The 61,187-nt window shown below is 38.4% G+C and overlaps 2 protein-coding genes across 3 annotated transcripts; both read left to right on the top strand.

Annotated features, from left to right (window-relative positions):
- Window positions 1-479: 479 nt before the first annotated feature.
- CRISP1 (cysteine rich secretory protein 1) lies at window positions 480-28,900 on the top strand. 2 transcript variants are annotated; one of them, XM_024983726.2, is made up of 8 exons: window positions 480-586; window positions 12,094-12,161; window positions 17,672-17,800; window positions 21,478-21,568; window positions 22,865-23,013; window positions 26,863-26,954; window positions 27,141-27,229; window positions 28,440-28,900. In XM_024983726.2, exons 1-8 carry the CDS (start codon window positions 523-525, stop codon window positions 28,565-28,567), a joined length of 810 nt encoding a protein of 269 aa, XP_024839494.1. In that variant the 5' UTR covers window positions 480-522; the 3' UTR covers window positions 28,568-28,900. The 2 variants fall into 2 exon arrangements, with proteins under 2 accessions (XP_024839494.1, NP_001193188.1); NM_001206259.1 differs by lacking the exon at window positions 480-586 and having other exon boundaries at window positions 12,096-12,161; window positions 28,440-28,567.
- A 22,481-nt stretch (window positions 28,901-51,381) lies between these two features.
- Window positions 51,382-53,007, top strand: PGK2 (phosphoglycerate kinase 2). The gene is given in 1 exon segment (NM_001123035.2): window positions 51,382-53,007. A coding segment is annotated over 1 exon segment (1,254 nt). The 5' UTR covers window positions 51,382-51,473; the 3' UTR covers window positions 52,728-53,007.
- Window positions 53,008-61,187: the final 8,180 nt, after the last annotated feature.

Here is a 61,187-nt window from a genome sequence, read left to right as displayed (position 1 = left end):
TCCCTTTTACAATAATTAGTCATTTCTGGACATAGGAAAACATTTCACACTGACACAAGGAAAGTCAGGTTTTTCTTAACTGTAGACACACTAGCTCCCAGGCAGACAAACGCGTGAGAGCTTATAGCTTCAGTTCTACAACCTCAGCCACAAATTACAAGTAAGCAGACACAGAAGACTTGCACATTCCTTCCCAGCAGGCATAAACTTTATTTCTTTGAGCTGGCAACCAGAAATATCATTGAAAATGACTAACAAACTGCATTCTCCATCATCTCTCATCTAGTGGAGAACAGATTAATACCATTGATCAACCAAGAACACCAAATGGTCAGATGATAAAACTGAATTATCAATGATTGCTTCCACCCACCAATGGGGAATCACTTAGTGGCTGTGATGAATGAGAAATAAAAATGAAAACACAGAATCGAAGAGAGGAGGGGAAAAAGAGTAAACGAGGGTCATAGGCTTTAAAACTTCAATTGTCATTTGGAATTCACTTTAGGGGCAAAGAAAACCATGCCTGTAGTTAAGAATCCCAGTAAGGACTCTTCTGCATCAGTGCACTTTACCAAACTAACAGGTAAATCCATGGGTATCTTGGGGTCGTCTCTAAAAGAAAATCTACATTGATGTTTGATTCCTGTATGGTCAAGTTTACCGCTGCTAAGTCTACCCTCACAGATTGAGCTTCCCAGTGAGCGTCTGTAGTGCTGTTTCACTCTTTTAAATATAAGCTGACAGTCATAGATCAGCAAATATTTTGAGCATAAGAATAAAAGATATCAAAGCCAACAAACAAGGAAAGTCATTATAAAGTCAAAAGAGCCAATTCAGCTTACAGGTTTTTAAAAAGGGAGAAAAAAAATGATTTTGCATATTATACAAATATGTTCATTGTGCTATCTTATCCACCCCTACCAGAAGCAGCTATCAAATGATTTACTCAACAAACAAATGCAGAGATTTCCAAATGAAGACTAAATGGTTAAGAAAGCAAGTGAGAACAAAGAAGTAGGTAGGATCACCTTTTGAGGGAAGTGATTTGTTAACTAATAATATGAAATATATCCCCAAAGCTATATAGAATTGCTGAGGAATTCTGGATTTGATAGTGTATTCAGTACTTTCACAAATATTTGACATTATTGAAATATAGCACATTAGAGATTTACTTCAGGCATTTCTATTGTTCATCCTAACAGAGAATCTAAATACTTAAAATAAGTCACAAATTATTTGCTTCTAGAAGTTAGAGGCCATATTTTCATTCATATTCTAAATTTAAGATCTAGAAGTACTGAATAGTATGCTATATAACCCATGTAGGATAGTTCTCCATTTCCCAGGGTTAGAGGAGGCTGATGAAAGAGAGGCAATTGGGGAAGTAAATAGGAGTGATGTGTTATGCTACCTCCAGTTCGGTGAGTTATCTTCTCTGGCTACACATCTAGAGAGAAAGATTAATCTTCCTACTAACTATTGAGAAGCTGGGGAGCCCACCTCTGCATTCAAATATTTTGTGCACCAATAATATACAAAACTTAGGGATTTACTTATGGAGGCTTAAGGAGTTTTGTTTCTTTTTTGCATTTTTGAATTTAACATTTTCTAATTTCTCTACCTCTCTCTTTCTTTTTTCCTGATTCTCTAAGTGACCTGTATTTTTCTTCTGCTGTCTTGTCTTTAAGTATTTCCTACCCAATATTCCTTGAAAATAATTGTATCCTCTTGTTCTTTTTCCTTTTTTACTCTGCCAGTGCAAGCCTCTTAATGCTGAATATAAAAGAAATCTTTCTCTCCCTGGACTTTTGTCAGGTCTGAAGTTAGGAGGGATAAATTCTGCTCCTGTAGGAAAGTGAAAAAGTGAAAGTGTTAGGTGCTCAGTCCTGTTCAACTCTTAACTCTTTGGGACTGCATGGGCTGTAGCTTGCCAGGCTCCTCTGTCCATGGAATTCTCTAGGCAAGAATACTGGAGTGGGTAGCCATTTCCTTCTCCAGGGGATCTTCCCAACTCAGGGATCGAATCCAGGTCTCCTACATTGAAGGCAGATTCTTTATTGTCTGAGCCACCAGGGAAGCTCCAGGGAAGCACCAAGAAAGCTCCCATAGGAAGATGATGACATTCTCAATGTTAATCTAACCCCATGCATTCTTAGTTCACCTTAATTCAATTCTCTGATGTCTCCTTAAAATGAAGACTTCACAAACTCTCACCTGGAGTATAAAACAATGAAGAAGAACTGATGGAGAATAATAAGAGACATAGTGGAAAAGAAAAATTTCACCTAACATTTGCTAAAAATATCAAGGAAAACTGTATTTAAGACTATTGCAGTAAGGGTCAAGACTATATTGCAAGAGAAAAGAAAGATTGGACTCAATTCTGTTAAAACAAAAGACAGAGGATTTTAAATGCCGGTGTGAACTAATGGAAAAGTACTAGAGGACATGAGGGGGTAGGTCAGTCAATGTGATTAGTAATTTACAACAGTGTGTTTACTAATTGTTGCTTATTGAAATTGGGCATCTATCCTCCCACAGGGACCCATAGGCAGTGGCTCTACTTTCCTTGATGGTTACATTTCAAAGTATGGTTCCAAGGTATTTGAGAAAGAGATTCCTGGGTTCTAAAGGTTTCACAGTGAAAGAGGAGAAAAAGAATTTACAATTGCAAGTTTTCTAAAGTAAATGCTCTAATAAAAGGGAACATGTCTTGCTTTGTGTGAGAGCAGATATAAGCACAGTTATAAGAATATAAAAAAGGAAAAAAAAAGAATATAAAAAAGGAATGGCAACCCATTCAGTACTCTTGCCTGGAGAATTCCACGGACAGAAGAGCTGAGCAGGCTACAGTCCACGGGATCGTGAAGACTTGGACACGACTGTGCAACTAACTTTCCAAAAGGAATGATAAAAGAAAATAAGATGTTATCTACCCAAGAACTGGAACAGAAAAGGAGGCTTCTTGAGCAGAGAACATCAATCATTAACCTAATTCAAACATGGGACACCAAGTCTAATTTTTTTGTTATGTTTTTCTAACCATTACTTTGCTAACAAAGGTCCATCTAGTCAAGGCTATGGTTTTTCCAGCGGTCATGTATGGATGTGAGAGTTGGACTGTGAAAAAGGCTGAGCGCCAAAGAATTGATGCTTTTGAACTGTGGTGTGGAGAAGACTCTTGAGAGTCCCTTGGACTTCAAGGAGATCCAACCAGTCCATTCTGAAGATCAGCCCTGGCATTTCTTTGGAAGGAATGATGCTAAAGCTGAAACCCGAGTACTTTAGCCACCTCATGCGAAGAGCTGACTCATTGGAAAAGACTCTGATGCTGGGAGGGATTAGGGGCAGGAGGAGAAGGGGACGACAGAGGATGAGATGGCTGGATGGCATCACTGACTTGATGGACATGAGTCTGAGTGAACTCCGGGAGATGGTGATGGACAAGGAAGGCCTGGCGTGCTGCGATTCATGGGGTTGCAAAGAGTCAGACACGACTGAGTGACTGAACTGACTGAACCATGAAATATATAGTTTTGTAGTTTATTCATTATATATTTCATGAATGTGGGCACATCTAACAAACTGAGCAGTACTAAATTGAGTTACCAGCACTCCAGATTTTTCAGTCCAGTGTTTCATCACAGATTTATTCCTTTGTGCAAACGGCCTGTCTAGTCTGTTCAAGTTATTATTGAATCCATTGTATGGTATTGATGACCAGTTTATGAATTAGCAAGAAATATCACTCTCACTAAAAATATGTCAGGAAGAAATGGCTTTTTTATTTTTGTTTCATTATATTTAACTGTTTTAAAATTATTGTGCTTTCTGAAATTTTTGATAGCCAATCATTAAGTAAACAATTGATGTTTTTAAATTTTTTAAGATGCATATGTTTTAACAAACGATGTGCTTGCTTATAAACATATTAGTCTTCATCTATCTCCCAAAGATTTTCTGTGATAAATCCAATTCTATTCTGTTCTATCATTTTGCTATATCATATGTTAGACCAATGTGTCTCGATTTTCTGTTTTAGAAAAAAAAAAAACGTCATGGCAGATTATTTCATACTATGTTAAGAAGCTTAAACAGAAAAAGGACAATGTATGAAAATAAGAAAGATATGAATGAAGCAGCCAACTGGCATCCATACATGGGACTCATATGCAAATCAAGTTATTCTGTGCTTTCCAACACGTCCCAAATTCTTTTAAAACCATATTTTAAGCTGGATAGCAACTCTTTATGAAGACATCAGTGACAAAAATACAGACAGCATTGTGTTGGGTAGAGCAATGCCAGGAGTTGACAGGACCAACAGATAAAACCAAAGCAATTAAGTTTCCATAAACACTTGACTTGGTGTTGAATCAACACTCTTCTTTCTAAACAGCAGTGTAGCAAGACATAAATGACAAATCATACATTTCCAATCTATAAACCATGCTGGTTTGATGAAGTCACAGAATTCTTTTTCTGGCTTTTCTTTTTACCATGTGAAAGAAAAAAAAATGCTCAATAATTTGTGAGTTTTACTTCAGAGATGTGAATTTCTCCATCTACAAAATATTAGAAGAATTATAGAAAAGCTTTGGCATGTTTCCAGCTTACTACCATCCATCTCCAGCAACAACAACAAATTCTTATGGCTAGAGGTGAGCAAATTTTGAATGACATTTAGTCATCCTTTCTCACAAACTGTTTTCCAGGTGTTCATTATCAACTCTTTGGCAAAGTCAGAGAACGCTGTCTCTGTTCTTTTTTATTTCATTTCCCCTACCTCAACACATAACACAAAATAATTCAAGACTATACACTATCTACCTTATCTCCCTTACTTTGTTCCCTTGTAGATATTCAACTGAACTTGTTCAGGAAAGAGCTAAGGAATATATATTTATTAAACAATAATGTTTTCTTTCTTCCAAAGAAGAAAGTGATAATAAACTTCCAATATAAATGAAAGTGTATAATATATAGACAGACTTCCATTTACATAATACTATATAGAGACTTCAATATAAGTGGCAAGATGTTCAGGTAAACAAACATTTTCCAAGTTTTCAGAACAATAAAACAAAAGCATCTGATTATACCTAGTTTCAGAGTGATTTTCTACACTCACATATAATTTCTGTCTGTGTAGCAATGTCCTTCTTTGCTTTAAAAGTCTTATGTATTTGTCCTTATCTAGCTCATATGGAGTATTTAATACTTTAGTATTTAATATTTCCAGACATTTCAAGGCAGTTAATCCATGTCATGTCTGATAAATGACATGGACATTTTTTATTAGACAAAATTTTATTAGAACGCTCTCATATTGTAGGTAGCTTTCCTGTTGTACAAGATGTTCCTTAGGAAAATTGATTGCTTCTCTTTTCATTCCCAGAATTTCAAATTGTCTGGCATTTATAGTGTAGTTGCCATGAATGCATTGTATGTACTTTATACCAGGTGATAGATTGCAAACTTCAGGAAATTGTGAGCAGTTTATGTATTTGATTATTCTAGGTTTCTTTATGTCTAGAGGAAGGCATGGCACATATTAACGTCTTAGTAAATATTTAAATAAATATTTATTTACTAAGATGCAAGCATGCAAAGAAAGCCTGTAAGTTGCTTCTCTTTTCTGGGCCGTGAGGTCGTTTTGAGTGTCCTGCTATCTATAGTGGCTCCACTAAATCATGCAGTTAATCTCTGCAGTTTGTTCCAAGTGTGGCAGTTTAAGACTGGTGAGTTTCATAGATGACGTTATCTGGATTACAAACGAGAAACGCATCCACATTTGTGACTTGTAGTCTTCACAGGCTCTAGATTAGTTCTGATTATTATGTGTCCATGCCACTTGTCTACTGTAAATTTCTGACTCTCTTGTAAACATTTTCACTGAGCTGACTTTCTCATAGAGCAAATCTCTCATGTGGAATACTGTGTAAAGGCAAGAATATACTGTGCAGCCAAATATCTGTTTCTCATCATAACACTGACAAACTCTGTGAGCTGGGGTAAGTTATGTATGTCTTTAAGTGTCGGTTTAATTACCTGACAAGTGAGATTAATGATACATGACTACTTAATAGCATTGTCATAATGTTAAATAAGAGATTCTGTACAGCCTTATCTTAACAACATTTATCGTAATATAAATGTTAGTTGGAGAACAGACTTGTGATTGCTAAAGAGGAAGGGGAGTGGGGGAAGTATAGAGACGAAGTTTGGTGTGAAAAGATGCAACTAGTACATATAGAATGAATAAACAACAAGAGCCTATTGTTAGCACTGGGAGCTATATTCAATATCCTGTGATAAATTATCATGGAAAAAAATATAAAAAATAATGTACATATATATATAACTGAATCACTTTGCTGTATAAACAGAAACCAACACATTGTAAATTAGCTATACTTCAATTAAAAAGTTTTAAAAAATATAGTATAACCACTTTGGGGAAAAGAAAATTAAGTATTAGTTATTTCCATGCTTTTAATAAACTTAGACATACTATACAAGTGTAATATTACTTATTCAGATCATTCTCCAGAATTTCTTGTAGCAAGACTAAGAAGAAATCAATTTTCATGTAGGGCCAAATACCACGTGGTTATACACATCTTAAAGCGCCAAGGCAGGCATCTTTTATTTCAGGAACTATGTGACACGGCTTCCAAAGGAACCAGCCCGTCATAAGGCAGTGGCCCTCTGGCTCTTTTATAACTGAAGGCAGGCTAGTTTCAGATTTTACCTGAGGAGTAAACAGGCATGGATTTAAAACAGTTAAACCATAAAACACATTCACAGTTTATGCAATCCTGTTTACATATCCCATTATATTACACTGGTCCATTTATCTAGGGTGGTGCCCTTGGTGGGATTCCTAGTTGTCTCAGTGGTAAAGAATCTGCCTGCCAATGCAGGAGGTAAAAGAGATGCAGGTTCAATCACTGGGTTGGGAAGATCCACTGGAGAAGGAAATGGCAACCCATTTCCCAGACTAAGAGAAAAGATTTACAGTACGTATATTTGACAAATACTTTATATTAAGAATATGTAGAGAATTCTTACAAATCAATAAGAAAAATGCAGTCAACCTAATTATAACAGAGTGAAAAGTCTGACAGACACTTCACAAAAGATAACATGGAAGTGGCTGACAGTTATATAAAAATGTGTTCCATATCATTAGTAAGTAGACAAATACAAATTAAAAACCGTGATGAAACATAAACATAATGAGTATTTTTTTTAAAAAAGAATACCAAGTATGGGTGAGGATATGAAGCTGGTAGAAGCATAAAAGTACATATTTCTACAACCCCTTTGGAAAAATATTTGATAGTACTTGATGAAGGAAAACATATGTATATTGTATAATCCAATAATTCCATTTCTATGTCCCCAAAAAGTAAATAATAATATGTACCAAAAGGCATACAGAAAAGTGTCCATAGAAATTTTATTTGTAATAGCTCTAAACTGAAAACAAACCAAAGGTTAATTAATAATAAATAATTCTAATTCCTGCATACTACCCAGTTATTAGCAAAAATAAACTCCTTTACATGCAACATGGATGAATTTCATAGGCATAATATTAAGTGAAAATGTTTATATGCTAACAATATATATTCTGTCTATGTAAGATTATAAAGTTGATTGAATTATGGAAATCAGAATGATTCTTACTCTTGGGAGTTACTCGAAAGAATTAGGCACTTTCTTGAGTGCTGAAACTATTACATGTATATTACTTTTGGTGGTGGTTATTATTTTTAAATTCACAAATTCACTGAGGTAAAGAAGATAAAAAGGACTGGTGACCTAATTTGGTAGAGTTCATTCTTATGAACTCTTTGATTAAAGGAAGGAAGAGACACTTCTTGTAAGTACTTTCTGAGCAGGACATGGTCTAGCAATTTAATCCATATATGAGAATGAATTCCCAAGGGCATGCCAGAGGGCAGCACTTGGTTCTCCTTAGTGTTTTCCTTCATTTTTGATCTTTCCTCCTACCAAATTAAGTGACAAATAGCCAAGTTCTGTTTATTTGTTAATAAGACCTACAATCTGAAACAGAAATGTAGGGAAAATTAATTTTTTAAAGTGTATCAAGTTTCTAATATCAGAAGAGAGTTTAAAAGTTTGGGTTTAAAATTGTCTATTGCTTATGAAATAATTGTGTTAAGGAGGGACTGAAGCTAAAGTTAGTGAGGTGATATGTCAGCTGCTTCTGTAATACTTCTGTTCAGAAAAAACTGCCTTTACCTAAGTACAGGAAATGGAATTTCATAGTTAAAATGGCCTTGTTATACATAGATTTTCAGACCTCCAGTCAATAGAGAATCATTTAGATCACTCTGGAGGTTTGGCCCTGGTCCTGAAACTTTTCCTGTATTAATTCTCCAGTGGATAAGTCTCAGTGGGTCCTCAGAGTCTCTTACCCTAGGTCCACTTATTTTTTCCACCCCTACAACCTCTACTCAACCTCTGAGTCATGCTCTCCAGTTCTATTTATTTCTGCACATTGATCATTTTGCCAGAATCACTGCTTGCCAAAATCTCCGCCTGATGCCTGTTGCTTTCTAGTACCTTAACCCAAGCATCAGACTCTAAGGGCTACTCCAGAGCCCAAAATCAGTACATTCATAAAGATTTCAGGCCAACAAGGATACATGTATAATTACCTGAATCCAATCCTCATTCTAAAATTCTTACTATACCACTGATGCCCAAGTGTTAACCTTTATCTTTCTGTTTTGACTGTTTCTCCAAATGCATATTTGAATCTTAAGTAAAGGTAGCCTCCCATTTTCCTGGTACCCTTGATCTCTGAAAAGCCTTAAGTTGAATGCACACAGTCTACTTATTCATAGACCCAAGCCAAAACTTAGGCTCAAAATTTGCATATCCCTTTAGCTTAGTTGTCCCTAACATCAACCAAAGTTCTTTGGAGGAGCCCAACACGTTAAGGTAACAATAATCCCAGATGACACTGACTATCCCCTAAACAGTCTCAAGAGGTCATGATAAGCTTCTTTATAAGTTGTTTTCAGTTCTTGTACAGGATATAATATCTAGCATCAAATCATTAATTGTATCAAATTCCTTATGTGTCATTATAAAACAATGATTTTTTACCTACTTATGACAGAAGATACTATATCTGTATATAAAATATCCAGGTCCTATTTATCTACTTTCAATAATATGGGGGATACTGTATGTCTTCAAAAGCTATCTATCAGAATTATAACCCTTTTGTAAATTATGGCATGGCTTTCAAGTTTGGATTATAAAGTCCACCGAACAAATTGCAGCATTCCAAAAATAACAGTAGTAGTTAACGCTCAAGAGTTGGTTGTCTTTTGTACTTCTATGAATTTGAAAGCCATCTATGTCTCCAACATGTTGGATTTCATTCTAAGCAAAAACAAATTGATTTTCAGAGAATTTGTGGATTTATTGGTGTCAGAGCTAATAAGAGAACCAAGGACAAATCATTAGTATTTAAACTCCAGGATCAGTATGACTTTTATTATATCACATTTATTAATTAAAAGATTGTGTGTGTGTGTGTGTGTGTGCGTGTCTGAAATAGGCAATTATTTCAACTGTACAAAATATAATTTATTTAATAAATATTTATTGAGCACTTATTATGTATCAGGTTTACTTAGATTATTAATATTAGTTTTGTATCAGGTCAAAAGAAAAAAGTGCAAGATTTCAATCAATTTCAAATTCTGAAGCTCAAATCCTATGATAATTTATTAAAAATATCCTGAAAATAGCAGGGTATTTGTTTTAAAATATTTATAATAACATAACAGTACTTGTAGAGAAAAATATTAAAGCTTAAAATCAGACTTAGTCAAAATCTTAAGCTAATTACAGGTTATTCACATTATCAAAACAATGATAAGGAATATATAATAATAGAAATTCTGGGGGAAACAGGATACAATTTTTGTATGTATTATGGATATTATGGATAAATCTGAATATTGAATTTATACATAAAAAAAGACTTGAAAGACAAAATCTTAATTATCAATTCCAATTGTTTGGTGTGAAATAATTTTTTTGGTACTTCTTAAACTTTTATGACAGTTTTTTGAGGTACATGCTAGTATATATCTGCAAAATTATCATAACAATTAAGATAATGAACATTCACAACACCCCCCTAAAATTTTCCCCTAGAAAAAGATGTAGAGATATAGTGTAAGGGGCATAAATGCTAACTTGTGTGTATATATCAATGTACTATATAGTTCAGAAGATTTTTATCCTATTTTTTTCTTCAGTTAACTTGGAAAAAAAATTGCTTTATTGGATTGTTGAGAATTAAGTAACAGAAAAAGTTGTATATTTCATCTGTGTTACTGTGTATTTTAGGGTTTGAGGGTTTGTAACATTTTGGAGGCAGAAACAGAGGAAGGGAAAGAAAGATATGAGAAAATGCAGTAAAGGACAGATGGCTTATGTGTGTATGTTCCCTGAAAGAACTGATTTACAAATTCCTCTCATACAAACACGTTTGGCCATGTGTAGGGGAAGTTTAACAGCAATGGCAAACTTCATTGTCTGTATTATTCTGCACAAACCATCTAACGTGCTCTTTGAAAGTCTTCTTTAAAATGAGAACCAAACAGTTAGCCCCTTCTGCTTCCCGCTCAGCAGGATTGATTCAGAACTAAACTTGGAAGACTGTAAAAAGAAGGCATCAACCAAATTTAATAACCTATATTTATTAATATACTAGCATCAGCAAACTATATCAGACAGAAATAAAATAGAGAGTATATTCACTATGATTTGCTCCATTCACAGTGACAACCATTCTTGACAGAGTGATCAGACTTTACAGAATATCTCTAAATCATGTATGTAAATCATTTGCACGAACATCACACCCCCTTGCTATCAGCTCAGTTCAGTTCAGTCGCTCAGTTGTGTCCGACTCTTTGCGACCCCATGAACCGCAGCACACCAGGCCTCCCTGTCCATCACCAACTCCCGGAGTCCACCCAAACCCATGTCCATTGAGTCGGTGACGCCATCCAACCATCTCATCCTTTGTCGTCCCCTTCTCCTCCTGCCCTCAATCTTTCCCAGCATCAGGGTCTTCTCCAATGAGTCAGCTCTGCGCATCAGGTGGCCAAAGTATGCAATAGGCAATAGAAAATTCAAACCTAACCTTGCTGTATTTATATTAGTTTCCTGTTGCTACTGTAACAAATTCCTGTAAGCTCAGAATCTTAAAACAGTACACATTTACTATTTATATAGTCTGGAGCTCAGGAGTCCAAATGGGTCTCATTGAGCTAAAATCAAGATTCAGCAAGAAGAATTCAGGGGAGAATTCATGTCCTTGCCTTTGCCTACTTTGAACAGGTTGTCCATATTCTTTGGCTCATAGTCCTTCCCTCTGTCTTCAAAGTCAGTCGTGGCTAACTGAGCCTTCCTCATCATCCATCACTGATACTGCCTCTCTCTCTCACATATGCTTCCCAGGTGGCACCAGTGGTAAAGAACCCACCTGCTAATGCAGGAGGACATAAGAGACATGGGTTCAATCTCTGAGTGGGGAAGATCCCTGGAGGAGAGCATGGCAACTCACTCCAATATTGTTGCCTGGAGAATCCTATGGACAGAGGAGCCTGCTGCCTATAGTCCATAGGGTCACAGAGTTGGGCACAATTGAAGTGAATTAGCATTCTCCTGATTACATTGAATTCACATGAATAAGCCAGGACACTATCCTAACTCTAAAGTCAACTGATAAGCAATTTGAACTTTATCCGCTACCTTAATTCTCTTTTGTCACACAATGTAACATATTCAGAGACTCCAGGGATTAACATTAACTTCTGTTATTCTCCCAATCATAGTTCTCTCTTCCTCTCTTGGTACCAATGACTAGCATATTAAAACCTTGTTCGGATCCTGCAGGTCTCTTTTTGCAAAAAAATAAAAAATGCAGATGCATGTAGAAGTGTTTCACAAAAAGACTTATGACAAAACATTATCCCCACAAGTCGGCAACAGTCTAAAATTATGTTACTTTTCTTACAGGGATGACAATGAAATGCTTCTTGTTTCTGGCCATTGCTGCTGGCTGCCTGCCTGTTTTGATTATAAAAGTATGTGAGGATTGTATATTTTATGATTACTTTTGAGAGGAGGATAAGAGCTAACTCTGTGCTAGAACTTATTTTGTTGCAGGCACTATTGTGAGGATGCTATGCCCAGTTGGCAGCTAAAGTCCACAGGGTCGCAAAGAGTCAGACATGACTAAAGCAGCTGAGCACACAGAGGCACATGCCCGGTATTCACCTAGTTCTCACCATAGCTCTATTAGGCAAGTACTATTCTTAATCTCGTATTACAGAGAAAGAAACTAAACATAAGAGGTTAAGTCATGTGTCCAAGGTCAGATAACTTGGAAATGGCAGAGCCTGAAGGTAAATCTAAGCAGTTTTACTTCACAAGCCCATGCCTATGTCATTAAACTTCTCTGAATAATTTAAAAAGCTAAAAATGTAGAGTGGGAATTACTTCTTTACAACTGATCTATACATTTTCCATGACAAAGTGGGGAAAATATTGTTTTTTAGTTTTTATCCAGAAAAGGTAAGTATTTCATCAATATCCCAACTGAGCTTTCTGATTTATGACTATAACAAGAATTTAACACATCCAAATTAAATATAAAATGAAAAGTGCCAGGACTTTCATCAAAGTCCAGTGGTTTGGAGTCCACATTTCCACTGCAGGGGGCTTTGGTTCTGTCCCTGTCTGGAAATTAAGATCCCACAAGCCTTGCATCACAACCAAAAATAAAAAAAGAAATATGCCAACAGCAAGGAGAGAAATGTGAGGAGCTGTTAGCAATGGAGTCAATATATGATGCTTGAATCTCACTTAAAAACAAGAGTTTCAACATTCACAGAACAGAAATGAAACATTTAATGGTATATAAGAGGAAATAAATTCTGAGTATTTTACAAGTCATTCAATAATATGTACCTATAAAAAATCTCAGTGATATAAGGAAAATATTACATTGCAATGTACTGAAAATATTTTTTATGATGAACTGGTTAATAGCTTTGGTATAGAACATGAGTGGTTTTTATAATTTCACATGCTAGATAAAGTCAAAAGTGGAAAAAAGTGAAAGCCGCTTAATTCAATAAATGAAAGAAAATCCACATACATGAGATTACTGGGGTGCTGATGTGGATCTTATCACTCACACTTCTTTCCCCATGAGAAGTCAGATGGAGCTCTTGCCTGATACCCAAAAATCCTCTGGTAAGTTAAAAGTATTTCATTTTGAAGTGATCATCAGATACAGGCTGCAACCTTTATGGTAGAAAACTAAAAAGCCTCAGAAGAGAAGTTTAAGAGACTAAAGTTCAAGAGCCCAGGATATGAGATGGTTGAGTCATCCATGTGAATGCTGATGTCACTCCTGTTGACTGCAGAATTTGGGGTAGACAAGATGAATTGTTTCAGGAGACCCAATTTCTATCAATGAGAGGAATTCACAGGAAAATCACTATAGGAAAGTAAATGTTCAGAGGTGAGATAGCTAGAGCTAAATGACATGAATTTCACTGAAGCAGCATATTTTAAGAGGAGCAGGGAGAATTATCATATGGAACTTAAGGAAATTCTTGTGGGTTCCCAGTTCAGTTCAGTCCAGTCACTCAGTCGTGTCCAACTCTTTGTACTGCAGCCCGCCCAGCTTCTGTGTCCATCACCAACTCCAAGAGCTTGCTCAAACTCATGCCCATCAAGTCAATGATGCCATCTGACCAGCTCATCCTCTGTCATCCCCTTCTCCTTCTGCCTTCAATCTTTCCCAGCATCAGGGTCTTTTTGAATGAGTCAGTTCTTCTCATCAGGTGCCCAAAATATTGGAGCTTCAGCTTCAGTTCTTCCAATTGAAAGGTTGTTGCTGAGCCGTGAAAGACACAGGGATTCTTGGCCTCCGGAGGAGAAGAATTCAATCCAGGGCCAGTGACAAGGCTCGATCACTCAGAGCTTTTGTGTAATCAAGTTTTATTAAAGTAAAAAAGAGAAAGAGAAAGCTTCTGACATAGACATCAGAAGGGGGCAGAAAGAGTGCTCCCTTGCTAGTCTTTAGCAGGATGTTATATAGGTACTAGCAGGCTGCTAATTAGAGAAAGGAAATGTCTCAAAACTCAGAGTGGCACCAGGCTCCTCACCCACAACATGAATTTTGAGATAATATTGGCACAAGGTGAGTCACCCCAGGGCCATAAGATGATTGACATGATTCTTGAAGAAAGGCAAGTTTCCAAGCAAATATATGGTTTCATTAACATAGATTAGGAGAACAATTGTATGAGTAAAACATACTGGTTTGTCAAGACAGTTCTGAGTCTTAGGTGGAACCAACTTGAAGACAGAGTCTAGGGTAAATATGTAGTTCATTAACATAGCTTAAGAAAAACATTTCCATAAGAAAAATGCATTGGTTAGCTCAAGGTTTGAGAAAAGTTAAGTTTAGGTGGAACCAGGTGTCATCATGGGATCAGAGAATTTTAAGAGAAACCTCCTTTAAATTTTGTATGCTGCTGCTAAGTTGCTTCAGTCATGTCTGACTCTGTGCGACCCCTGAGACGGCAGCCCACTAGGCTCCCCCATCCCTGGGATTCTCCAGGCAAGAACACTGGAGTGGGTTGCCATTTCCTTCTCCAATGCATGAAGGAAAAGGGAAAGCAACTCTTCGCGACCCCATGGACTGCAGCCCATCAGGATCCTCTGTCCATGGGGTTTTCCAGGCAAGAGTACTGGAGTGGGGTGCCATTGCCCTCTCCGTTAATTTTGTATAGAGAAGGGAAAAAATCTGACACTTGTAGTTTGTTTCCTCCTGCCAGTTCAAGAGAGATAAAAAACATCTGACACTTGAAGCCTATGTCCTCAACTTGGAGACCCCTAGCCTTGGAGATCCAACCAGTCTATCCTAAATGAAATCAGTACTGTGGCATCCGGTCCCATCACTTCATGGCAAATAGACTGGGAAGCAATGGAAACAGTGACAGACTTTATTTGGGGGATCTTCAAAATAACTACAGATGGTGACTGCAGCCATGAAATTAAAAGATGTTTGCTCCTTGGAAGAAAAGCTATGACCAACCTAGACACCATATTAAAAAGCAGAGAAATTACTTTGCCAACAAAGGTCGGTCTAGTCAAAGCTATGGTTTTTCCAATAGTCATGTATGGATGTGAGAGTTGGACTATAAAGAAAGCTGAGGGCCAAAGAATTGATGCTTTTGAACTGTGCTGTTGAAGAAGACTCTTGAGAATCCCTTGGACAGCAAAGAGATCCAACCAGTCCATCCTAAAGGAGATCAATCCTGAGTATTCATTGGAAGGATTGATACTGAAGCTGAAACTCCAATATGTTGGCCACCTGATGCGAAGAACTGACTCACTAGAAAAGACCCTGTTGCTGGGAAAATTTGAAGGTGTGAGGAGTGGGAAAGATTAAGGCGAGAGGAGAAGGAGACGACAGAGGATGAGATGTTTGGATGGCATCACCAACTCAATGGACATGAGTTTGAGTAAGCTCCAGTAGTTGGTGATGGACAGGAAAGCCTGGCGGGCTGCAGTCCATGGGGTCGTAAAGAGTCGGACACGACTGAGCAACTGAACTGAACCGAACTGAACCTTCCTGCCTGTTATTCTCTCACAATGAGTATTTAAGACTGAGTTCCTTTAGGACTGACTAGTTTGATCTCCTTGCTGTCCAACAGACTCTCTAGAGTTTTCACCAACACCACAGTTCAAAAACAACAATTTTTCAGCCCTCAGCTTTCTTTACGGTCCAACTCTCACATCCATACATGACTATTGGAAAAACCATAGCTTTGACTAGACGGACCTTTGTTGGCAAAGTAATGTCTCTGCTTTTTAGTATGCTGTCTAGCTTGGTCATGATTTTTCTTTCAAGGAGCAAATGTCTTTTAATTTCATAGATGCAGTCATCATCTGCAGTGATTTTGGAGCCCAAGAAATAAAGCCTGTCACTGTTTCTATTGTTTCTTAATCTGTTTGCCATGAAGTGATGGGATCAAATCCCATGATCTTAGTTTTTTGAATGTTGAGTTTTAAGCCAGCTTTTTCACTCTCCTCTTTCACCTTCATCATGAGACTCTTTAGTTCCTCTTCGCTTTCTGCCATAAGGGTGGTGTCATCTATATATATGAGGTTACTGATATTTTCCCCAGCAATCTTGATTCCAGCTTGTGCTTTATCCAGCCTGACATTTCACATGATGTACTTTGCAAAAAAGTTAAATAAGCAAGGTGACAATATACAGCCTTGACGTCCTCCTTTCCCAATCTGGAACCAGTTTGTTGTTCCATGCCCGGTTCTAAAATTGTTTCTGGACCTGCATACAGGTTTCTCAGAAGGCAGGTAAGGTGGTCTGGTATTCCCATATCTTTAAGAATTTTCCACAGTTTGTTGTAATCCACATAGTCAAAGGCTTTAGGGTAGTCAATGAAGCAGAAGTAAATGCTTTTCTGGAATTCTCTTGCTTATTCTATCATCCACCGGATATTGGCAGTTTGATCCCTCTAATCTAGCCCAGGATACTTGCAGTATGACAGGAAAATAGCACTTATGAGTGTGTTTTTGAAGAAATGACATCCACAGGGGACAGTTTCTAGAGAAGTGTCATGATTTTATAGTTTTGTCTTCTCCCAATATCCTTAAATTTTTAAACAAAATATAAGACAAGAACTACTATATTTGAGCAAAGTATGGCTGAATCCTATCCATTCAGAAACCGTTGATAGTCCTGTGGTAGCTGAGAAATACATAGATACCACTCAAATTATGCCACATAAGTTTTTCATTAAAAAAAATAGTATAAATACATGTGAATCACACACACACATAAAAGAAGATGTTCTTTACACAAATTAATGCTAACCTAAAATATTAAAGCCATTAATTGTTCTTCTTAGTAAGCTACAGGATAAAAGGTAAACAAATGAAACATTTTAGTTTGTAGTTGACTTGAATTCTATATTGTGTGTACATATGCTGATACAAATATCAATGTTTTCTCATATGACTCAGACAAAGATGCACAGTCTGGGTTGAAGATCCTGAAGGTTTTGTACTCAGTGATGAATATTTAGATTCTCCCAGACACATACCTTTAAACAATATTCAAGTGTGAGTGGTTTATTTGGGATGCAAAGAGAACACTTGCAGGAGGTGGGGTGGAGAATGCACCAAGGAAGGGAAGTCAGGCAGTAAAAGGTATAATAGTATCAAAACATTTTCCACTATGGTTTGTATTGCCCAATAAAAGTGCCTCAATATGGTCCAAAATACCAATTATAAATCTGAAAAACAATCCTATCATAGTGCACTGTTCTGTAGACTTATGTAATGTCAGATTGATATTCAAAAGTCCTCAAAACTAATACTGGAGCAACGGAAACTAGCTTACTGAGATGTCTTAGAGTGAAAAGTGCTGTAGAACATTATTTATTCAACATAAACTATAAATTTATCTCACGAAGTCTACAAGTAATATACTATGTGTTACAAATTCCACTTAAAAGAAGCAAGACTAATTGTAATTTTCTGGTCACAGACAAAACCAGCCAAAGTTCCATATGATACACTCCTTACAGAACTGGAGGCTGTCCAAGAAGAAATTGTTACTGCACATAACATCCTCCGGAGAGGAGTATCTCCACCAGCCAGCAACATGCTGAAAATGGTAAGATTAATTAAACAGCAACCATGATGATGCCAATGATAGTAATGGTGTTTACTGAGATTTTATTAAGTGCTATTTGGTTTCCATATACTAAAAGTCTGGTCTTCACAAATAAACCTATAATGCAGCAGCAGAAGAAACAGAGGCTCAGAGGAGGTAAGTAGCTTTCCCAAACTCACAGAGTTAGTAAGTGACAGAGCCACATCCATCGCAGGAAGTGTAATTTCATTCTTAATGGACCCTAGGACAGTGTTTCTTAAACTCTAGTATGCTTGAGTCAGCTGAAGAATTTAATGAAGCACAGGACCCTGGGCCCCACACTCTGAGGTCTGATTCAGGAGGTCTGAGATGGATACCATTCCAAGCTCCCAGATAATGCTGGTGCTGCTGGTCAGTATTATCAGTATGGCAGATGCTACAGATGCTTTAACAATGCATTTGGAGAGGCATTTAATAGCTGTATTCTTTGGGCAGTAGCCCAGAGGCTAAGATGCTCTGAGAATCAAGATGCCCATGGTCTAACCTGGTGGTGCAGCTAGATGAGCAAATATTGGCAAATCTATTTCCTTGTTTCAAACACTAGTGGTAAAGAATTCTCCTGCCAATTCAGGAGACTTAAGAGACCTGAGTTCGATCCCTGGGTTGAAAAGATGCCCTGGAGTAGGAAATGGCAACCCACTCCAATATTCTTGCCCGGAAAATACAATGGACAGAGAAGCTTGGTGGGCTACAGGCCAAAGGGTCACAAAGAGTCAGACATGACTAAAGCAACTTAGCTTATATATAAGAAAAGATAAGGCAAATGTTAAAAAAAAAAAGAAAGGAGGAAAAGAGTAAATGGAAAAATGATCTTGAAATATATCTCTTGGTCACCTTAGAACCCAAAATAATAAAAGCCAGCAGCCAGCATACACATTTTTGCATTGTGAGTATTGTAACTGACAGCATATTATACTTACTATAGTTTGAAAGACACTCTTCTAGAATCTTACTGCATTCAGTTCAGTTCAGTTGCTCAGTCGTGTCCAACTTTTTGCTACCCCATGAAGTGCAGCAAACCAGGCATCCCTGTCCATCACCAACTCCCGGAGTCCACCCAAACCCATGTCCATCAAGTCGGCAATGCCATCCAATCATCTCATCCTCTGTCATCCTCTTCTCCTCCTGCCCTCAATCTTTCCCAGCATCAGGATCTTTTCAAACGAGTCAGCTCTTTGCATCAGGTGGCCAAAGTATTGGAGTTTCAGCTTCAGCATCAGTCCTTCCAATGAACACCCAGGACTGATCTCCTTTAGGATGGACTGGTTGGATCTCCTTGCAGTCCAAGGAACTCTCAAGAGTCTTCTCTAACACCACAGTTCAAAAGCATCAATTCTTTGGCACTCAGCTTTCTTTAGAGTCCAACTCTCACATCCATACATGATCACTGGATAAACCATAGCCTTGACTAGACGGACCTTTGTTGGCAAAGTAATGTCTCTGCTTTTTAATATGCTATCTAGGTAGGTCATAACTTTCCTTCCAAGGAGTAAGCATCCTTTAATTTCATGGCTGCAATCACCATCTGCAGTGATTTTGAAGCCCAGAAAAATAAAGTGAGCCACTGTTTCCACTGTTTCCCCATCTATTTCCCATGAACTGATGGGACTGGATGCCATGATCTTTGTTTTCTGAATGCTGAGCTTTAAGCCAACTTTTTCACTCTCCTCTTTCACTTTCATCAAGAAGCTCTTTAGTTCTTCTTCACTTTCTGCCATAAGGGTGGTGTCATCTGCATATCTGAGGTTTTTGATATTTCTCCCGGCAATCTTGATTCCAGCTTGTGCTTCATCTAGCCCAGTGTTTCTCATGACGTACTCTGCATATAAGTTAAATAAGCAGGATGACAATATACAGCCTTGACGTACTCCTTTTCCTGTTTGGAACCAGTCTGTTCTTCCATGTCCTGTTCTGACTGTTGCTTCCTGGCCTGCATATAGGTTTCTCAAGAGGCAAATCAGGTGGCTTGGTATTCATATCTCTCTCAGAATTTTCCACAGTTTATTGTGATCCACACAGTCAAAGGTTTTGGCATAGTCAGTAAAGCAGAAATAGATGTTTTTCTGGAACTCTCTTGCTTTTTTGATGATCCAGCGGCTGTTGGCAATTTGATCTCTGGTTCCTCTGCCTTTTCTAAAACCAGTTGGAACATCTGGAAGTTCACGGTTCACATATTGCTGAAGCCTTATTGCGTTACTTCATTTAATTCTCTCAATCATCTTGTGATGCAAATGATACTATCATCTCTGTTTTACAGATGGTAAACCTGAACATCAGAGAAATTAGGTATCTCATCCAAAGTCTTAAGTACTGGATAAAAACAGATTCAAATATGAATGGCCAGCTCCAGGGACCAGCTCTTAACATTTTACCTTCCTTAGGACAAACAGGGTTCTAAATCCTCAGTTTCAAGATGAGCAAATAAGTGTAGCTAGGGGGTAGTGAAGGATTTATAGAGTGAACAGAAAATATAGTCTCTGATTTCAGAGACATTATTATTGTGTATTCAAGGTAAATACAAAGGAAATATTAGAACATAGTATTAAATATATGGGCTTCCCTAGTAGCTCAGCTGGTAAAAAATCTACCTGCAATGCAGGAGACCCCAGTTCAACTCCTGGGTCAAGAAGACCCCTGGAGAAGGGATAGGCTACCCACTCCAATATTCTTGGGCTTCCCTGGTGGCTCAGACAGTAAAGAATCTGCTTGTAATGAGGGAGACCTGGGTTCAATCTGTGGGTTGGGAAGATACCCTGGTGGAGGGCATGGCAACCCACTCCAGTATTCTTGCCTGGGGAATCCCCATGTAGACTGCCAGGCTACAGTCCATGGGGTTTCAAGGGGTCTAACGCAACTGAGTGACTAAGCACAGCACAGCATTGAATATATAGAATATATAAAATTAATATATTTAAGTGTTAAGATGCAAAGGTATGAGAGATCAATAATATGATAAAGTGCACCAGTAAAACTGAGTAACATTTTAAAAGACAATATGGGAATTGAGTTTTTCCATAAATAATGCATAGGGCATGGAGAGAAAGGAACTGATAGAATTATGATTTGCTATTATTATTCATAATTTAGATGGAGTTATGTGACACTATATTTGTTTCTAATCACAGCAATACTTATTTATTGAGCATGTAGCATAAGATTTATTATATCATAGTTGTATTGCATGAATTATCCAAATTAAAAACTTAAAATTTTTGAACAAACTATTGTGTATGAATTAGGGGGCATATTTTACAGATGAAGAAACTGTGATTCAAAGAGATTTAATAATGTGTCAAAGGTAAAACTATTAATAAATAATGGGATGGATTTCTAACTTGTCTATTTTAATGGAAGCATTTACTTAAATGCTAATATTTCAGAAAAAGATGCTACATCTGAATATTATTATCAAGTTTTGATCTTGTAACTTCAAGGGTTAAAACAATGGACTGAAAGATTTGTCTTCCTTTTCCAACCAAAATATTTAAGAGAGGTGCTTTCAACCAAAATATTTAAGAGAATTCAATTGTTAGCCTACACAATTGAAAATATTGCTAGCCTTGTATTTTTAGAAAGAATGAACTAGAATCTTATTATAGAAATGTTATTAAGGCCATGTGCTTGTATTTCACTTGTAGAATTGGAGTGAAGAAGCTGCACAAAATGCCAGAATGTTGTCAAAGGATTGTGAATTGGTACAAAGCAATGCACTCAAGAGGCGAATTACGAGTAGGTATACAACTCACCTTTTTGCTCAAAAGTCCTCAGGAATTGTTCAGTAACTTGGTAAGGGTAAGTTAAGTCATCTAGCATGTGTCTACACTTACCCCATAAATGGCAATGAATAGTGACTCATAGCACTGTTTCATTACTGATAATTTTTGAATTTGGATATTCAAATTTTCAAATTCCTGATTCTGATCACCAAAAGAAAAGAGTCAAAGCTCTCAATATCATAGGATAGTTGAATACAATAATAACAGATGAAAAGCTGTATAGCTAGAAGGTTCCCACTCCATGTAGTTATTTTGTGCATGCATGCTAAGTCACTTCAGTCGTGTTCAACTCTGTGTGACCCTATGGACTATAGCCCACCAGGTCCTCTGTCCGTGGGATTCTCCAGGCAAGAATACTGGAGTGGGTTCCTCTCCATCCCCTCCTCCAGGCGATTTTCCCAACCCAGGGATGTAACCCGCAGCTCCTACATCTCCTGCACTGACAGGCAGATTCTTTACCACTAGCGCCACCTGGGAAGCCCATAGTTATTTCAGCTACTCACAATATTACCATGGGACTATGTTTACCTTTGGAACGAGCTATCTTTATTTAAGAAGTGAGTCATATTCAACTCTATGGAGCTGCCCATAAGAACAAGTTTAGATGCTCAAAAATAAACCCATCTCATGGCACATATATTAGGTTGATCACTGCTAGTTTCCTGAAAAGCCATTAGTGTCTCCTACATGAGCAGACATTAATAACACTTTGTATTTAAAGATTTTGGGGCATCTTTACTCAATGCTGTTAAGCTGTGAATTGGCAATATGAGTCTTCCCTGCCCCAGAGGAAGGCAGTTTACTACCAAACATCACGTTTGATTGAGAGCCCACATCACAAGTGAATGGATGGCCAAATGAGCAAATGTTTATTCCAAGGTCTTTGCATGATGAATACTTCGTGTGGTTGCTTTTGAGGCATGGACTTGGTTACAACTCATAGACTGTTCTGATTGGTTTCGTCTTTCTCCATCAGCTTGGACATGGCAGAAACTAAAATGTTGGTTGATCTGATTTCCAAGCTTGCAGATCATTTCCTACCATCAGTTTTCAGCAAACCTGAGCACCACATGTTTATTCATTAATGAGAAAGAAAATTGTTAGCTAAATATAGCTGGGTTGGCCTCCTCTTGTCAAACATTGTTTGGATGACCAGTGAAACATTTCTAAAATAAAAGTGAGGAAGGTATCCTTGTAAAATGTTTCCAAGCTTCGTAAAGTATAACCTAGTCCTTTTTCCTCCTCTTAGATACTTTTTGTGGAGAAAATATGCATCTGACATCTTATCCTATCTCATGGTCAAATGTGATCAGGATCTGGTACAGTGAGTCTAAATATTTCCAGTATGGGGAATGGACATTGACAGATGATGACGTGACAACTGACCATTACACTCAGGTAAACTGTGTGCTGGCCAATATACCTGTTGATTAAGTGACTCTAAGGGTGTGTGGAAAATAGGCAAATAAGAACCATGGGAAATCATTCTACCCATTTTTTGCAAATTTACTGTCTTCAAAGATACTTCTTAACTTTTAGTGGGAAATAATACTTGGAAACCATTATCTGGGATCTGGGTATGTTCAAGGACTTCTTTAGTTTAGAAAAAACTAAAGAAGGGGTTGGAGAAGGAGACTGAACCATGATACCTTCAAGAGCTGAAGGAGATGAACACAGAGGGAAGGGCCTTATCATTGGAGCCATATTAACTATTATAAATGTTATCTTGTATTTTGAATGTAGTAGAAGTCATTAAACAGAAGAATGATTTAACCTGATTCATACTTTTAAAATACCACTGGGCTTCAGTGTAGGTAATAAATTAATTCTACAAAAATGACTTTGAATATCTAAATCAGGTGATTTATTTTCCAACAAGATGTAAATTAACAAAACTCATCCAGAATGGATAGATTTAAATATTTAATATGCAAGAAATACAAATGATAAAACAATGTTATGCCCCAAGCAGAAGACTCAGCTGTGACACAAAATCTGTAATAAAATCTACTCACAATAAAACCTACTTAAGATTAATGTTAAAAGCTTACAAAGATAGCACATTTAAAAAACATAAACTTAATCACTTATTCTAAAGCAAAGCAGACATTTCTAAATAAAGACTAGCAAGTAGAATTCTTCTTCCATATTATTATTATTATTTACCTGGCCACGTGGCATGTGGGATCTTAATTCCCCAACAAGAGATCAAACCCATACCCCGAGCAGTGGAAGTGCAGTCTTAACCACTGCATGACCAGGGACACGCTTATAGCATTCTTATTTTAAGATCGATATCATTGGACACAAGTAGTATGTGCCAGGAATCTGAAAATAGTATAACATTAGACTTCACTGTTCACTTTCATGCATTGGAGAAGGAAATGGCAACCCACTCCAGTGTTCTTGCCTGGAGAATCCCAGGGACGAGGGAGCCTGGTGGGCTGCCGTCTATGGGGTCGCACGGAGACGGACATGACTGAAGTGACTTAGGAGCAGCAGACCATTTATTTATAATTTATGCTATCAGAGGATAAAAATAAAATTATTACCCAGAGAGCTGAAAATATGACAATGTGAGACAACAATTCCTACTTTCCTTTTCTTTTAGGTAAAAGTAGACGAGACCCACTATTTCCATCAAAAGAACATGAGCTCTATTACTCTGAAACAGTAATTTAATATTTCTTCTTCCAAACACGTGAAAGTTTTTTTTATTCAGTCCCCACCATATACCTATGATGTAGAAGCTAGTATTATTATATTTCATTTTACAAAGAATAAAATGAGATTTTGAGACATAAAACAAGCTGGTAAATACCATCCCACCAGGAAGTGGCAGAGATGGATTTTGAACCTGACTTATTTTTTTTCTCAAGGGCCAACTCACTGTTCTCCACCATGACACTTTTTTGATGATTAAGCAAGGTTGCTGCCATGCTCTAATTTTTATGCAATCACCAAACAGTCTTCATCATGTTACTATATTTTCCATACAGATTTGATACGAAGAAGAAGAACATAACTCAGGGTCAGTGATGGCACCCAAGTATGCATATATGTATGCATGATATCTAGACACATGGGAATCTTTCTGTTTCTTTGACCTCCTAACAAGCCATGCTCAAAGCATCCTAAAAGGATGTGTGTTTCTTTTCTTTTCTTTTTTTTTTTACTTTACAATATTGTATTGGTTTTGCCATACATCCACATGCATCCACCACGGGTGTACATGTGTTCCCCATCCTGAACCCCCCTCCCACCTCCCACCCCATACCATCCCTCTGGGTCATCCCAGTGCACCAGCCCCAAGCTTCCTGTATCCTGCATCGAACCTGGACTGGTGATTTGTTTCTTATATGATATTATACATGTTTTAATGCCATTCTCCCAAATCATGCCCCCCTCCCTCTCCCACAGAGTCCAAAAGACTGTTCTATACATCTGTGTCTCTTTTGCTGTCTCACATACAGGGTTGTCATTACCATCTTTCTAAATTCCATATATATGCATTAGTATACTGTATTGGTGTTTTTCTTTCTGGCTTACTTCAATCTGTATAATAGGCTCCAGTTTCATCCACCTCATTAGAACTGATTCAAATGTATTCTTTTTAATGGCTGAGTAATACTCCATTGTGTATATGTACCACAGCTTTCTTATCCATTCATCTGCTGATGGACATCTAGGTTGCTTCCATGTCCTGGCTATTATAAACAGTGCTGTGATGAACATTGGGGTACACGTGTCTCTTTCCCTTCTGGTTTCCTCAGTGTGCATGCCCAGCAGTGGGATTGCTGGATCATAAGGCAGTTCTATTTCCAGTTTTTTAAGGAATCTCCACACTGTTCTCCATAGTGGCTGTACTAGTTTGCATTCACACCAACAGTGTAAGAGGGTTCCCTTTTCTCCACACCCTCTCCAGCATTTATTGCTTGTAGACTTTTGGATCACAGCCATTCTGACTGGTGTGAAATGGTACCTCATAGTGGTTTTGATTTGCATTTCTCTGATAATGAGTGATGTTGAGCATCTTTTCATGTGTTTGTTAGCCATCTGTATGTCTTCTTTGGAGAAATGTCTATTTAGTTCTTTGGCCCATTTTTTGATTGGATCGTTTATTTTTCTGAAATTGAGCTGCAGGAGTTGCTTGTATATTTTTGAGATTAGTTCTTTGTCAGTTGCTTCATTTGCTATTATTTTATCCCATTCTGAAGGCTGTCTTTTCACCTTGCTTATAGTTTCCTTTGTTGTGCAGAAGCTTTTAAGTTTAATTAGATCCCATTTATTTTTGCTTTTATTTCCAATATTCTGGGAGGTGGGTCATAGAGGATCCTGCTGTGATGTATGTCGGAGAGTGTTTTGCCTATGTTCTCCTCTAAGAGTTTTATAGTTTCTGGTCTTATGTTTAGATCTTTAATCCATTTTGAGTTTATTTTTGTATATGGTGTTAGAAAGTGTTCTAGTTTCATTCTTTTACAACTGGTTGACCAGTTTTCCCAGCACCACTTGTTAAAGAGATTGTCTTTTCTCCACTGTATATTCTTGCCTCCTTTGTCAAAGATAAGGTGTCCATAGGTATGTGGGTTTATCTCTAGGCTTTCTATTTTGTTCCATTGATCTATATTTCTGTCTTTGTGCCAGTACCATACTGTCTTGATAACTGTGGCTTTGTAATAGAGCCTAAAGTCAGGCAGGTTGATTCCTCCAGTTCCATTCTTCTTTCTCAAGATTGCTTTGGCTATTCGAGGTTTTTTGTATTTCCATACAAATTGTGAAATTATTTGTTCTAGCTCTGTGAAAAATACCGTTGGTAGTTTGATAGGGATTGCCTTAAATCTATAGATTGCTTTGGGTAGTATACTCATTTTCACTATATTGATTCTTCTGATCCATGAACACAGTATATTTCTCCATCTATTAGTGTCCTCTTTGATTTCTTTCATCAGTGTTTTATAGTTTTCTATATATAGGTCTTTAGTTTCTTTAGGTAGATATATTCCTAAGTATTTTATTCTTTTCATTGCAATGGTGAATGGAATTGTTTCCTTAATTTCTCTATTTTCTCATTATTAGTGTATAGGAATGCAAGGGATTTCTGTGTGTTGATTTTACATCCTGCAACTTTACTATATTCATTGATTAGCTCTAGTAATTTTGTTTATTTTCAATCATGGATAACAATATTCATATTGTAATCATGTAACAAAACACCAAATTATTAATATAATAATCTTATCTTTACAGGTTGTTTGGGCCACTTCTTATCTTATTGGCTGTGGCATGTCATCGTGTCATAAAGGAATTCACTATCTCTACATTTGTCACTATTGTCATGAGTATGTATAATACAGCTTTAGTTTCACATAACTTTTAGAAATACATTTCCCTTACATCATCTAGTTTCTCAAAAATCATTTGTTTTAAATTATTTTAACTGATTTTCAAGAGTGAGGAAAATTTTTTATTTGCATTTTTCAAAAAGGAATTTTATTAGACCACTTTTTCCTTTGTTCTTTTTTAAGGGGAAATGATCCTGACAAGAAGAATGTACCTTATAATAAGGGAAGTCCATGTGGAGACTGTCCAAATAACTGTGAAGATAAACTATGTAGTAAGTTTTACATCTCAGTGTGCTTAATATTGATCATTGATCTAGGAGCCATGGGTCATTAAAATCAAATGTTTAATAATATTACAATTTTCTATAATATTACTTTTTTCTCAGTCATCCCAAAGGAATAATTAACATTATCTGATTTCCCTTCCCCCACTCCCAAAGTGACCCAGAAGACCAATGATTAAATCTATTGGATTGGAAAGTAGAACATCCATGTCTAAACTCAACTTTCCACCTTAAAACTTAAAGTTCTCACCCTATAATAAGGGCATCTTGGATAAGATGTTAATATAATTTTTTTTCTGCTCTTTATATAAAAAGTTTCTTGGCTCTGTTATTGCAGCCCTGAAGTTAGACATCTTGCTTTCAGGTTACCAGGGTTCTCAGGTTGCTCTTTGGCCATAACCCCTCTACCTGCCTGTCCACTTATCAGAACAGGTAGTAATTTTTTACTGAGTGATCCTTATACTTTTAAGTTTCCATGGACACATTGGAAGACATGAGCTGATGATCATACTATTTACCATACATCTTTTTATTTCTTAAGCAAACCCTACCTAAAATGTAATATTAATTAAATGGGTTCCAATTCCATGTTCATTTCCTTAGGTAACAAAAGTGTCTTTTTTTGAAGTTTTCTTCAGGCATAATTTACTAGTCCATGGGGATATGTTTGTAACTTAACTTTCAGAAAGTTTATGGAGAAATAATAAACCTCCCCCCTCCACCACCAAAAAATATCCTTTATCTGCAGATTTGGAAGACTAAAAGGTTTATTTTCCTTCACCTGACCACTCCATTCCATTTGCTTTTAAAGCAAGGAAAAATGCAATCTCTTTTCCTTTATCAATTTCTCTGTCATTCTTCTCCTTCTTTTCCTTTTTCTTCCTGTCACTTTAGTAACTCATTTCTGAAAATAAATGTAGCTGAAGAAAGATAAAATATCTACTAATTATCTTTGCTACAGGGTAATGGAGTAGTTTTGTTTTGTTTTTATCCAAGAGACAAAATCAATGTCTAGAATGGAATGAAAAATGCCATAGAAGTAAAATGAGAGTAGAAAGAAAAAAAGTATTACTTAATAATATTGACTCTATAACACAGAATATACATCTCTTAAGCCTTTTACTCACCTACAAATGCATAAGAAGATGAGAGATGAGCTTTTGAGTCGATATGGTGTAACCTTGCTTTTTCCTTTCAGCGAACCCCTGCATCTACTACGATGAATACAATAACTGTAATACACAAACTCAACGTCTTGGCTGCAACCACCTGTCAGTTCAAAGACTCTGCAAAGCTAGTTGTATGTGTCAAACTGAGATAAAATAGCCTTTTTTATTTGCAACTGTAATGTGCTGTTGGATCATCCTTCCTTTGCTCCAGCAGCTTCTGATGCATTTCAACTGGTTTTAATTACACCTGAGATACTAATTTTCACTAATCATATATAAGTGTAGTCACGCAGTTGTGTCTGACTCTCTGCAATCCCATGGATCATATATGGGCATCAGTATATTTACAACAATGCCCTTCACTCCTGTTCTGATACATTGTGAAGCAACATTGTTTTAAACTTTCTTAAAACTGGAGTGAAATATGATTGATGAAATGTGATAGAACCATGAAATATGGAATGAAATATGATTAAAATATGAAGAGTTCAACACCTGCCTCATATTTAAATCATGTGATGTCTAGTTCTCAGGTTGACATGATTCAATGGATTGGATAACTGATTCAGTAAACTGTGCTAAAGGAGGGTCTTTCCCTGTTTAACTTCTTCTCCTGCTTTCCCAGGTCTCCAATTTCCGTGGTATTTGTCTTCCCTGCACAATTAACATACACTAATAATTCATCTCTTCTTAACTTCACGTCTACCTTAAATCAACCATTAAAATAACCCACAAAGCAAACAAAGAATCCAGTCTCATTACTTGAAAGGTAAATGTTGGTTAATGGGAAGTGATTTAAGGTCTCACTGTTTCTCTGCCATATCTATACACATTTGTAGAGCAGGGCAAGAAAACTGTGTGAGTGCTTAGTTTAACAAAATAAATATTCAGCATGGATTACATGCAAGGGGTAATCCATACATAGAGGATATTCCCTCCTTTATTTCCAACTGAACTGGAATATTAAAGAAACCTAGTGAAGCATATGGCTACACAGAGAGCACAATACGTGGTATTTTGTTTCATTTCAGGTATTTTTTGGTAAATGTGCTGTTTCTTTCTGAAAGCTTATATAAAAGAAAATTCTCTAGGTTTTTATCATTTGTCATACCAAGTAAAAGAAAGAAGCAGTAGAAATGGTTTTACTTCAAGGCTGAAAAATTCTTTGTTACCCCAAACGAGCTTCATACTGCAAAATATCTCCAAGTAGGTGTGACACAAGCATATAGTGTGCTGAATTGAAACAAATACACTGCCAGATATTTCTCCAGCAATGGTGAGTTTATTCAGATTAAGCTGAGAATTGCAATTTGGAGTGGGCAGCTACGGGGAGCCACATGCAAGTCCCCACTTGGCAAGGAAGAAAGATGCCTTTACAGGGAGGAAAGGAACTACAGAGGACCACAGTAAACAGAGTTCATGGCTCTTTATTGGAAAGTCTTTGAAGGAAGGAAGAGGGAGCTTTCTTTTTCTTGATGGGCTCTGCTACCACTGTAGGGCATGAAAGCCCCCGTCGTCATGTCTCCTGATTCTACTTCACTGAGGTTTCTGTTTATGAATCTTTCACAAGATCAACTTTTTGACTACTTCCCAACATCACTCCAATGACCCCAGCTTATCAGGAGTGTTTGTGGACACAGCAGCACTCTTTCCTGTAGACTTGAAATTTCATGGTATACCCAAGGTCTATGTCAGGGGGAGTGTCAAGACTGGACTCAGGAACTGAAATACATTGTTCTGTTAAAAACAAATGTATGTGAAGATAGCCCACACTCTGTTTATGGAATGTGTATTGCTTTAAATATACTTGCTTTCACTTAAAAAAAGAAAACAAGCAGATGTGTGTGTGTGTGCGTGTGCACATATGCTCAAGGATGTCCAGAAACCCTGAAAAGCAAAGGTAGTAAAGAGCATCCTTGATGGCAAAAACCTAGTTAGGTTGTTGGGTTTGTAGTGCAGAGCAAATGGGCACAAAAATGGATTCAGGTCACAAGGAAACTGAAAGTCTTGGCTTAATGCAACAGGCAAATGTAACTCATCTTGATTCTCAATTAAAAGACCTCTATATAAAAACTCATTTCTATGCAGATGTATATGGAGGCATGTGTTTAAAATGCTTCAAGATGTGCAGATAGACAAGTGCTTATTTTGGAAGTCATTGTTCTAAGCATTTGTCAGCCTGGTCATAACAGCAAGATTTCTTCACGGCATTAGTATTCTCTTTGCCAGAAAATCTTATACCCTGTTTGGATATTTTCTGTCAATTCAACTCATGCAGGCACATATAGTTTGATAGAAATATGTATTTTCTAAAGTACACATACTGGGGGAAAAAGAAATATATCTTGTGGTGTGTAATAATTAAAAGCTGTAGAACCATGTTTTTGTCTCTGCACCAGGCTGTATTTATCCCAGTTTAGAAAGTTTATTCACATAAAGACTAACTCCAGGAAATGACCACAAGATGGCAGCATATACATATGATCACTAAACATTTGAAGCCAAGGAAAAACAACTGTTACGCTATTTTTAAATTATTCTTTAAAAAGTAGCTCAATGATTTTCATAAAAAGATTATGATGAGAACAAAATAAAATGGCCTCCACACTTTGTGGGCAATAGGTCACTCTTTTAAGTGGATGTACCAAAAAAAGGATAACTCTAATAGTGTTAGATTATTCATCCCACACCTATTGATAAAGAGGTTCTTCCTTTCATCTTACTTGTAGATTAGCTGTTGCTGACATCAACCTGATAACATATCTGCATCTCAGTTTCCTCATTTGCAAATGGGGATAATAATAGCACCTCCCTTGTAGAGCTGCTGTGAGGATAAAGTATGGGAAAATATATACAGAATTCCTAACAGATCCTGACATGTTGTGCTAGCTATTAACTTTTATTTTTATCATTCACAATTTTTATTCAAGATGGATTTAGAAAAGGCAGAGGAGCCAGAGATCAAATTGCCAACATCCATTGTATCATCAAGAAAGCAAGAGAGTTCCAGAAAAACATCTACATTTACTTTATTGACTACGCCAAAGCCTTTGACTGTGTGGATCACAGCAAACTGTGGAAAATTCTTCAAGAGGTGGGAATACCAGACCACCTGACCTGTCTCCTGAGAAACCTGTATGCAGGTCAAGAAGCAACAATTAGAACCGGACATGAAACAACAAACAAGTTGCAAACCTGGAAAGGAGTACGTCAAGGCTGTATATTGTCACCCTGCATATTTAACTTATATTCAGAGTACATCCTACAAAATGCCAGGCTGGATGAAGCACAAGCTGGAATCAAGATTGCCAGGAGAAATATCAATAACCTTAGATACGCAGATGACACCACCCTTATGGCAGAAAGCGAAGAGGAACTAAAGAGCCTCTTGATGAAAGTGAAAGAGGAGAGTGAAAAAGTTGGCTTAAAACTCAACATTCAGAAAACTAAGATCAAGGTCTCTGGTCCCAGCACTTCATGGCATATAGATGGGGAAACAATGGAAATAGTGACAGACTTTCATTTTGGGCTCCAAGATCACTGCAGATGGTGACTGCAGCCATGAAATTAAAAGATGCTTGCCCCTTGGAAGAAAAGCTATGACCAACCTAGACAGCGTATTAAAAAGCAAAGACATTTCTTTGCCAACAAAAGTTTGTCTAGTCAAAGCTATGGTTTTTCCAGTAGTCATGCATGGATGTGAGAGTTGGACCATAAAGAAAGCTGAGGGCCAAAGAATTGATGCTTTTGAACTGTGGAGTTGGAGAAGACTCTTGAGAGTCCCTTGGACTGCAAGGAGATCCAACCAGTTAATCCTAAAGGAAATCAGTCCTTTAGGATTATTGGAATAATTGAATATTCATTGGAAGGACTGATGCTAAAGCTGAAGCTCCACTATTTCAGCCACCTGATGCAAATAACTGACTCACTGGAAAATACCCTGATGCTGGGCAACATTGAAGGCAGGAGGAGAAGTGGACAACAGAGGATGAGATGGTTGGATAGCATCACCGACTCGACGGACATCAGTTTGAGTGAACTCCAGGAGCTGGTGATGGAGAGGAAGTCCTGGCAGTCCATGGGGTCGCAGAGTCGGACATGACTGAGTGACTTAACTGAACTGAACTGGGGTCTCTCATGGAAATGAAAAGAATACACAGCCATTACTAAGATGAGGTGGTTTCTTTCTATTCTATTTGCTGAGTATTTATATCACAAAAGAGTATTGAATATGTGGTTATCAGCTCTTCTACAACTAGCTCTATAAAAAGAAAAACCACATTGAGACAGGTAAGAGGGGAAGAGACAGAATCTACTTAGGACCCCAATCCCACAAGCAGGAGGGGACATCACAAGGGTAGAGGTCCTCCCCGAGGAGGAAGGGTGTGCACCCCACACTAGGCACCCCTGCAGTGGGAAGGTGAGCCCCCATAACACGGTCTTTGAAAGCCAACAGGGCTTATGTCCAGAAGGGCCTGAGGGCTATAGACAACTGAGCCTCTGCTCAAACTCACTCTTTGCAAGTCCCTGCACAGAGGCAGCAGTTTGAAAAGCACCTCCACCAGACATGAAGGAAATTCATTGATTCATTTTACAGAAAGTGCCAAGGAGTGTGGATCTGTTGGAGCTATCTCCAGGGATCAAAGAGCTGGCAGGCACCATTTATCTTTCATTCTCCTTCAGCCTAACTGGTCGGGCTCTGGGCGTACCTTTCTGACATTTGCCGTCTACCAGGCTACGGTCACCTGCCTTGCCCGGTGTTCCCCTGCACATGTGCCCCTCTCAACCCACCCTCCCTGGCCAGCCCTCTTCCACAGCAGCTTTCACCCTGCCACACCCAGTGGGCAACCTTGGCTGGGACTGGTTTTCCACACTCAGGGGATGGCCTCAGACTGAACCAGAATCCTCCTCAAAGCAGCTCCTACCCCAGAGGGGTCTAGCCCAGCCCACCACAGCACCACCCCCAGCAGTTTGTCGCTGGACCTGGCCACAAGACCTGCAGAGCTCAGGCCTGGCCTCAGAATCAGCCTTGCCGGGGGCTCACCCTGCCTACCAACACATTTGCAGCAGACACAACCAGGCCTAGGAGATGCTACACGCCGGGACAGGCTGGGACCTGGGACGCTTTGCTGTGATGACTGCACCTAGGCACACATCTCCTTGAGCAACAAAATACAAAGAAACTGTGAGAGACTCAAAATAACTTTGTGCATGGACTGTTGGGGAAAATTACAGATAACATGATACAAAAAGAACAAAAAAACCAGCTGCCCCTTCTGAAGAGCCTGGAGCAAAAACAGGGTGTCAGGAGCCAAAGCAGGGTACTGCACATGCCCTCTGCACAGAATACCACCAAAGGGTTGGGCAAGCAGCCTAAGTTGCTCTTCCAGCCTGACCCCTGGACACACCCCTACCTTCACCCCCTATAAGGAATGAAGTTGCCCCACCTCATGGAGCAAGCATGAGAACCTGTTGTCTGTTCTCACGCCTCTGCTGCAACAGGGGGCCCAATAAAGCCATGCCTGAATTTCTTGGGCTTCCCTGGTGGTTCAGAAGGTAAAGAATCTGCCTGCAATGCAAGAGACCTGAGTTCGATCCCTGGGTTGGGAAGATCCCCTGGAGGAGGGCGTGGAAACCCACTGCAGTATTCTTGCCTGGGGAATTGCATGGAGAGAGGAGCCTGGTGGGCAACAACAGTCCATGGGATCACAAAGAGTCAGATACAACTGAGCAACTAACACTTTCACTTTCTTGAATTTCTTATCTGGGCACTTATCAATTTCTACTGGTTGGGGAAAGGCCAAGAACTCTGATCTGTATCATTACTGATATGACTCACTGCAGGCTCGGATGATGGTTAGCATTTTTTAGCAATAAAATGTTTTTTATTAAGGTATGTACATTTTTAATGTATCTCAGTGGTAAAAAATCTGCCTACTAGTACAGGAGATACAAGAGACACAGGAGATGCCAGTTTGATCCCTGGATCAGGAAGATCCCCTACTGTAGTAAATGGTAACCCACGCCAGTATTCTTGCTGGGGAAATCCCATGGACAGAGGAATTTGGTGGGCTAGAGTCACTAAGAGTCAGACATGATTGAACACGCATGCACAAGTACATTGTTTAGACATAAAGCTAATACTACACACTTAATAAGCTACAGCACTATGTAACCATAGCTATTCTATGCACTGAGAAAACAAAAAAATTCCTATGACTCACTATATTGCCATATATGCTTTATTGCAGTGGTCTGGAACCAAACCTGCAGTATCTCCAAGGTATGCCTGTACTAAAGTCTGATCCTCAGGGACCAGTCGATGCTATTTCAGGAGAAACAGAGATCAAGAGGACATAAGTAACTTTTCCCCACTTCATACAGTTAGCAAATAACAGAGCAATAATTCCAACAGACAGTCTAATTTCATTAGACAGTGCTTCTCAAATTTGAATGTATTAAGAATCAACTGAAGAACTCGGTAAAGCACACATCCCTGACCTCCCTTCTCTGGGATCCTCATTTGAGAGATCTAGGGTGAACACCGGAGAAGGCAATGGCACCCCACTCCAGTACTCTTGCCTGGAAAATCCCATGGACGGAGGAGCCTGGTGGGCTGCAGACCATGGGGTTGTGAAGAGTCGGATACGACTGAGTGACTTCACTTTCACTTTTCACTTTCATGCATTGGAGAAGGAAATGGCAACCCACTCCAGTGTTCTTGCCTGGAGAATCCCAGGGACGGGGGAGCCTGGTAGGCTGCCGTCTGTGGGGTCGCACAGAGTTGGACACGACTGAAGCGGCTTAGCAGCAGCAGCAGCAGCAGCAGGGTGAACACAACGCCACACTCCCAGCGAATGTGAGGCTAGTCAGTATCCCCCGTATATCAAACTTTGTTTAACAAGTTATTTTTGGTTAACAAGATTCATTTCATGGCTATCTTCATTGGGCAGTAGCCCAGAGACTAAGATGCTGTGAGAATTAAGACATCCAGATTCTAAGACAGTTGGTGCAACCAGATAAGTAAATGTTGGCAAGTCTATTTCCCAGTTCCCTTGCATCCCATAAAGAAAGAGAGAACTTGTCTTTTCCACTATAAACCTCTTGTGTGAGCCAACTAGGTGCTATGAAACCAAGTGCCAAGGTGCAAAGGTATGTTGTTCAGTTGCTAAGTCACGTCTGGCTCTTTGTGATCCCATGAACTGCAGCACACCAGGCTTCCTTGTCCTTCACCATCTCTCAGAGTTTGCTCAAACTCATTGAGTTGGTGATACCATCTCATCTTCTGTCGTGCCCTTCTCCTCCTGCCTTCAATCTTTCCCAGCATCAGGGTCTTTTCCAATGAGTTGGCTCTTTGCATCAGGTATGAGAGATCAACAAAATGATAAAATTAAAACATTCTTAAAACTACATAACATGTCAAAAGGAATATAGGGGATGAGCTGTCCCATAAAAATGCATAGGGCATATATGAGATGGAATTGATAAAATTAGCAGCAACATATTAAAGGAACAGGAATGGGGGTGAAGAGAAAAACACAAACACCCCCTCCTAAAATAAAAAAAAAAGAAAGAAGAATCAGTTTATAGGATTAGAACCTGATTAAACAGAATCATTTGTTCAAGCCAGAATTCACATCTTTGGAGCAAATACAGTGAACACGTTCTTGTGATTTTAATCAGAGATGTACCACACAAAACAGGAATATCTTTTCAATATTAATCAGAGGTAATGTCCTGGAGAGCTCCCTCAAAGAGGTCTGAACTACAAACTGTATATATCAAGTTGCAAGTAGGTAGGCAGAGTGTGGAATGGAGATTCCTTGGCAGGACACTTACTGGGGGAAAATCTCCAGATTTACACATCCCTGTGGACACAGGGAGAGAAACAGGATTGTACACCTGGAGAAGCTGGGTTGGAAGGCAGTCACAAGAGAGTCTTCGGCTAATCCCACGGTAAATATAAAACTAGGATGGCCCTTCAGAGTTGCCCCAATGTGGAGAGAGGTGCCTGGTAGTTACCATTCCCACAGCTATCAGTTCTTATGTGTGGGCTGTTCATGGGCGAAGTTAATTCTTAGAGAGGGCACAAGGTAGGGCTGTCTGTGGGTGACTCCCAGCGACTGGGGAAGTATGTCCTGCATTGTAGAAAGGAACCTGGGTAGCTCAACACAGCATCCACTCAAGCAGTCATCTGCGAGTTAGGCAGTTAAGTTCCAGTCCTATTCATCTGGTAACCTGCTCACAATAGGCAAGATTTCTCTCCTAATGATTATAATGATATTCCCATAGCTGAGCGATCCTATACCCTAAATGCAGCGTGTACTGTGATATCTATTCATTCAGTCAGATGAAGCCAGGACAAAAATCAGGTATTTTCATATATGATTAGATTAAAACCTGCAAACCACATTCTTACTCTGGGGCCAGGCTAATGAGTTACTTCATTACATAGCTCAGTAAATTCCGTAACATGATGGGTAATTCTAGGAAATAACCAAAAGATGGCAGTGTATACACATGACTGATTGTTAAATTTCTTTGGGTGCCAGGGAAAAAATCTAAGCTAATTTGTCTCCCAAACATTGTTCTAAAGATGAGCTAAATAATTTACACAAAATTCTAAAAAGAAAAATCCACTTTTTGTTGGTGATGTAATTGCACACAGATACAGTGAATGTAAGGAACCAAATGAATTAGCAGGTTACCAAATGAATAGGACTGGAACTTAACTTCCTAACTCGCAGATGATTGCTTGAGTGGATGCTGTGATGTGCTACCCAGGTTCTTTAAGTGGATGTACACAATGAGAAAACAAGTGTTAGGGAGATAAAATACCCCACACCTGCTGATAAAGAGGTTCTCCATCTTGTACAATAGCTGTTCCTGACATCTGCATGATAACATATCTGAGATTCAGTTTCCTCTTTTGAAATGAGGATAATAGCACCCCCCTTGTAGAGTTGCTGCAAAGGAAAAATAAGGGAAATGTTTATATACAGATCCTGGTATTGTATTCACTATTAATGTTTACTTTTCACATGTCAGTGGACATACTAACACTATACTTGCTTCTCATCCAAGTTGTCTTTTATTAATTGTGTGTGTAGTATCACATTTAGCATTTCACAATTGTATTGTATGGGGTATCTTATTAAATCTTTGGAGCAAGCTTTGAGTATGAACAAATGGGTCACATTTACAGATGTAGAAGCTGAAATACAAAGAAATCAAAAATCATGCCGAAGGTAAAACTGCTTATAAATGATTAGAATGAATTCCTAATCCTGGTTGCATTTATGAGAAGGCATATTGCCAGGGACAGGGAAGAAACAATTAAAGCAGGAAACAATACCTCTGACTTTTAACTTCATCTTCTCTCCACAATCCCTCGTGACACACTGTGTTCACCTCAGGCTTCTGAATTACTCACATTCATATTCTCCTGACGTGAGGCAGAAATCAACATGGCCTGGATTGCTGAAGACTTACATTGCTTGACATGGAGAAGCAGCTCTATGACATTAGTTGGCCACTGCAGATGTTTAAACGTATTAAAGCCAAGGGATGTATACACGTTTCTGTGTTCTTCTAAGTTGTATTCATCTTCTTGGTGTGGAGAGTTCAGATAAGAGTTCGAGTATTTTTGAGAGAAGAGACAGACATTGTGAAGATGAAGGCGGGGACAGCTGTTGGGTGGACTCCCCAGATTTGACTGCTACATACCATGAACCAACCTGAACTGGCAGCCATGGCCACTCCATTGAGAACCTGAGATGCAAGAGGGGACTGGGGTTGAAAAGGAGGGAGGAGACTGAAACTGCACAACTGTAGACCAGGGAGACAGTGTGGGACTCAGATCTATAAACTAGCAATGCAGGTCTTCTCATCCCAGGGAAAGGCAGACCACCCTGGAATACCATGCTCACTCAGGAGCCCACATCATGAGTGGATGGCTAAGTGAATAAATGTTTCTATCAAGGGCATGCATGATGAACACCTCTGAGTGGCTGGTTTCAAGGCACCAGCCTTGTTACAACTCATCAGTTCAGTTCAGTTCAGTTCAGTCACTCAGTCGTGTCTGACTCTTTGCGACGCCATGGACTGCCGCACACCAGGCTTCCCTGTCCATCACCAACTCCCGGAGTTTACCCACGCTCATGTCCATTGAGTCCGTGATGCCATCCAACCATCTGATCCTCTGTCATCCCCTTCTCCTCCTGCCTTCAATCTTTCCCAGCATCAGGGTCTTTTCAAATGAGTCAGTTCTTGGCATCAGGTGGCCGAAGTATTGGAGTTTCAGCTTCAACATCAGTCCTTCCAATGAACACTCGGGACTGATCTCCTTTAGGGTGGATTGGTTGGATCTCCTTGCAATCCAAGGGACCCTCAAGAGTCTTCTCCAACACCACAGTTCAAAAGCATCAATTCTTTGGTGCTCAGCTTTCTTCACAGTCCAACTATCACATCCATACATGACTACTGGAAAAACCATAGCCTTGACTAGACGGACGTTTGTTCACAAAGTAATGTCTCTGCTTTTGACTATGCTGTCTAGGTTGGTCATAACTTTCCTTCCAAGGAATAAGCGTCTTTTAATTTCTTGGCTGCAGTCACCATCTGCAGTGATTTTGGAGCCCAAAAAATAAAGTCCGCCACAGTTTCCACTGTTTCCCCATCTACTTGCCATTAAGTGATGGGACTGAAATGCCATAATCTTTGTTTTCTGAATGTTGAGCTTTAAGCCAACTTTTTCACTCTCCTCTTTGACTTTCATCAAGAGGCTCTTTAGTTCTTCTTCACTTTTTACAACTCATAAGCCTCTCTGGTTTGCTTTCAACCTTTTCCATCCAGCTCATCCTGCAATTGGCACAGACTAAAATGACTGATCTGATTGCAAAGTTTGCATGCCAACTCCTCACCAAACATGAGTTCCACAAATTCATTCATGACAGAAGAGAATATTGCCGGGACAGATACAACTGAGTTGGCCTCCTCTTATAGGATGTCATTTACAAGATCAGTGATGTATTTTTTAAATAAAAACAAGAAAATATTCTTGAATAATATGCCCAATTTTTGTAGAATTAGCCCTATTTCCTCTTTTCAGAGTATTTTTGGAAGTCATTAGAAATGGACAGATCGAATTTCATGGTCAAATGCAGTTGAAGTCTGTTGCTATGAATCTATTTTTTGAAGGAGGAACGGACATCGCCAGATGAGAACATAGTCACTAACTATTATAAACAGGCAAACTGTGCGCTGGAAAATGTGCACATTGCTTCAGTGGCTATAAGCATATGTGACAAAAAGGTGGGAACAACTGAAATCATTCTACCATCTTATTGCAAATTACACTTTCTGAATTACTTATAACTAAAATGACTTATAATTTGGAATCCATTGAAATATGGTTCCCTCAATATATGACTTGGGACTTCCCTGGGGGCTCAGTGGTAAAGAATCCACCTGCCAATGCAGAAGATGCAGGTTCGATCCCTGGGTTGGGAATATTCTCTGGAGAGGGAATATTCTCTGGAGAAGGAAATGGCAACCCATTCTAGTATTCTTGGCTGGGAAATCCCCTGGACAGAGGAGCCTGGCGGGCTACAGTTCATGGGGTCACAAAGAGTTGGACACGACTTGGTGACTAAACGAAAGCAACAACCCCTTTAGAGTACAGAGATTCCCATAAAACAAACCATTTTTACCATTATATGGCATTAATGTTCAGTGGCATAAAGTCAGTTCACATCGTTGTACAACTATCACAATCATTCGTCTACAGAACATTTTAATCTTCCTAAACTTAACATCTGTCCCCAGGAAACAATAACTCTTCGTTTTCCCCTTCCCCCAGTTCTTGGAATGTATACTCTACTTTCTGTACTTATCAATCTGATTATCCTAAGTTCCTCATAGAAGTGGAAACATACAGTATTTGTCTTTGTGTGATTAGCTTATTTCATAAAGCAAATACATTCAAATATGTGCCCATTCATTTTGCAGCGTATGTCAGAATATCAATCCTTTTTAATGCAGAATTCCGTATTATGTAATATGCCACCTTTTGTTTATACACTTGTTGTCAATGACCATTTGGGTTGTTTATACCTTTTGGCCTTTGAGATTATGCCACTATGAGCATGTGTGAGCAAATGTCTCTGAGTTCCTGCTTTTTGCTGCATCATTGGTAATTCTTTTTTAAATTTTTGGGGAAACAACTGTACTCTTTTCCACAGCAACTGCATGATTTACGTTACCACCCACAGCAGCAGAGCAACTTCATGTTCACTTTCTTCACTTTTCAATTCATCTATTTTTCCTGTCTTGCCTGTGCTTCAGGTCTCATAGAAGAACTCACTGTTAAATCCACCGCCATGAAGCTTTTCCCTTAAGAGTTTTACAGTCTAGCTCTTATGTTTAGAGTTAATTTTTAGTATGGTGTAAAATGAGGGTAAAGTTTCAGTCCTTACCATATGAATATTCAGTTTGTCCAACAACACTCGTTGAAAAGACTGTCTTTCTCCATAGCATTGAATGATGTAGGATCCTTCTTGAAAATCATTTTGTCATATGTTTTAAGGGTTTATTTCTGGGTTTTCTGTCTTTTCCATTGGACTGTATATCTGTCTTTATGCTAAAACTACATTGCTTTTTAAAATTTTTTGTTTTTTGACAAACTGGTTCCTTTATTTTTAATTTTTATTAATGTTTTATTGAAATACAGTTGATTTGCAATATCCATAATACTTTCAAGTGTACAACATAGTGAATCACAATTAAAAGTTTACATTTCATTTATAGTTATTACAAAATATCAGTAATATTATTACCTGTGCTGTACAATATATCCTTGTAGCTTATTTTATACATAGTAGTTTGTGCCTCTTACACCCTACTCTATCTTGTCCCTCCCCGCATTCTTCTCCTGACTGGTAAACATTAGTTTATTCTCAATATCTGTGAGTCCATCTCTTTTTTGTTATCTTCATTAGTTTGTTGTATTTTTAGACTCCATATATAAGTGACATCATACAGTAGTTGTATTTCTCTGTCTGACTTATTTCACTTAGCATAATACTCTCCAAGTCCATCCATGGTGTTGCAAATGGCAAACTTTTATTCTTTCTATGGTTGAGTAGTATTCCATTGCACATATATACTACATCTTCTTTATCCATTCAACTGTTAATGAACTCTGAGGTTGCTTCCATATCTTGGCTACTGTAAATAATTCTGCTTTGAATATTTGGATACATATATCCTTTGCAATTACTGTTTTTGTGTTTTCTTCAGATATATACCCAGAATTACTGGTTCATGTTGTATTTATATTTTTAGAGGAAATTCCATACTGTTTTCCATGGTGGCTATGCCAATTTATATTATGACAACTAAAAAATGTCACTTGTCATCTGGTTTGGCAAGAATTGAGTGATTAGCCACTGTAGTTGCTGACCTTCCACACTGAAAGGAGTTCAGGGTGGAGATCAGGAATGAGGCACTCTGTGATCTGGGAAAACTGGCAGAACAGGCCTCTAAATAGTGAGATATTGTCAGGAGAAAATTTTATGGACCCAATTTCTTGCATTTTCCCATATTTAGAAAAGCTTTAAAATCATTATCAAAGACTTACATACGCTCCTTGAGACTAGCAGCAATCTTCTACTGAAACATGTGCCAAAATTACATATATATACTAATGTCCCCCCACCATCTCTTTGGAGCAGTTTGTCAGAGCTACCTGAGAGTCTGTCTCCCAGGCTATAGCTCTCAATAAGCCCCAAATAAAACTGAACTCACAGCTCAGTGAGTGCATTCTTTTTTCAGTTGACAATTCTTACTAACAGGATACAAGGGTTCCCTTTTTTCCAGATCCTCAAATGTTATTATATTCTCTTTTGATGATAACCATTCTGACAGGTGTGAGGTGATATATCTTTGTGGTTTTGACTTCTCTGATGATTGGCAATGTTGAGCATTTTTTCCTGTGCCTGTTGGCCGTGTGTACATCTTCTTTGTCAAAATGTCTTTCCGGGTCTTCTGCCCATTTTTAATTGGGTTGTTTGTGTTTTTGATATTCAATTGTATGAGCTATTTGCATATTTTGGCTATTAACCACTAATTGGTCATTTGCAAATATCTACAGATTATGTTTTAGATTATCTTTTGTTGGTGGTTTCCTTTGCTGTGCAAAAGCTTTCAAGGCTAACTAGGTCCTATTTGCTTATTTTTTATTTGATTTCCTTTGTCTGAGGTGGCAGATCCAAAAATTTATTGCTACGATTTATGTCATGGAGTGTTCCATCTGTTTTCTTCTAGTTTTATAGTTTCCAGTCTTCCATTTAATTCTTTAATCAATTTGAATTTACTTTGTATATAGTGTGAGAAAATATTCTCATTTCACTCTTTGACATGTAGCTGTCCCAGAACCACTTACTGAAGAGACCATCTTCTCTCCATTATATATTCTTTCCCCCTTTGTCATAGATTAATTAAACATAATTACTTTCAACTCTCTGTCCAGTTCCACTAATCTGTGTGTCTGTTTTGGTGCCAGTACTATATTCAATTAATATAACTTTGTACACATTGCATTTATACAATATACCATATGCATTTAAAATTACATTTTGTTTATAGTCAACTTTGGGCAAATATTTGTAAATTAATTGCATACAATGTTTTTATTTCTGCTTTTCATGTGTGTATAGAAATTATAATGAATACATGGAATCACTTCCAACTTAGTAATATTTACCTTGCAATTGTAAGGAGATCAAACCAGTCCATCCTAAAGGAAATCAGTCCTGAATATTCATTGGAATGATTGAGGCTGAAACTGAAGCTCCAATACTTTAGGCACCTGATGTGAAAAACTGACTCATTGGAAAAGACCCTGATACTGGGAAGGACTGAAGGCAGAAATGGACAACAGAGGATGAGATGGTTGGATGGCATCACCAACTCGATGAACATGAGTTTGAGCAAGCTCCAGGAGTTGGTGATGGACAGGGAAGCCCGGTGTGCTGCAGACACGACTGAGCGACTAGACTGGCTGACCTGCAATTAATGAGGCTGAACTCTGTGCTTGCTTTGCTATGATATATGAAAGCACATGGGATGTTACAGTGCAAATTTTTTAAGACATTGAATATACTTATTTAACTATAAAATATGAATTATAAAATGTTATATAAACATTCTAAAAATTATATATGATTTTTATTATGCAGACTGTTTTTTACTATATCACAACTGTGATTAAACATCAACCCAAAATCACTGCAGATGATGACTGCAGCCATGAAATTAAAAGACGCTTACTCCTTGGAAGGAAAGTTATGACCAACCTAGACAGCATATTCAAAAGCAAAGACATTACTTTGCCAACAAAGGTTTGTCTAGTCAAGGCTATGGTTTTTCCTGTGGTCATGTATGGATGTGAGAGTTGGACTGTAAAGAAGGCTGAGCACTGAAGAATTTATGCTTTTGAACTGTGATGTTGGAGAAGACTCTTGAGAGTCCCTTGGACTGCAAGGAGATCCAACCAGTCCATTCTGAAGGAGATCAGCCCTGGGAGTTCTTTGGAAGGAATGATGCTAAAGCTGAAACTCCAGTACTTTGGCCACCTCATGCAAAGAGTTGACTCATTGGAAAAGACTCTGATGCTGGGAGAGATTGGGGGCAAGAGGAGAAGGGGACAACAGAGGATGAGATGGCTGGATGGCATCACTGACTCAATGGACGTGAGTCTGAGTGAACTCCGGGAGTTGGTGATGGACAGGGAGGCCTGGCGTGCTGCGATTCATGGGGTCGAAAAGAGTCGGACACGACTGAGCGAATGATCTGATCTGATCTGATCTAGGATGATGAAAAAGTTTGTTTTAGGAACACTCAGTAGTTGGTTGTCCTAGTCACATTCTCGGATTTCGTACTGAAAGTTGTGAATTCTGCAAAAAATAAAAAGCCACACACCGTCAGATGCCAGCATCAGTTGCTCATGTGTGCTCACCTTACAGATGCCCAGGAGACAAACACACTGCCCAGTTTTCATCTTGCACTTCCCCAATGGGCTCACCTATTGACCAGGGATTTAGGATGCTATTATGAAGCCAGTCAGTTGCACGTGCCTACCCTGTGGGCAGGAAACAGGGTGTTTCCCTAATAAAACCAGGAAGTGTGTTGACTAACTCAAGTGGGAGCCACTTGTATTTTCCTCTTAGCCACCAGCACAGTCTACACTCCCTTCTTCCTGTTGGTGCCATCTATAACCTAAGGCATCTTCCCTGCAAACAACTGTCACTTCCTGACAAATGGAAGAAAAATCTGAAGTCCCACACAGCTGTCTGCCTTGCCATTGATGTTATAGCATAATAGCTCTGGGAGTCTGTGATCCCTGGCCCATGGCGTGTAATTGTAAGACACTTACACAGGTTTGTGGAGTTGTTTTTGACTTTTAATTAACCAATTCCTTAGTCTTACAATGAAAATACCCAGAGTAAAATTTCTTAAATGTTGTAAATGCATCTTTTGAAAAACAAATCTGTTAATGAGCTTGACCCTCTGGCTTCTACACAGTATTTGGTTACAATTTTAACTGCAAGAATCACTTCAGAAATATTATTTTGAAACAAGTGGTTTTTATAACACATTTTCTTGTTTGTTTGTTTTAGAAGCTGACTGCCTATAATTTGGTTCCTTTGGAAAAAATAAAACACAACCTAACCTTAGCAAGGCATCAATCCTCTCCTAGGATTTGTTTGACACAGAAATGGTTTATCTTGTTTATTTATAATGATTCTTTTTAACTTAAAAAATAATTTATGTGGGGCTGTGCTGGGTCTTCATTGCTATGTGGGCTTTTCTTTAGTTGCAACGAGTGGGGGCTACTCTGTAGTGGCAGTGTGTGGGCTTCTCATTACGGTGGCTTCTCTCGTTGTGGAACGTGAGCTCTAGGACATGCAGGTTTCAGCAGTTGTGGCACAGGGGTTCCGTGGTTGCGGCTCCCAGGCTTTAGAGCACAGGTTCAAGTCATGGCACATGGGTTTAGTCGCTTTGCAGCACGTGGGATCTTCCCAGCTCAGGGATCGAACTTGTGTCTCCTGCACTGGCACGCAGATTCTTCACCACTGAACCACCAGGGAGGCCCCTTTAATGATTCTTATTTACTTCATTTTAGTAAAATTAAAGTCCCTATCTAAGACTTACATCATAGGTTAGTTTTATGTAGGGCTTACCTTAATCAATAACTGATAACAGAGATTGGTAATTTGCATGCAAAAGTCCTACAAGAGTATCTGTTTGTGACGTGGGCAATTCAGCCATTTAATTTTGGCCACATGTTTATCTGTTTTAGAAAAGGACAAATAAATGAGGAAGTCAATAAAATAATAGGCAGATAAAATACAAACTTTAAAAGGTATGCATTGCTCATATAACTGCAATGTATTGCAAAACTTTTTAGCTTTTTGAAACTAGTTCTACAGTGACTAATGTGTTACAAGCACATAACTTCCCCTTCTTTGTCTTTAAGAACAATCCCAAGTGCTTACTAAAAATGTTTAGAATGCAAAAAAAAAAAAAAAAAATGGCTTTTAAACTTTACAATTCACCGGAATTTTTGAAAGAGAGACTGATTGCTTCATAAAAAGTAAGCCTAATATTTACTGAGAGATTAGTCTATATTGGTCATAAAACAAGTGATTCAGTTAGCTTATACTCATATAGATTTTTACCTCAGTACCCAGAACTCTGTACGTTTCACAGAGAAATGTATACTTCACATATATTGTCAACAGAAAAGTTAAATGAAACTAAAATGAGCAAAATATGTTAAATGCCTTATTAATAGAATAATAGGTTATATCCATATCTTATTACTTAAATCAAAGTCTTGTTTTCAACTTCTACAAAATTTAAGAACAGCCATTGAGAAATAAAAACACCTGAGGAGTCACTAAAAGACCAGCTGGATTTGTGAGGAGGGTGCCTGCAGCAGGGTAAGGAGGGTAACGGGGAGGTACTAACCAATGGGTATAGAGTTCCAGTTATGCCAAATAAGTCCTAGAGACCAACTATACACCATTGTTCCTATGGTTAGCAATTCTGTGTTGTGTACTCAAAAATTTTCTAAGAGGATGTATCTTATTAAGTGTTCTAATCACTTAAAAAATAATAAATGAAAAGGGTAGAAGAAAACTTTGAACATAATGGGCGTGCTTATGGTGTTAAGTTGTGGTGATGGTTACATGAGTGTATCTCCCAACTCATCAAGTTGTATACATCAAATATGTACAGCTTTCCACATGTCAATCATATCTCAATAAAGCATTTTATTTTAAAAAGAGAGAGAGACAGAAGAAACTGTGGGGAAAAAATAGACATGATGGAGAAGCAGTTATTGGATATCTTGACAAACAAAATCCGAAAACTTCTGAGCCAGAGCAACAGCAGGATATAGCATTGTCTACACACCTATGTAAACATAGGTAAATATTTGCTACAATAAAACACACATTTCAGGATGACGTAGACATGAGGTGACAGGAATAAAAGCAGTGAAAGTGACAAGGAGGCCTCCTCTGTTTATACTTTTCTCTCGTATCAACAACTACCAAACATCAGTCACTTCAGTCATGTCCAACTCTTTGTGACTCCACAGACTGTAGCCTGGTGGGCTGTCCATGGGATTCTGTCAATGGGATTCTCCCGGCAAGAATGCTGGAGCGGGCTGCCCCTTCCTCCAGGGGATCTTCCTGACGCAGGGACTGAACTCTTGGCTGTTGCGTCTCTTGCGTTGCAGGCAGATTCTTTACCCACTGAGCCACCTGGGAAGCCCATTAAACACCATGCTAGCCCCTAAAAAATATATACTTGTTGCCATGCACTGCCAACTTCTTCTGCTAATATTAAAATAAGAATTCAACTTTTTTCAGTATATTGACTGATAAAGCATGGCAACTAGGGGTAAATGTTGGTGTTTTAGCATTTTCATCTAGTAGGTGATGTTATCAATTGTATAATACATAATTATTGTATAAGCCAGTAAATAGGAAAAAGAAAAAAAAAATTACCGTGAAATGTCTTCAATACCAGGATCATCCTAATTTCAAAGAAGAAAAATTGTGAAAAAAGCAGAGTATCTGAAACATGCCTGATATTATAACAAGTGTTCAAAATATTACTGAAAGTTTCTATCAAAACAATTTAAGATATGAATAAAAAAAAGGAAAGAGAAACTTAAGTGATTAAATGATCACTTAAGTCATTTGTTTGTTGCTTCTTTTGAGTTTTCTCTTTAAGAAACTTCAGTAAAGAAGTCCAATATAAAATCAACCTATCAACATAATGTTTTGCAATATTGGCAGTAACTATGGAATAATATAAAAATCCAGTTACCATTTGTAATAACATTAAAAACTCTAGAAATTGTGATTATTACTTATTTAGACAAGTTTTACTAAGATTGAAATACTATTTAGTTCCCCAAATTCATTTAAGTATTCTGGTAAAACAAACCTGTCCCGAGTTGCTTTACTTTTTTACAAAAGACAGCCTCAGTGAGATTAAAATACCTTTATTTAACTTCATTTAAATATGTTGCCTAGATATAAAGATTTTGGTAAAAAGTTGTCTTTTGCTTATTGAACTCTCAATCTGAAGCTTTTTCCTTGCATGTGATCTGCTTTTTCATTTTATAAACTTCAAAAAAAATTTTTTTCTTTCCCTGTCTTAATTCCCTTAGCATAATACCCTCAGGTATCATACATGTTGTGGCAAATGACAGAATTTCCTTCTTTTCTATGTCTGAATAATATTCCATTGTACATATATACCACATCTCCTTTACCCATTCTCTATTTGAAAGTTGTTAAGAGAATAAATCACAAAAGTTTTCATCACAAGAAAACAACATTTGTAACGGTGTGTGGTGATGGGTGTTAACTAGACGTTGTGGCAATCACTTTGCAATATACCCATATACTGAATCATTATGTGGTACACCTGAAACAAATTCAATGTTAAATGTCAATTATATATAAATATAAATAAACAATAGAACTGTAAAAGATTGTTTCTTGACATAGACGTTCGTAAAGGTTGTTTCCAGAGTGTGTGTTTGTTTCAAGTCTGTTTGTACTATGTTATGGGCTCTTTTAGCCTGAGACCTAACATGTTTACTCAAGTACAGGATGTCACTTTTTACAACTGTTCTTTCACCTTCATGCTCTCTCTATCCCTTTATGACGTCTCTGTGATGTATAAACAATTGTTAGTTCCCACACACCTGACTTTGTCCTTACTCTCTTCCTCTTGGTCCTTTTTAAATGTATTATGTAACGATTCCTCCACAAATTATCTGATCACTAATTCATTCTTTAGTTACTTTTTTATCTATTTTACTATGCAACCTATCACTTTGAGTTATACGTTTCAGCATCTTTTACATCCAATGTGTTCCAGTGTTTATGCTTTTTAGCTGCTTCATCAGCCTTCCTACTTACATTATCTTTTTTGCTTTAAGATTATTTTCCCATTTATTTTAATCTTGCATCTAATTCTCATGAATTTGACTTCTGAGTATATTGTGCTGTTTATTGCCTTTCTCTTTTAGTATGGGAGCACTCAGATATATTGAATTTTTCCCCTACAAATACTTTTTTTGCCTTGATTACTAACATCAGCAGGGTGAACCAAACTCAGGTGCTAATTTCATTTGTGTGTGTATGTGTGTGTTGAAACTGGAAGAAAATATCAAACAAAAAACCTCTTACATTGCAGTGATTCCCTTTTCCTTATTCCTATTTTCACTATGGGTATTATCTGTTCTGTAGGAAATATTACAGTTCATCCACTTTAATAACTTCTATCCTCATATCATCAGTTGAAAGGAGAGACTGTCAAACTGAAGTATAACTGTTCTTGACTCCTCACTTTAGTCCAACCCCAGCACCATCCTCATATTCTTCTACAATAGAGAATTAGAACCAATTCCAAGACACTGGTTTAATGCTTCTCGTGTGGGGTTTCTTTCTCCCTTTTTTTCTGTTTCTTTCTCACTTGACATTTTTTTTTTTCTTTTGCTGAGTTGGGAACCCAGAACTTACTCATCAAGGCTCACGAGTTGTACACTCTTGCTGCTGTTTCTATTCATTCTCTCCTGGTCACACTCGCTGCAACAGGACACAAGGGAGAGAAACAGTGCAACAAAAATCCTCCAACAGTAGTCCAGTAGCTCTTCTTGGGCTTTGGATTTCTCCCTTTCCTTCTCCCTTTCTGGCCCCCCTTTCCACACCCCTTGCCTTAAGAAACACAAGAGCTCAATAATCTTAGGTTCCCACAGGCCTCCTGTAGGTTTGGTAGCTGCTAACTCTTCAGAGTCCCTTGGACTGCAAGGAGATCCAACCAGTCCATTCTGAAGGAGATCAGCCCTGGGAGTTCTTTGGAAGGAATGATGCTAAAGCTGAAACTCCAGTACTTTGGCCACCTCATGCAAAGAGTTGACTCACTGGAAAAGACTCTGATGCTGGGAGGGATTGGGGGCAGGAGAAGAAGGGGACGCCAGAGGATGAGATGGCTGGATGGCATCACCGACTCGATGGATGTGAGTCTGAGTGAACTCCGGGAATTGATGATGGACAGGGAGGCCAGGCGTGCTGCAATTCATGGGGTCACAAAGAGTCGGACATGACTGAGCGACTGAATTGAACTGAACTGAACTGAAAGGAAATCTACTTAATCACACTGGCATCTCCAGGACTAGATAAGAGACAGATAACCAGCATCTATGGCAAACGTCTCCATCTTGTACAGAAGTTATGGATGTCTGGCCATATGTTGATATGTATTCTTCCACAACATTTTGTTATGTTGAGTTCTCAAAATCAACCAATTATTACAATGTTTACATTTAACAATTGATAAAATGTATTCATTGGCTAATCCATAGATAATGTTACTGCATGAGTTATAGCTTGTGGGATCTCAGGGACTGAACCCAGGCCGAGGCAGTGAAATTCCAGAATACTAACCACTAGACTACCAGGGAACTTCTCAATGAGTTATTTTCAAACTCACTCTGGACTGAGCAGAAAGTTACACAGTTTTTATACCTAAACCAATCAGCCACATATACTTTCTCCAAAAATAAAAACTCTCACTCATTTTCAATTCAAATATATGTTTTCATCCTCATGAAATCATGCTCTTTTCAGATGAATTTTAAAGTTATGCTGGTAGTGAAACAGAGAAAGAGGAGACAAAAAGATAAGGAGCTTCATCATAATTTTGTAGCCTGAAAGAAATGTCACCACTACATTGAGTGCTTTACTGGCACTCTCTCTGCTATGATCTTACAGGCTTCTCTTGAACAAGCCACCATCGTTCCCTCCCAGTAGTCTGAGAATGGAAGAAACAAGGTAACGATAATATGCTATTCCCACCCCACACCCGAGAATATACCTAAAGCCAAAGTCTAACACAAAACCATGCTCTTAACAGAGATATTTGTCAAGATAAGGAATAAAACAGAAGCATATTATATTGCCTTGAATAAACAAGGTGTCAGAGACCCATTACTTCAAATCTTTCCTTTAATGGGGCACTGCACAAGTTTTTACCCTCAATATAATCAGGATCTGACAGAATGAGGGCATTTTTTTTTCTTTTAAAAGAATTTTAAAAATTGTTAAAAGGGATATGGGAAAGAACCAGCAGGAAGTGTATACCTCAGAACCGCTCTAATTGCAGTTTCTTCACCTCTTCAACAGGCACCCCCAAGGCGCCAGTTCCGGGTTCACCTTCAGGGCCGGCAGTTAGAATCTGCACGACGCAGCACTCCAAATTCAGACTGACAGGACCATTGACAAATCGCGAAGCCGGTTTCCTTTCCCTGGTCCAATCATGGCTGGCCTCGTGGGAGAGCTAGTGCTGGGAAGAAAGGGGCAGGCCAAGGGGAAAGGCGTTAGAAAACACCACGCACCCAACATCTCACCAGCAGTAAAGTGGTTCTCTTCAACACCGGGATCTATGTGTTAACCTGTCTTTGTATCGTCAAGATGTCTCTTTCTAAGAAGTTAACTTTGGACAAAGTGGATGTGAAAGGGAAGCGAGTCGTCATGAGAGTTGACTTCAATGTCCCCATGAAGAAGAACCAGATTACAAACAACCAAAGAATCAAGGCCTCTCTCCCAAGCATCAAGTACTGTCTGGATAATGGAGCCAAGTCAGTAGTTCTTATGAGTCATTTAGGTAGACCTGATGGTGTTCCGATGCCTGATAAATACTCCTTAGAGCCTGTTGCTGCTGAACTCAAATCCTTGTTGGGCAAAGACGTAGTGTTCCTAAAGGACTGTGTGGGTCCGGAAGTGGAGAAGGCTTGTGCCAGCCCAGCCACCGGTACAGTCATCTTGCTGGAGAACCTGCGCTTTCATGTGGAAGAAGAAGGGAAGGGCCAAGATCCTTCTGGAAATAAGCTTAAAGCTGAGCCAGATAAAATAGAAGCCTTCCGAGCATCCCTCTCCAAGCTAGGGGATGTGTATGTCAACGATGCTTTTGGCACAGCTCACCGGGCCCACAGTTCCATGGTGGGAGTGAATCTTCCCCAGAAGGCATCTGGATTCCTGATGAAAAAGGAGCTAGATTACTTCTCCAAAGCCTTGGAAAACCCAGAGAGACCATTTCTGGCTATACTTGGTGGAGCCAAAGTGGCAGACAAGATCCAACTCATCAAAAATATGCTGGACAAAGTCAATGAGATGATTATTGGTGGAGGAATGGCTTACACCTTCCTTAAGGTATTGAACAACATGGAGATTGGTGCTTCCTTGTTCGATGAAGAGGGAGCCAAGATTGTCAAAGAAATTATGACCAAAGCTGGAAAAAATAGTGTGAACATTACCTTTCCTGTTGACTTTGTCACTGCTGACAAGTTTGAGGAGAATGCTAAGGTTGGCCAAGCCACTGTAGCATCAGGAATACCTGCCGGCTGGATGGGTTTGGACTGTGGTCCTGAGACCATTAAGAAGTATGCAGACGTGGTGGGGCGAGCCAAGTTAATTGTGTGGAATGGACCTGTAGGCGTATTTGAATGGGATGCTTTTGCTAAAGGAACAAAAGCCCTCATGGATGAAGTTGTGAAAGCCACTTCCAAGGGCTGTATCACCATTATAGGAGGTGGAGACACTGCTACTTGCTGTGCCAAATGGAACACTGAAGATAAAGTCAGTCACGTGAGCACTGGAGGAGGTGCCAGTCTGGAGCTTCTGGAAGGTAAAGTCCTTCCTGGAGTGAATGCCCTCAGCAATCTGTAGTTGACAAAGTGTCCCTTCCTACTCTTTTCTGTCCACAGCCTTTAAGTAAACTTAGTACTTTCACATCTCAACTCAACTTTCATTAAAATGAACTTTTAAGTCAAAACTCAGGCAATATAACCAAAGTATGGACTGACCATCAGAAACTTGTAACATCAGCACAGCAACGCACTCATTTCAGTTATGTCATGCATTTGCTTACTCTCTTCAAGTTCTCATTTGAACTTTACCGTTGTGATTCATAGAAAGTGAGTTACTTATTAAAGTGAGTTGAATAAGCTGAAGCTCTCTCTCTTAATTTTAGACCAACTTTATTATTGTTTCACTACTTGAACCATGGAAACAAGATAAAAAAGGTTGCTGAGGAAGGGCAGGATAGAAGCTGACAAATTATTAAACATATTAAACAATGAAAGAGCCCAAATAAACTGAGAAAAGTAATTACATTTAAGAACTTGTGGGTACCATTAAAGCTCTGCTAAGGGGAAATTTTTTACTAAATAAGAAAAAGAAATAAAAGATACATATTAAACCTGAGAAATTAAAAGGGAAAAAAATTAAACCCAAGGAAGGAAATATAGCTGTGTGTGCAGATATACAAGAGTGCACGTGTGCAGATAAACAAGAAGTGCACGTACATGTCTGTTAGAATGGGAACTAAAAATTAAATCCAGATTTCAAATAAAGAAGAAATTGCTTTATTTTTAAAGTGGGTATTATTTAATAAATAGATAACATAACTGCTAAATCTTAAAATTGGATTTTTGAGATAAATAAAAATTATGTGCATATACATAGTTTAGTTATGGGGAAAAGTAGAGATGTGAAAGCACTTCCATATTAGAAAATAAAATAATAAAATACTAAGAAATGTACAAGAAATGAAAATGCTTATTGGAGAATATTTTGCTTAATTCTGTGAACCAAGAGCTAGTCCAGGGCAATGCTGCTAACAAATTAAGAGTGAAAATGAGCAGTAATTTATCCCAGCTGTCACGGCCTTTGTCCCATAGCCTCTGATCAATTCTATATATTCAACGTTCTGAATAATTAAGTTTAAAATTAAATCTTAATATACCTGAAATTTTACCATATTTCTAAGGACAATATTAATAGTGCCACAGTACCTATAGGGAATCTGAAGCAGTTAAGATATAGACTCACGTATAAAAGAAACTGACCATTACAGTATTTGAAGCAAGATTATAGCATGTTATTCTCTTGCATAGAAGTCTGGGTTAAATAGGTGCTCTCTTCTCCATGAGGTCATCTTGTGAAAAAACTTGCTCCTCCGAATAAGGGAGTTCCATGTGCCTAAGGTGTCCATCTGAGTTTTATTACCTGATAGGTAGCCCAAAGGGAAAGTTAGTACAAGACAGTGTATTTCTTTCAAATACCAAAAACTTGCAAGATTTTTTTTTTCACTTATTCTCTTGGCTGTTAGTTGTATGATAAGTCCTTTTCTGCAAGGGAAACTTGGGAATGTATTCTCTCCAGTTGAGCAACTTGTGTTCAACTAAAAATCTGTTACTAAAAGGAAGTAGGATAGGAATAAGTACTGGGGTAAAAGTAATGGTTTCTGATGGACTGGTACTCTGGCCACCCAAGTATCTATGTATGAGTATCCATGCATCCCCCTTCCTACATGTAGAAGACATGCCTTCTTCAAGAGACACAATCAAGTATCTTATTCAGTTACTGCATTCCACTCAAAACTGGGTATCCCTGGGTGATACACAACCTTTTCTATGTGATCTATTGGGAAGTCTGGTGAGTTTAAAAAGTATAGTCATTTCTTTTTCTTACACGTCCAAAGCCCCTCTCCATACATACCCACCTGATGATACAAAAGTGGAAAAGAAATGGAATAACTGCAATAAAAATCTTCATCTAAAAAAAATCGTTGGTTCATTACATTTATGAAGTAAACATTGCTGGATAGAAATTTCTAGAACTCCTTGACGTGACAATAGGAGAATTTCCTTGATCACCCTCTGATTTTATTCTTTGGAAGGAAGTTACTTCATTGTCTATTTTTGGCCCCAGGTTTTATTATCCGGGAAATTTTCTTGTTTCTTAATCTTCCATGCCATCTTTTGAAGCAGATATTGGAAAGCTGGGCCACTTTAGCCACTGTACAGCTTTCCTAGCATCATCCTTGCTGATGAAGTTTAAGAAACCAAGAAATTCTTTATACAATCACACAATTAAAAGCCTTTGAAGACCAGACCTAGTGATTTTTCAACTTTCTCAAGAATCAAGATTTCTGATCTATTTCATTCCCTGTGAAAGTGTTCTTGGAAGGACAAATAGCTTTGAAGCAGGATCTTATTTCACTTTCCAGGAACTGAACCCAGCCTCCAGTCCACCAGGTAGACCACCAGACTAGAGGCTAGAAGCAAAATTCCCTGATTCTTACCCCTCTTTGAAACCAAAAATATTTCAAGGAGGCAAAAACTGCAAAACAGATACAAAGTTCAGTAATGGAAACACAGCAGGGAGAGCACACAGAGTAACAGTTGAAGTCAGAAGCAGGGTAGAAATACACACCCGGAGAGGAATGTGGCCATCTTGAATGAGGAGTGCAGTAAGGCGATTTAAATCACTTACATAGGATAGTCCTTCTATTTTTTGTTTACCTTTGGGCAATTGTTTCTTTTTTCACAGCTGACTGGTCCTAAGACTCTCCCAAAAATGCATAAGCAAATTTTTGCTAAGACAGATCCCACTGCAGAGGTCTATGGCTATATATCCGTATTTATCATGAAATGGCACCCCCTTCCCTTTTTGACCCCCAGTGAGCCTTCTTGCGTTTATGCAAACAGGGAAGTTTTCCTTGACCCCAGGTGTGGCATTCTTACCTCTTTATTGCAGTAGAGCTCAGCTTGTGCCACTAGCTTTGTCCTCAGAGTGTCTGGGTGAGAACAAAGCTTCAGTTTTATTCCATTTGATGAACCCCAGAGGTCCAGCCCAGAAGCCCATCTATCTCTCACGTCAAAAGAACCTCACCCCAAAATCTCTTCTAGCTATAGTTCTTAATCCTTTGGCTTTTGCTTTTAATTCACTGGCTTCTTTGCTGGGTCCATTTCCCTCTTCCTCATTTTAAGTGTGGTTAACTCGTGGCCCCCTGAAAAATGTAGGCAGTGATGGAGGGCGTGGGGGAGCAATACCTATAATCACATCTTTGCCTGTGACCTTCCCATATTTTTATCTGGAAAGTCCACATGGGAGATTTTGAGAAAAATTAAGAGTGACATTCTTTCTCTTGCTACTTGTGATATTGAGACAGTTTGCTTTTTCAACTCTGCTCTCATATTCTTGGCCTTCCTCACCTTTCCTGGTCTATTGGCCAATTTAGGTTGCAGACAACAAGCAGATTGTCCAATATTTCCTGACTGTGCTCATTGTTTGCTTAAAACTGCATGTAACAGCCAAAACATGCTGACATTCTGCTTCTTACTAAATGCTTTCCCTATGCTTTTAGGCTTTGTAAGAAAGTGTTTGGTCTATTCCATACCACAGGCAATGGTTTTACCAATTGCCACGGGAGAAAAATGGTCACCATCTTCCAGCCCTCCATGTTGTTTTACTCACTTTCCTTTACCTGACCCCTAGGTGAATGCTGTAATTCATGAGTTATATTAAGGCAGTGTCCTTCTTACAGGCAGCAGTTTCTAAACTAGCCAGTCTAACGATGAGCGAGTTTCAACTGGGGACAATTTTCCCTGTATTTGCAAAGAATGGAGACATTTTTGTTTGCCACAAGTAGGAGAGGTGATGGTGCTGTAGGCATCTTGCAATTGCAGCCAAGGATGCTACAAAACATCCTACAAGACATAGGACAATCTTCACAACAAAGAATTATCCATATCAAAATGTCAACATGGAAATTTCTTTCTTCTTCTTGTGACATTCCAGGGTGGTTATGGGTAAGTAGACACTTCTTGAGTTCATCCCAGCACGCAGGCTAGCAGCATGACTGCCATCAGCTGAACCTGGCCTCCATTTCTGGGAGTAGGAACCATACAGAAGCCCTCCTGAAGACTGTCTGAAGAATTAAAGCTCAAAAGCACATGTAATTCTGCTCAATATTCTATAATCACCCATATGGGGAAAGAACCCCCCAAAAAATTAATATATATATGTGCTGTTCTGTGCTTAGTCACTCAGTCGTGTCAAATTCTTCATGACCCCACAGACTGCAGCACACCAGGTTCCTTTGTCCATTGGGATTCTCCAGGCAAGAATACTGGAGTGGGTTTTTATGCCCTCCACCAGGGGATCTTCCCAACCCAGGGATCAAACCTTTACTGGCTGAGCCACCAAGAAAGCCTAAGAATACTGGAGTGGGTAGCCTATCCCTTCTCCAGGGGATCTTCCTAATTCAGGAATCAAACCGGGGTCTCCTGTATTGCAGGCAGATTCTTTACCAGCTGAGCTACCCAGGAAGCCCTAAATATATGTAAATGTGTGACTGAATCCTGAAGCTAACACAACATTGTAAATCAACTATAGTCCAATAAACTTTTTTTAAAAAAAGAATTAAAGCTCATAAAAATGTTCAGAAGATATAACCTCTCATCATCTGAAAATAAACCTCATCTGGAAACTAATCTCTACCCGAATATGGCCTCTGAATGGATGGGTGTTTAAAAGTGCACACACACAAAATCAATGTCAGCTTCTGTAATGACTCCTTTCTTGCACTAAAATGTGTTCCAGTGGTTCTTTGCTACCTTTACCAAAAAAGGAAGAAAAGGAGAAAAGTGTCCCCAAGACAGGACAGTTTCTTCTCAGGACATTCTTCATTTTCTCTGAGGATCCTCATGTCTGTCCAGAGAAGAGCAGAGCAGGGAGTTGGTTGAGAATATTTCTGTCAAGAATTCTAGTTAAATTCTATGGATATTTTAGATATTATTTTTTTCTCTGAAAACATACACAATTCTTTTCACAGAAAGCAATAGGCATAAGTTAAATGTGCTATTTATAGTGGTTGATTAAAAATTGCATTCAGAAAAGCAAAAATGACCTAAAATATTTTTAAAGATGTGTTTTTAACTGAGGTGGTTACATTTGCTTAAAGCATTTAATATTTTTTTTCTTATATATTCAAAAAACCTTAGAATTATTTTGGACACTATGATGTCTTTAGAAGAAACATGATTTTTGTAAGCTTATGTGTATGGAATAAGAGAAAAGGTATAATTATTACATGTGAGGCCACCTGAGCTCAGGTACTAAAAGAGGGAGGGAAGGGAATATGGAAACAGTGGGAAGAGGTCAGGAGGATATTAGAAACTGTGACAGAATAAGCTGCAAGCGTTGTTGACCAGTTAGAGATGGATTATCAAGAATGCATAGTGATAGAGAATAATTTTGACCACTATAGTAGAAGTAAGGGATATGATAAAATGTATTTTAGTATTCAGTATTTTAAGAAGCATGCATACAGCCACCGGCTTTAAATTAGATAAGTAATTGCTCAGAAAAACTTCAGGTCTTAAAATAAGCCATTAGCAAATAAAGGCTTTAAGTGTACTGCAGAGAGATGATATCTTACCAAAGGGATAAGGCAACGTCGACTTGCCCACTGAGAAATACCTAGTAGCAAATTCTCAGGGCTTGTGATTGAGAATACTTAGACGAAACAAGCTAAAGGAATCAAAACGCAAGCTGTAGAACAAGGTTCAAAATGTGTTCTTCCCAGGCTAGCAGCAAGAACACCCAGAAACTTGTTAGAAGTGCAGACTACTGGGCCACCCACCAGACCTACTGAATCACAAGCTTTGGGTAGAATCCAGCAATCTGTGTTTTAACAAGCTCCCCAGTGCTCCTATCTCAGCTATTCTGAGAACCACTGGTACGGAATAAAGATCACTTTAAACGGGAAACAGGAACCAGTGGTCATCACACTATTTCCTTGTTAGTTGAGGCAAATAATTTCACTTTTCTGAGTGCACATATATGGAAAAAAATGTTATATTATTCGTATGTTATCTGAGGTTCCTTCTAGTTCTCAAATTACATGGCTCTGAATTCCTTTTTGGTATATTTGAAACTACAAGACTCTTGAAAAAGAGGGGAAAAGGACCAAGAGCTAATAGACACTAAACTGAAAAGGGGAAAAACATCAGAAATTTGGCTTGCAATTTGACTGTACTTTGTGTATATGAAAGTGATTTCCTCTGAACTAGAGTGTCTTGAGAGCTTTCAGTTCAGTTCACTTCAGTTCAGTTGCTCAGTCATGTCCGACTCTTTGCGACCCCATGAATCGCAGCACACTAGGCCTCCCTGTCCGTCACCATCTCCCGGAGTTCACTCAGACTCACGTCCATCGAGTCGGTGATGCCATCCAGCCATCTCATCCTCTGTCGTCCCCTTCTCCTCCTGCCCCCAATCCCTCCCAGCATCAGTCTTTTCTAATGAGTCAACTCTTCTCATGAGGTGGCCAAAGTACTGGAGTTTCAGCTTTAGCATCATTCCTTCCACAGGAATCCCAGGGCTGATCGCCTTCAGAATGAACTGGTTGGATCTCCTTGCAGTCCAAGGGACTCTCAAGAGTCTTCTCCAACACCACAGTTCAAAAGCATCAATTCTTAGGCGCTCTGCTTTCTTCACAGTCCAACTCTCACATCCATACATGACCACAGGAAAAACCATAGCCTTGAGAGCTTAATGACGTACAAATAGAATGAAATATAGTGAAATATATTGCCTTATTAGAGTCATTTAGATAAAGAGAAAATGAGTCCAAAGTTCATGTCTATAGGAGAAAATTGTTTATTCACAGAGGATACTTGTATATTTTAGGATTTGCTTTTATTTCTTTCTTGTGTGGCTTTGGTGGATGTTTAAAGCTCTGATTTGGTTGCTTGTGAAGATAGAAATATAGAGTAGAAAGAGGCTTGGTGTTCATGGAATGCTGTCTTCTAGAGTTTAAGTTGGTGCATGCATCATTTTTTCAACTAGGAAAAATCATCTACAACTGAGAAGAATATGGATTTAACTGGACACGCCTAGATATTACCACTGAACAAAGCCTTACTTTAATTTCTACTGCCCCATCCACACATCCACAGGAAGGAATCAACCCTTGGGACTTTTGTTTCTTTATGCAAACCACTTGTTTCATGCTAAGATTATTGGGACTTTTATTGTTTACATACCCATCTCTCCCAGCTCTGGACAGTCAGAGTTTACATCTTATTCAAAGGCTCTACTCCAGGGTACCCTAGCACAAGATTTAGCACATAGAAGTTTTCTGTTGATCATGTTGTATTTTATAAACTGAAAGTGTAGCTTACATGATATTTGTAAAACACAAATTGCCCAATGAGAGCAGAAATGTAACAGTGTTTCCAGTGCCGCATAAAAGGAAATTCACTCTCACAATCAGGAAGTTTTTTTTTAACTTTCAAAAGAAACTGAATATTCCACTTAGTATGCTACAGAAAGAAAGCAAGCTGGCTAGGATACAGAATGATCAATTACTGGAGAAAAACAGTAAGATTTTTAACTTGTATATAACCAATGAGCACTTGGAGAAGGAAATGGCAACACTCCAGTATTCTTGCCTGGAAAATTCCATGGACAGAGGAGCTTGAGGCTACAGTCCATGGGGTCGCACAGAGTCAGACAAGACTGAAGTGACTTAGCACCAATGAAAACTCATTACTGAAAATCACAAGAAGTTGATATCGATAATAAACATTCTGTATATTTTACCAGAGAAAAGATATATGTATCCTTAATTTCTTCTCTACAAAGTGGAAATGATATTAAGGTATTAGTTGTATGTGTTTATGTGAAGATGATAGGAGACAGTATTTCTAATGCACTCATCTCAGTGTTTGGCAGAAAGTTCTAAGAATGTAAGCTTCTTATATCATTAATAGTAGAAGAATGGTTCATCTTTGAATTAAGAATATTCACAATATCAGAGTTCCCTTGGAAAGATGAAGCATTTGCATGAAATAATATATATTTAACAAAGATATAAGCCTTAATAAAAATATTTTGATCCTTCTTGAAATTATGCTTATAACAAGCAAAGAATTAGAGGAAGCACTTTTAGTAGAACTGACCTATAAAAGATAACTAGAGGAAAAGCATGTCTTCTCAGAGGGGAAGGTGAAGTTTGCCTGAGAAATCAGAATTATTTCCCCAAAAGTGACAAACTATTGCTACTTAAATTCTTTTGAATAGTGCAAAAGTGGCCAATGCAAAAAAGAAGTCCCTTAATTATATTTTCCTGTGGTCCTGAAAATGTTATGATTGAGGTTTCCAGGGTTGGAAAGATCACTAGTGCTAACACAAGTTTGTTTAAAGGTTTAAAAGCACTGAGAATTTCAAATCTGAAGGTGAGACTTAGCAGAAAACCTTGCCAACAAAACAGAAATAGCTTGAATAAAGTGTGATCTAGAATTTGTGTTTTGCATAAAATATTCCAAACAAAAGTCC

This window comes from Bos taurus, chromosome 23 (genome assembly GCF_002263795.3).
Source record: "Bos taurus isolate L1 Dominette 01449 registration number 42190680 breed Hereford chromosome 23, ARS-UCD2.0, whole genome shotgun sequence".
In the NCBI taxonomy this organism is placed as follows: Eukaryota; Metazoa; Chordata; class Mammalia; order Artiodactyla; family Bovidae; genus Bos; species Bos taurus.
This window is presented reverse-complemented; position numbering and strand designations above follow the sequence as displayed.

What these genes read in the sequence shown, in the direction of transcription:
- CRISP1 (XM_024983726.2), top strand. Translation starts at nt 523, where the DNA reads ATGCCTGTAGTTAAGAATCCCAGTAAGGACTCTTCTGCATCAGTGCAC. An exon ending in TGCCTGTTTTGATTATAAAA is followed by an intron (nt 12,162 to 17,671) that starts GTATGTGAGGAT and finishes TTCTGGTCACAG; the next exon opens with ACAAAACCAGCCAAAGTTCC. An exon ending in ACTCAAGAGGCGAATTACGA is followed by an intron (nt 21,569 to 22,864) that starts GTAGGTATACAA and finishes TCCTCCTCTTAG; the next exon opens with ATACTTTTTGTGGAGAAAAT.